The sequence below is a fragment of the Macrobrachium rosenbergii genome, chromosome 9 (genome assembly GCF_040412425.1).
Source record: "Macrobrachium rosenbergii isolate ZJJX-2024 chromosome 9, ASM4041242v1, whole genome shotgun sequence".
Taxonomy (NCBI): domain Eukaryota; kingdom Metazoa; phylum Arthropoda; class Malacostraca; order Decapoda; family Palaemonidae; genus Macrobrachium; species Macrobrachium rosenbergii.
Window position 1 is genome coordinate 8,865,844 of NC_089749.1, and position 72,089 is coordinate 8,937,932.

At 37.8% G+C, this 72,089-nt stretch overlaps 5 protein-coding genes across 6 annotated transcripts in view; 2 read left to right on the forward strand and 3 right to left on the reverse strand.

The window, feature by feature from the left end:
• LOC136842161 (acidic leucine-rich nuclear phosphoprotein 32 family member E-like) overlaps positions 1-2,459 on the reverse strand; it is an 18,012-nt gene extending 15,553 nt beyond the window's left edge. Inside the window, exon 1 of the mRNA XM_067109522.1 lies at positions 2,258-2,459. Coding sequence (XP_066965623.1) covers positions 2,258-2,459 — 202 coding nt within the window. The remainder of the gene's footprint in view (positions 1-2,257) is intronic.
• A 13,132-nt stretch (positions 2,460-15,591) lies between these two features.
• On the reverse strand, positions 15,592-23,349 carry LOC136841410 (S-adenosylmethionine-dependent nucleotide dehydratase RSAD2-like). The gene is made up of 8 exons (XM_067108334.1): positions 23,207-23,349; positions 22,375-22,558; positions 21,922-22,025; positions 20,844-21,005; positions 20,524-20,660; positions 20,237-20,329; positions 19,090-19,272; positions 15,592-18,623 (listed from the first exon to the last, which is right to left on the reverse strand). Exons 1-8 carry the CDS (start codon positions 23,208-23,210, stop codon positions 18,465-18,467), a joined length of 1,026 nt encoding a protein of 341 aa, XP_066964435.1. The 5' UTR covers positions 23,211-23,349; the 3' UTR covers positions 15,592-18,464.
• Positions 23,350-29,233: 5,884 nt separating this feature from the next.
• On the forward strand, positions 29,234-42,943 carry GlnRS (Glutaminyl-tRNA synthetase). The gene is given in 16 exon segments (XM_067109523.1): positions 29,234-29,443; positions 31,472-31,639; positions 31,850-31,946; positions 31,949-31,985; positions 32,754-32,782; positions 32,930-33,073; positions 33,653-33,795; positions 34,417-34,603; positions 34,835-35,022; positions 35,910-36,133; positions 37,729-37,868; positions 39,268-39,291; positions 39,294-39,438; positions 41,092-41,254; positions 41,878-42,098; positions 42,609-42,943. Coding segments are annotated over 16 exon segments (2,259 nt in total). The 5' UTR covers positions 29,234-29,335; the 3' UTR covers positions 42,850-42,943.
• A 6,434-nt stretch (positions 42,944-49,377) lies between these two features.
• On the reverse strand, positions 49,378-58,309 carry LOC136841412 (dentin sialophosphoprotein-like). Of its 2 annotated transcripts, none has more exons than XM_067108335.1 (4): positions 58,084-58,309; positions 53,596-54,494; positions 53,279-53,366; positions 49,378-52,933 (listed from the first exon to the last, which is right to left on the reverse strand). In XM_067108335.1, exons 2-4 carry the CDS (start codon positions 54,468-54,470, stop codon positions 50,645-50,647), a joined length of 3,252 nt encoding a protein of 1,083 aa, XP_066964436.1. In that variant the 5' UTR covers positions 54,471-54,494; positions 58,084-58,309; the 3' UTR covers positions 49,378-50,644. The 2 variants fall into 2 exon arrangements, with proteins under 2 accessions (XP_066964436.1, XP_066964437.1); XM_067108336.1 differs by lacking the exon at positions 58,084-58,309 and adding an exon at positions 57,096-57,134.
• Positions 58,310-60,760: 2,451 nt separating this feature from the next.
• IntS1 (integrator complex subunit 1) overlaps positions 60,761-72,089 on the forward strand; it is a 17,739-nt gene continuing 6,410 nt past the window's right edge. Inside the window, 7 exon segments of the mRNA XM_067108337.1 lie at positions 60,761-61,062; positions 64,184-64,362; positions 65,101-65,299; positions 65,302-68,369; positions 69,594-69,764; positions 70,260-70,382; positions 71,809-71,910. Of these exon segments, the coding sequence (XP_066964438.1) occupies positions 60,912-61,062; positions 64,184-64,362; positions 65,101-65,299; positions 65,302-68,369; positions 69,594-69,764; positions 70,260-70,382; positions 71,809-71,910 (3,993 nt within the window). The 5' untranslated portion in view covers positions 60,761-60,911.

The window sequence follows — 72,089 nt, forward strand, 5'->3', positions numbered from 1 at the left end:
CTAACCTACACTACAGACACTATTTGCTTTGATGATGTCTGTTATGTTTACAATTGAACCATTTCTGTGGCTAAAGTGAATAATACCTTATGTAGTAAAAGCTTCAGAAATTATCATCATACCTCAGAGAACTTACATTTGAATGGTAGGCCTAACCTACGCTACAGACTATTTGCTTTGACGCTGTCTGTTATGTTTACATTTGAACTATCTCTGAGGCTCAAGTGAATTAATATGTAGTAAAAGCTTCAGAAATTATTAACATACTTCAGAGAACTTACATTTGAATGGTAGGCCTATTTATTTCACGAGCTTTTGAATTCACCACTCATCTCTGAAAGCTGTAGTCTGGTCATGAATTCTTCAGAGTAATTTGACATTTTTATTATGATGATTTCAAAAACAAAAATACGTTGCCTCGTCACGCCTAATTATTTATGATAATAAGTTGAAAGTCGACACGATTTTAAATCATAGTTTACTGTACATAACGGGACGCGAAAGCAAAGAAAAACTACATCACATGGAAAATAAGATATAGGATAACTTCCTCTCTCTCTCTGTCTCTCTCTCTCTCTCTCTCTCTCTCTCTCTCTCATGTAAACCTTAAATCAAACTTTATTGTAGATAACAGGACAAAGAAAAACTAAATCACGTGGAAAATAAAATATAGAGTAGCTCTCTCTCTCTCTCTCTCTCTCTCTCTCTCTCTCTCTCTCTCTCTCTCTCTCTCTCTCTCTCTCGACCAAAACAGAGAACCCCCAAGTAAAGAAAAAGAGAGAGAGAGTGACAAATATTAGACCGAGTCTTGTCGCATTTGAAGGCTGATTCCCACAAGAAGGGGAAAACTTTCACAAATCAAAGACTCGTGGAGACTATGATACAAATTTAGAAAGAAAACGGGAAAAATAGAAAACGGGAAGAAGCCAACCAGGATGAAGATGGGAATGAGGAAAGATTCGCTTTTGTTTTGACTCTGGTATAAGGTCTTTGTGGCTAATGTTTTTATTATATTATTATGATGCCTAAAATTGTAAGGATTTTTTATGAAGTCTATATTACCTTTCTCTTGTCATGATTTTATTTTTGTTTCACTTATTTATGACAAACCTTTTTTTGAAGGGCAACATATACTGTATATATATATATATATATATATATATATATATATATATATATATATATATATATGTATGTCTTATATATATATATTATATCTTGTATATATACAGTATATTATATAAATTTGTATATAAATATATATATATATATATATATATATATATATATATATATATATATATATATATATATATATATATATATATATATATATATATATATATATAATATATATATATATATATATATATATATAGAGAGAGAGAGAGAGAGAGAGAGAAATAAGCCTGCATTTATCTTACGTGTAATTAAAATTTGAAAGTCAAAATCTGAAGTCTATATTGTGTCAAGATCTCTAAGCTTGGTTTATTTAGGAACATTAATCATCCCTAAAATATTCATGAATTAGTTTGCACTTATGTATGTATGTACTCGTATGTATGTATCATAAAAAATCACGTACAGCCCACCTACGCACACAGAAGATCTCCTCTATCATGGTTGTCAATTACTACATCAAAAGAGATTTTAGATGAGCTCAGAAAATCTCTGGGTAGCTTTCTATGAAGAGGGTAAAGTTGCTTACCTTTTCATCTCTAATGAAGATTTATTCTCTCTCTCTCTCTCTCTCTCTCTCTCTCTCTCTCTCTCTCTCTCGTACGCACAAATGTCAGCAAACTTGTACACTTCTCTCTCTTTTTCTTTTCGAAAGCATCTCTCTCTCTCTCTCTCTCTCTCTCTCTCTCTCTCTCTCTCTCTCTCTCTCTCTCTCTCTCTCTCTCTCTCTCATACGTACGCACAAATGTCAGCAAACACACTTGTACACACCTTCCCTCTTCTTTTCGAAAGTCTCTCTCTCTCTCTCTCTCTCTCTCTCTCTCTCTCTCTCTCTCTCTCTCTCTCTCTCTCTCTCTCTCTCTCTGTTACGTACACGCAAATGTCAACAAACCTATACTCTTTCTCTACTTCTCTTTCTTCTTTTCAGAAGTATTTCTTCTCCCACAAATGTAAACAAACCTGTACTCTTCTTCTTCCTCCTCTTTTCAGAAGTATTTCTAGCCCCTAAAAGAATCTTCTTCTTCTTCTTCTTCTTCTTCTCCTCCTTAACTCTCGAATCGAGAAAGCTAAAGCTTGCTTCCTCCTCCTCCTCCTCCTCCTCCTCCTCCTCCTCCTCCTCCTCCTCCTCCTCCTCCCTCCTCCTCCTCCTCCTCACCCAAGTCCTCACGACGATTTCCTTCTAACTCTTGGCCGAGAGCAAACTTTCGGTGATCTGGCCTTTGCCAATCAGTGTCTTCATTTAAACTTACAGAACACTGAGTGACTTCCTGCTTCGGCATAAATGGAGAGTCAGGTCAGCCCCCCTTCGGTATAAAATAGGGCTCGCTAAGGGCGCGTTCCCTTAGGGACGCGGAGAAGAGAAGTCTCGAGTGAGACATTCCTTCGTCCATTAGCTCTGCTGTCGAATTTAAAGGTTTAGGTTTTTTTTTGTGTGGTTTTATTGATAAATAGAAGCTACAAATTGCAGGTTTAACTACTGATCAGGGATCTTTGTTGCAGATTGCAGTAGGTCCCTTTGGTGAAGAAGACAGACACTAGCTATATGTCTGTATTATTATTATTATTATTATTATTATTATTATTATTATTATTATTATTATTATTATTATTATTATTCAGAAGATGAACCATATGGAACAAGCCGACCACAGGGGCCATTAAGTTTAAATTCATGCTTCCAAAAAATATTATTATTATTATTATTATTATTATTATTATTATTATTATTATTATTATTATTATTCAGAAGATGAACCCCATTCAAAAGGAACGTGCCCACCAAAGGGGCCATTGACGTGAAATTCAAGCTTCCAAAGATTATTATTATTATTATTATTATTATTATTATTATTATTATTATTATTATTATTATTATTATTATTATTATTCAGAAGATGAACCCTATTCAAATTGAACAAGCCAACCACAGGGGCCATTAACTTGAAATTCAACCTTACAAAGAATATTATTATTATTATTATTATTATTATTATTATTATTATTATTATTATTATTATTATTATTATTATTATTCAGAAGATGAACCCTATTCATATGGAACAAGCCCACCACAGGGGCTTTGCAGTAATGCAATGCTTCTTCGCTCGAAGTTTGAGGTTCCAGTTTCAAGACGTCAGACTTCAGGGAGACTGTTTTTGTTCTACAGGCTCACTAGAAACCTATCTGAACGACGTTTGTGTCTTTTAGTTGTGTTTGTTTAACTTAGCTTAGTTTGTAAACACAGTATAAGCCCGTATCAGCTCCCCAGTCAAATAACAAAGGTAGGATTCTTCCCTCTGAAACACCTCTTCAGTTATGCTAATTAGTCTTGTATGGGTATCATTAGGGGAACAACCCGGTAGGGGGTAGTCCCTTCCACAGGCCCCTAGCTGCAACCCCTTCCGTTCCTTTTACTGTACCTCCTTTCATATTCTCTTTCTTCCATCTTTCCTCAACCCTCTCCTAACAGTTGATTTTCCTCCTGTTACGCCTTTCAGACCTTTTACTGTCAATTTCCGGTTCAGCGTTGAATGAACTTACAGGTCCCAGTGTTGGGCCCTTGGCCTAAATTCTATATTCAATTCAGTTCAATTAGGGGAACAAATTAGACAAAATTGATCTTTTGACTTTTTTTTCTTGCAAAGTCTACAGTAAAAGACTTCTGGAGAACCTCCCTGTGTTAGCCCAAGTCTTAGAAATACCCAAGAATTTAGTCTTAATTCTACCTGACGGCGAGATTTTTCAGACGCGGGTCTCCTTATGAATGTGAATGCTGCTCTGATAATCTTCTGAATGTCAATCGTCCTGGAAACAATAGGCCTCATTTGCGTCTAAGGCCTAACGTCCTCTGTAGGCCAGTGGCACTGGTTTAACCTTTCGCCTTATTGTTTGTGAGAGAATTGACTTTTGAATAAATATATATATGTATATATATATATATATATATATATATATATATGTGTGTGTGTGTGTGTGTGTGTGTGTGTGTATATGTATGTATATACTTTTAGGGCATAGTTTTCTCTCTCTAAGACAATTTTCATTGAAAGCAATTGTTTTGTGGCATCAACGAGTTTTTGCCGGAATCATCATATCGTCGGGTTTTTCTGATTCTCAGGCGTCAGTCTTCTGAAAAACATACGAACTTCTTCGTTCTATTCATTGTTTTCTGTCACAATAAATGGAACAAAGTCTGTGTGTTCTTCATCGAAAGACTGACGCCTGAGAATCAGAAAACTCATTTAAGAGAAGATTCTGCAGAAACTTTCATTGATGCCACAGAAGTAATTGCTTTCAATAATATAATATATATATATATATATATATATATATATATATATATATATATATATATATATATATATATATATGTGTGTGTGTGTGTGTGTGTGTGTGTGTGTGTGTGTTTCGTTAGATTCTAAGGCATCTTGGTTGCTGATAAAGTTATTATTAGTTTGACAATATTTTCTGAATTTCCTGCGTTCTTCCAAATGTAATAGATGTATAAAGAACCGAAGATTAACTCTTCGTTCCATTTACTGGTGACACAGTAAATGGAATAAAAGTGTTATCCATCGTCTCTTTATCCATCGACTGAATTTGGAAGAACGCAGGAGATTTAGAAAAAAAAAATATTGTCAAACTAATAAGAAGTTTATCAGCAACCAAGATGCCATGGAATTCAACGAGATCAACATGCAAGAAAAACTTTGCCCCAAAAGCATATATATGTGTGTGTATGTGAATGTGTGTGTGTGTCTGTATGTACGTAAGGACGTACACCCTCCCTCCCATCCCAAAACAGCAATGCCAAAAAACATTGCCAATTGGCACACTTACGCCAAGGTCAAGAAACCGCAAAATAAAATCCAGATAAAGAACAAAAACCTCAATAAAAAAAAAGATATAAAAGCAGAAAACAGAGAGAGAGGAACGACCTCTCAAAAGAAAGAGGAGATAAAAGAGGGTCCCCTTTTCGCAGAAAGAAAGAGGGAGAGAGAGAGGAAAGTCTTTTCTCAAAAGAAAACTGAAAATTACTGCCCTCCATAGTCTATCAAACGCCGCCATTTGTAATAGCATTAAGAAAAGAAGCTTATATCGAGAGAGAGAGAGATTTTTTCTTTTTTTCTAATTTGATACTAATTCCCTTCGAGGTAATATGAATACTTGGGAAGAAAATTGATAGTATTGATGGCTGTATAATTTGTATAATTTGATCCGTTGTTCTGAGTGATTGTATTTCAGTAATTTACTTACATTTTTATCTACTTATTCATTCATTCATTTGTTACTTTTATTTTCTTTCTTTTTAATAAGTGATCTATTCTCTCCGTATTTCCCATTTCTTTCTGTTACTTCTTTCAAGTGAACACCATAACATTCTTCGGAAGCTTTTTGAATTTCAAGTCAACCCCTTCCATTCCTTTTACTCTACCTCCGTTCATATTCTCTTTCTTCCATCTTGCTTTCCTCAACCCTCCCCTGATATTTCATAGTGCAGCTGCGAGTCTTCCTCCTGTTACGCCTTTAACAAGTAAAAAATGCGCCGAAGTTTAATCACGGCTACCGAAAATAGATATCTTTCGGTGGTCTCGGTATAATGCTGTATGAGCCGCGACCCATGAAACTTTAACCACGGGCCAGTGGTGGCCTATTCTATATCGTTGGCAGAAGCACGATTATGGCTAACTTTAACCTTAAATAAAAATAAAAACTACTGAGGTTAGAGGGCTGCAATTTGGTATGTTTGATGATTGGAGCGTGGATGATCAACATACCAATTTGCAGCCCTCTAGCTTCAGTAGTTTTTAATAGCTGAGGGCGGACAGAAAAAGTGCGGACAGAATAAAGTGCGGACGGACAGACAGAGTCTGGACAGTAGTTTTCTTGTACAGAAAACTAATAAAAACCTTTTTGCGTTCAATTTCCTTTTCAACGCTAAATGACTTCACCATATGTTCCAGCGCTTGGCCTAAATTTTATATATTCCATTCCAGTATCTTATTTTTCTCCGATTTGTGTAACAAATCAACTTGAATTTTTCACAGGCACAAAAAAAAAAAAAACACAAATAATGAAAAGACACAATTCTGCCAACTCCCGCACGTCAATTCCGATAAGAAATCATTTTTACACAAATAACTTACGGATGATCTGAAGGCCTCGCCGAAGTGATAGGTAGCAGGAACTAAATTCAGACGCACCGAGATGTTTGTCACTGTAAACAAAATAAACTGTACAGTAAGAACGAATAACTTGGAAAGGCTTTCCTTAAAAACTACTGAGGCTAGAGGGCTGCAAATTGGTATGTTGATCATCCACCCTCCAACCATCAAACATACCAAATTGCAGCCCTCTGCTCTGTAATTTTATTTTATTCAAGGTTAAAGTTAGCCATGTTTTTATAGAAAACAAGGATCATAAAAACAGGTTTATTAAGTAAGTTCCTCTTTACGTACCTTTTTTATTACAGTTAATAGCAATGATAAGCTTTATGTTTCCCATTTAATCTTCTGTTTGGCTTTTACCAATAGACTTTCATCTACAGTCCTTTAAGGGGATTTGTGAACGACATTAAAATAAGTCGCATCGAGTATAGGGTTGCCGTATTCTCTCTCTCTCTCTCTCTCTCTCTCTCTCTCTCTCTCTCTCTCTCTCTCCTCTCTCTTCTTCTTCTTCTTCTTCTTCTTCTTCTTCTTGTTTATGATTAAGCTGGCGTTATTCCAGCACGGGCTCTTGATCAAAGAGCACCCGTTATCTCTCTCTCTCTCTCTCTCTCTCTCTCTCTCTCTCTCTCTCTCTCTCTCTCTCTTTCTTCTTTTCTTCTTCTTCTTGTTTTATGATTAAGCTGGCATTATTCCAGCACGGGCTCTTGACTCTCTCTCTCTCTCTCTCTCTCTCTCTCTCTCTCTCTCTCTCTCTCTCTCTCTCTCAATATAAACTGCACATATCCTCTCACATCTCTTCATGCTTTTAATCATGCAAATTCGCCGTCCATGAGAAAACTTTCCCTCCAAAACAGAGATAAGAATGTTCCCGAGATCTGCGGCGCGCCATCTGTTGGCAGACAAGCCAACTTCCGAAGCCAAATGAGCCTCGCAAAGCGCAACTATGGAGTGAGAAAGAGAGAGAGCGTGTGAATGATATGGAAATTCAGCACCAAAACGCAATAAGGACATCATCATCTTCTCCTCATCAAAGCGGCAAAATATCTTTTTTTTTTTTTCCGGGGATAAAACGGCAAACTTTCCCTGCCTTCAAAGAGGTTTCGCCATTATGGCTAACTATTGCCGCTGCCCTCCTCTTCCCTTCGGGGGGAAAGTTCCTCACTCGCCATTAGAGGCCTAAAAGGTGACCCCCTTAAAACTTACCTGGCCGATTCTTTAATGAAGTTAGACACAAGACCAATGTGAGTGAAACTTACTTCCCCTCCCCCTTTCCTGCCCTTCCCCTGGTCTTCGTGGGGGAAGGAGGTTGAGGGGGAGGAGGAGGAGTAGAGAGAGTTTAGTTTAGAAGAGAAGTTAAGGAGCCAGAGATGAAGACAGGCACTCCAAGATGGCTGACGGGTGACTTTCCGGTGGGCTAATTTTGATTCAAATACTACTTTTTGGATTTAAATATTACGTTTTTGGATTAAATACTATTTTTTAGATTTAAATATTACTTTTTAGATTAAAATATTACTTTTTAGATTTAAATATTACTTTTTAGATTAAAATATTACTTCTTAGATTAAAATATTACTTTTTAGATTAAAATATTACTTTTTAGGTTCAAATACTCCATTTTAGTTTCAAATACTCCTTTGAATCTAAAAATTAGCATTCGAATCTAAAAAGGAGGATCTGAACTTAAAATGAATATTTGAAAATACTCCTTTTGTCGAATAAGAGACTCCTTTTCAGTTTTCTGCAAAAGAAAACTATTGAGATGGCTCTGACCGTCCGCACTTTTCTGTCCGCCCTCAGATCTTAAAAACTACTGAGGCTAGAGGGCTGCAAATTGGTATGTTGATCATCCACCCTCCAGTCATCAAACATGCCAAATTGCAGCCCTCTAGCCTCTTCAGTAGTTTATATTTTATGTAAGGTTAAGGCTAGCCATAATGCGAACGGACAGACAAAGCCGGCACAACAGTTTTCTTTTACAGAAAGCTAAAAACGGAAAGGCATTACATTTTCCGTTAGCCTCTGCAATTTTACTTACGAAATCGCTGTGGGTTAAGTATAATCTTAGTTTAACCAGACCACTGAGCTGATTAACAGCTCTCCTAGGGCTGGCCCGAAGGATTACATTCATTTTACGTGGCTAAGGACCAACTGGTTACCTAGCAACGGGACCTACAGCTTATTGTGAAATCCGAACCGCATTGTGACGAGAAATGAATTTCTATCACTAGAAATAAATTCCTCTAATTGGTATACGTGCGAACTACATACACGTGGAATTTCTAAACTTCAGGCAGTTAAAGGACATAGCTCGGTTATCTTCTGGCTAAGTCCAGAAGATCAGGGGATATTCATGTTCTTTAAAATAGGATCCATGAAAGATATATATATATATGTATACATATTTTATATGTATATTATAAACATATATATGTATGTATTTATATATACTGTATATATATATATATAAATTATTTCTGACTGACGTCGGGATCAATTCAGGTCTTTCAGTTGAAAGGCAAGGGCGCTGAACTATAGGCCTAGTGGGCAGCCTCGCCTTTCAACTGAAAGACCTGGGTTCGATCCCGACGTGAGTCAGAAATTTATTTCTGTTCCACACGTGATTGTATGTTGATTATTCCTATATATATATATATATATATATATATATATATATATATATATATATATATATATATATATATATATATATATATATATATATATATATATTTATATATATATATATATATATATATATATATATATATATATATATATATTTATATATATATATATATATATATATATATATATATATATTATAGCAAAATAACGAACAACCAGAGAACTTACGTGAGCAACAGCTGGTTATAAACAGTGAAAACCAGATGAAGAAAATAAAAACGGTGAAATATGGAATCAAATGAGACTCAAAAAAAAAATAATATAAAAAAAAAATTTCTCCCAAAATGAAAGCGCATAATATATTCCGAACTACTCGAGAAGTTTTTCATTAAAACTTCTCACTTCTCGTTCTTTCTCTTTTATCCTATTTTTTTCTCTCTCTCTCCTATTTTTTATTTCTCTTTTATTTGTCCGTAGTTTTGTCTTATTCGTCCGGTTATTTATGTCTGAATTTATTATGTAGCAATACTTATTATTCAATTAAGTATTATTGCAATAAAAATTGTATTATATAGCAATTCCTCTCTCTCTCTCTCTCTCTCTCTCTCTCTCTCTGTCACTGAGTGGATTCTTTACTCTTATTCATTTCTCCATCGAAATCATTGTTGTCTGTTGTCAAGAGCCAGCCATCTTGACACACTCTTAAACAAAAGAACATTACGCAAAAACAGAAAACATCCCAATAACATCACGAAAAACAGGAGATAACATCACGAAAAACGGGAGATAACATCTCAATAACATGACGAAAAACGGGAGATAACTTCCCATTAACATCTCTCGGTCGAGTCGCATTTGCCGAAAGTATGTGGAGGGTGGAAAGGGGGGGGGGGCGGTTTTTGGGGAACAACAAGGGCCTCCAAAGACCCCTAAAAATCGCACACGAATCGTTGTTGGTGGCCCCCGAGGGAGGGCCACAATCAACCATCCGGCCGAAATCTTCCATATGCCCTCGTGCCCTTGGTCTTGTTGCAAAGAGACGAAGCGTGGTTAATCTGTCGAATCGGGTGGCTGTCGCTCTAGGCTTCTGAATGTAAGAGGAGAGAGAGAGAAAATGAAAATTTTTACTAGTTACGGAGTCGAATTCTGCCTTCTCCTTCAGAGAGAGAGAGAGAGCAGTTCCCGAACATAAAACCAAATTTAGTCATTGTTTTGTGTTTAACAATCGGTTTTATTAAAATGAGAGAGAGGGCAGTTCCCGAACATAAAACCAAATTTAGTAACTGCCTTGTATTTGACAATAGGAGGTATTAAAATGGGAGAGAGAGAGAGAGAGCAGTTCCCGAACAAAAAACCAAATTTAGTAATTGCTTTTGTATTTAACAATAGGTTTTATTAAAATGGGAGAGAGAGAGAGAGAGAGAGCAGTTCCCGAACAAAAAACCAAATTTAGTCATTGCTTTTGTATTTAACAATAGGTTTTATTAAAATGGGAGAGAGAGAGAGAGCAGTTCCCGAACAAAAAACCAAATTTAGTCATTGCTTTTGTATTTAACAGTAGGTTTTATCAAAATGAGAGAGAGAGAGAGAGAGGTAGGGAAAGGGTCCCTCCAGGCAGAACTCATCGAAACACAATTTCTGTGATGTTTGGCGGACAATTGACTGTCGGCAGCTGCTGTACCAAGCGCCGAGTCGGAGATGAAAGGCAAACGCGAACGCACAAACCCACTGGCAGGGGCATGTAAAGGAAATTTGGCATGCGAGGAAATTTATTGATCGACACAGGAGGATATTTCGATCAGAAATTCAGTCACCTGTGTGTCACTTGTTTTACGTATAGTGACAGAGCTATATATATACGAGGTACGCTCAGAAATGTACTGATCTGTTCAGGAAATTTTGATCAGAAATTCATTTTATTACGTAATGACAGGTCTATACAATGAAATATTAAAATGAATTGTTCTCTAACAACCTAGTTTACTAATTTCTAGCAAGTGAAACTTGATCTATTACAATTTTCAAACCAAATGATACGCACCAATGGGTCAAATGAAAATATGACGTCAGATTTTTTTTTTTTTGTATCACACTTGACACCAAACGAGAATGATCTTAAATTGCTATTTTTTTTTTTTAGAAAATATTTAACTCCGTTTTTTTCCTTTATAACAGTCCCTGTCATTTTAAAATAACTCAGAATAAACTAGAATCGGTAATCTATTCGCCTATTAAAAGTAAATCCACAAAAAACTATTGAACAGCTAAAAAGAATAGAATTTTCTTAAGGTACAGTAAATCCTTAAAGAACTGTCGAGCAGACGAAAAAATAAAACTTACTAAAAGCACGTCAAGGAACCATTGACTGACAGGACATTAACCATCCCAGGAAATTGTACATCCAGAGTAAAGAAAGAGTGAACACACTCACCCACTTACTCACTCACTCACTCACTTAGACTCCACGTAAAGAAACAAATCCTAAAGAGGCAGCGTCGTTCCTTTAGGAAAATACCATCGCATAATGTTTGTTTATACTGTATCTTGGCGAGCGGAGTATACTCACTATAGTCTCTCCTGCTGGCATCTAAATAATCTCATTTCCGAAGATGAGATGAGAGGTAAGAGATCAGTCGATTTCCAGGCGGAAGACATTCCCTGCGAGGGATTAGTAAATTAAGAAGAGATGAACGCTTGAGAGAGAGAGAGAAAATGTTGGAAAACTTTTGTTGTATAATTCAATCTTGTACACCTTTCTATCTCCTCCTTAGGTCAGAGGTTACACTGGGGTATATTTCTCTCTCTCTCTCTCTCTCTCTCTCTCTCTCTCTCTCTCTCTCTCTCTCTCTCTCTCTCTCTCTCCTCGACAGTATCAAAGTGGGAGGTCTGCTTAATGTTCAGTTATCGAAAGAGAATTCTCGTTTATGTTGAATGAAAAGGAAATCTCTCTCTCTCTCTCTCTCTCTCTCTCTCTCTCTCTCTCTCTCTCTCTCTCTCTCTCTCTCTCTCTCTCACCAGCCCTAACTCGACAGTGTCAAAGTGTGAGGTCTACTTAACGTTCGGTTGTCGAAAGAGAATTCAGGCATATGTTGAATAAAGATAAAACAATCTCTCTCTCTCTCTCTCTCTCTCTCTCTCTCTCTCTCTCTCTCTCTCTCTCTCTCTCTCTCCTCTCTCTCTCTCTCTCCCGACGAAGGCGCACCTGACGACAATGGAACAACCCGATAAAAAGACACTGCCCCCAAAAGTGAAATCGCTTCCATTCGATTCCCAACCTTAAACCCACACACACAAACAAACACTTCTTTCTTTGCAACGGCGCACCATCATTACCTGTAATTGAATTCTTTTGTCCCTCGAAAGATTCCCGCGGTTCCGGAGAAGAAGAAGAAGAAGAAGGTGATGCCGCCCTATGACAGGAGCGAATATCTTTCTGGATCGCGCGAATCGTTGCGCGAGGAGTTTCTCCCCGGTATCGGCTGCTGGGCTGGGCTGGTGTTGTTCGTATTATGGAAGAGGTTCTTATAATATCGCGCATAAAAGCGAACGAGGCTTGGAGGACGGAAGAAGATGGCGCATTTGTTTCCCCTCTTCTCACTCTCTCTCTCTCTCTCTCTCTCTCTCTCTCTCTCTCTCTCTCTCTCTCTCTCTCTCTCTCCTTTTCAATACGGCATTCAAGAGGATATGGCGCCATCATGGGAATTATAGCGAGAGACATAAGTATTCGGGTTTAACCTTCTTCTTTTCCTTTGTTATTATTATTATTATTATTATTATTATTATTATTATTATTATTATTATTATTATTATTATTATTATTATTATTATTATTATTCAGATGATGAACCCTATTCATATGGAACACGCCTACCTCAGGGGACGAATGACTTGAATTTCAAGCTTCCAAAGAATATTATGGTGTTCTTTTGAAAGAAGTTGCATAATATAGTAGGAAATACAGAAACAAGAGATCAGTATTAGAAGATGGAAAAATATAAATCAATAAATAAATTAGTAAAATACAAGGTGAATTATTTAGAGTAGTAATGTATCGCATCTTCGCTTGAACTTTTGAGATTCTGATTGCAAAGCTTCTTCTTCTTCTTCTTCTTCTTCTTCTTCTTCTTCTTCTTCTTTTTGTAGCTTGAGAATTCGAACTTTTATCTCTTTCTTAAATTTGGTGCAGTTTTTTTTTTTTTTTTTGTCTCGTGAAGTTAAGATTGAATATGGCGCCAGTCATTTTCTTATTATCATTTTACTTCATGCATCACTGTTTTTTTTAATGCTGACATTTAGGTCCATTACAAAAAAAAAAAAAAGTAAATAATGCGCCGAAGTTTGTTCGGTGCAATCGGGTTTTCTGTACACTGTACAATCAGGCCCATCGAAACTAGATCTATCTTTCGGTGGTCTCGGTATAATGCTGTATGAGCCGCTGCCCATGAAACTTTAACTACGGCCCGGTGGTGGCCTGTCCTATATCGCTGCCAGACGCACGATTATGGCTAGCTTTAACCTTAAATAAAAATAAAAACTACTGAAGCTAGAGGGCTGCAATTTGGTATGTTTCATGATTGGAGAGTGGGTGATCAACATAGCAAAATACAGCCCTCTAGCCTCTGTAGTTTTTAAGATCTGAGGGCGGAGAGAAAAAGTGCGGACAGTAAAAAGTGCAGACGGACAGACCAAGCCGGCACAATTGCTTTCTTTTACAGAAAACTAAAAAGGTATACAGACCTCTGCGCTTTTATCCAGGTATAAGACGCGGGGATTAAATACCGCTTCTGTAAACTCCAAGCTTCCTGCATATTTTTCCACTTGCTTGATATACCTATTGCAGAACAGAATAGAATATTGGATTTATGCCAAAGGCCAAACGCTGGGACCTGTGATTGATGAGGTCATTCACCGTTGAAACAGAAATTGACAGTAAAAGGTTTGAAAGGCGTAACAGGAGGAAAACCTTTTGCAGTTATGAATCAATTGTCAGGAGAGGGTTGAGGAAAGGAAGATGGAGAATATGGACGGAGGTACAGTCAAAGAAATGTAAAGGGGGTGCAGCTAGGGGCCGTAGGGACGCTGCAAGGAATTTTAAGTAACGCCTACAGTGCACCGCATGAGGTGCACTGAGGACACTACCCACCTGCGGGGATATCTAGATCCTTAGCTTTTAATTTTCCTTTCTTTTAGCTGCATAAATCCAAGTACGAAGCGGATGAGATCTTTTAATTGCTCTCCCACACACCACGCATACAATAGGCCTATGTCCTTCTCATGCTTTTTCTTAATGTTTATATAGAAATTTGATCTAGCATGGTGAGGTCATTGAAGATTGCCTATTATCATTCACTCTATCTTCTCTTATTTGCTTTTCAGTCTCTCGTGACACAGTGGTAATCGCCATCAGCTCACGAGTGTCGTAACCGCGTTCAATTCTCGCCGCATCTTTAATGTATAGAAACAAAAGATAATTTAGATTTAGCTGGACGCAAGATCGTAAATTAGGTGGATAAGAGACCTGAGGTGGACCTCTGAACTCTGTAAAATGAAAAGAGTCTTCAGAAACCTTTATTTAAGAATTATTAAGCTCAGTATTCTCAAAAGCATTAGGCTATAAACTTACAAAGGCAGTAGGTCTATTTCCCTCCAAATCGAAACTTACAGTCTTTCATATCAAAACCCACAATGTCTAAGTTATGCGTTTTTAGTTAAGAATATTTGTTTACAGTTTATTTATAGTTCAAAAAGATCATATGATAGGTTTATTGACAATTCTGTCAATCGTCACAGAGATTTCACACGAGTTACCAACTCGAAAAATACGTTTTCTTTGAAGCAACTTTAACCTTTAAAAGAAAACGAAAGACCTTTATATTTTTAGATATAACTATCAAAAATATTATTTCGTGATACGTGAATGAGTTATTACGACAAAAAAATTATACAAAACAATTAATATATACATGATTTTATGACTTATACACACTAAATTGTAGCTGAAGAGAACCCTTGTGGCTCTGTGAGAGAGAGAGAGAGAGAGAGATTCACAATGCACATACGAGCCTAACCAGCTGGGGGTTTTCTGATTTTGAGCTATTTTATGAGCTTTTAGAAGCCAGATGAGCAAGGTATTTCAGCAAAATGGGCGGGCAAACAAACATTGTGTGTGACAGAGAAATATAGATAGATAGACAGATAGATAGATACATAGACAGATATAACTTAATGTGGCGACACATTTGAATTTCGGTAGGAATAATGGAAAACCAGCTGCTGTTACTTCTTGGGACTTGGGTGTTTGAGGGGGGGGGGGCAGGTTGAGGCTGGGGAGGGGGGCAACTTGAGTCTTTTCAGCAATAAAATGTCACTGCAGCATAACATTAACCATTCAACATAAACATCTTTCGACGGAATTCAAACTATATTTCTATGCTTTGTGGATGTTTAATGATTATTTAACAGATTTAGTGCAAAGGAAATTAATTCCCCATAGTAATGGTGGCTTAAATAGAATCTTATCTAAATATTACTTAGACATTAAGAGAAATGAATAGGTCTTGAATCTTACCCAAAATAAATACATATACTTATCAAAGGAGAATATCTAAATGCAATATAACGTGTAACTTTTATTTGTAAGGGTTCTCATTGTAAAAACTACATTCTTCCTGAGAAGTGCAATCAAAATACATACATTGCAAAATGCAAGTAATAAGCAAGTTGGACAGATGAATAAACAGAAACAATTGAATATAAATTAGACTATTTAGCATTTTCATATTATCAGCATTTTCATATTATCAGTACTCATGCAATAATATAAAAAGATGAAAATAGACTAGTTGAAACAACGGAGAAAGAAGTTTGGGCAAGAAGACACAACATTTACCAAAAAAGCATTAATACATCAAGTATGACACACAAGAGCCTTGTATGTAAAAAGCTGAGAATGACACAATGAATGAAACATGTAGAACCGGACTTTGTGACCAGTATGCATTATAGGGAATCTCTTCTTCTACCTTCTACATTACAGAATCCTCCTTCCTAGTAAAAGACTACAATTTGTTAAACCTTCAAGCTACAAACATCCAGAATCTAGTAAGCGCAGTATTCAAGAACCCTTTTTAGTGAGGGAAAACCTCATATTTCCAATAGTTTGAGACTTTACATAAAATTTACAAATTTTTTTTATGTTTGTCACACAAAATGTCATACATGGAAATGGTCAATTTTTGTACCTGCAGTGGTTGATGATTGACATAACCTCTTTTCATATAATATTTAAAACCTCCCCTCACTAAAAATATACAGGGACAGTACATTTCGCACGAGTGTAATTTGAACAAGTGAAGCGGTTGGCTTCACGACCAAAGGTGAGACAAACAAATGTGGTGCAACTGTATGTACGTGGCTGAGAGAGAGAGAGAGAGAGAGAGAGAGAGAGAGAGAGAGAGAGAGAGAGAGAGAGAGAGAGAGAGAGCCTATTACGTTTTATCCAGGTATACAGTTTGTGGGCCATAAATTACATTGTACTCTGCACATGATGCAATCCTTACATGCCTACACTATTAGACAAGGGAAAAATGGTAATGAAAAACCTCTCAAACATTTTCGAACTATCGCTACAAGTTTCAGAGGTACTTCATAATCAAGACCAGAATATCATTTAAATGTCAACCATTTTCCAGTGTAGATATGAAGAGAAATGCAGTAACTCTAAATTTCACAAACTATACGTACATCACAGATACTCACTATTTCTCAAAGTGTATCAATTCCGATGCAATAACACAGTGAAAAGACTTTTAAAAATATTTTGAATCTATTAAGATTAAGGGGAGAACAACACTCGACAAAAGGCATCATATAAATACAACACCGAAATGCTTACACTAAAACACATCTTTATTTCAGGTACATCACTTGAGTTATTCAATGGCAAGGAATATGTTTTTGACGGAGTGTCGTTGAAACTTGAATAAGACAAAAATACTCGGCCGTAATTCTAATCATCTTGTTCCGTATGAATAGGGTTCACCTTCTGAATAACCATCATCATCATATTTCACCAATATTTACAAAAAAAAATCATTACCTGTACTAAATTTAACTTAAAAAAACAAAAACACAATCATTACTCCAGCTGATGGTACATATACTCAGGTTCCACAGATCAAATGGTATCAAATCATCATCATATACTGTATATGTCTTAACCAACCTTTTCCAGTTTCCTAGGCCTTTATATCGTGTCAGCATCACTTGCAATGACAGAGGAGAAGGGAAGAGTGTATAGTATTTCTGGTCAAAATAAAGAGTTTACTGTACAATGAAAACCTGGTGCTGGTCTCCAAAAGCTACAATTGTTTCAAAAAACCCTAATTACTTGTACAGTACATATATTCTGTTGGACATTCAGCAAGGATTCTAGAGCTGATGAACCCCTAGAATAAAGTCATTTGAATATCTTGAAGTACGATTCTTATAACATGGAAAAGGAAACAAATGTGTATTTGTGAACAGAACAGGCCTACATAGATAATGTAATTACTTACACACAAATTCAAGCCACTTAGCATTACTCCAGCATATCGCATATTCACCAATAATCACAACATGCACACAACAGTACATTTAAGCCACCTTACATTCCTCAAGCATATATACACATTCACCAAAACATACATAACAAAAATTCACCAAATTTGGGGCACCACAAAGTTACATCACAACAGACCAGTTGCAACTTACGATTGTGCTTGAGAAAACAGTCCACGAACTGAACAACAATTATAAAACTAGAGTTTTAACACTAAAAAGGGCTAGAAAACTGTAGCAAGCTAAGAAATTAGGTTAAAAACAACAAACCACCCTAACCCAGCACTAGAAGTCCATATACATAATGATAGTTGAAAACGAACGGACAGTTAAAATTTTCCACTGGGAAATACTACATGTTAACTAACCAGACACATAACAAGTGATTCAGTTTCCTGTCAATGGGTCTGTGGAACCAGTGTGCACACGCAACCAGCTGGAACTAGATGATTTCTTTTATTTCTTCAATGGAGTCTGAGAAGGTAGTGCAGATGCGAGAATGACTGCAGAAGTAGTAAGTTTGAGACTAATCGCATATATCTCGGCAGTTTTACCAAAGAAAAATACCTTGACGTACTCACACTGAAGAAACCTTTTACTATACTATTCATCATTATAATATGGGGTTTTCATTGGACAGCATCTTGACCTCATAACTGAGACACTGATCCATAATGATTCATGTTGCACCGACTCATGTGACAACCTCTCTGTTCTAGATTACCGCATCCCCTTTCATTTGCAACAATTATAAATCAATATCAATAACATATTTCCCTTGAAAACCTCAATGATCAGATTAACAAATCAAAAGGAGATTAAATTCAAAATGAACAAAGTATTTTTGGTATTACGTAATGTCTCACGTAATGTCTCCAAGACAGACGTTCACCAATCCAGTAACATGTCAGCCTTGCTCCACTTGTATTTGCCCCCTCTCTTCAAGAACATATTTTCGTCAAAAGCCGAGAAGTTGATGGTATTCTCCACACCCACGTCAAGGATGGATTTAGATGGCTGCTTGCTGCCTCCATCCAAAAACCGCATCTGGAAAAAAACCACTTGTAGAGTATACACAAAACAGTTATACATCAATCATACTTTTTGGAAGCCACTCACTAAAATACTACATGGAGTAACTTTGGCGAGTAAAATACACAAAACAGTAATAAATTAATCATACTTTGGAAGCCACTCACTAAAATACTGTATAGAGTAACTTTGACGAGTAAAATCAATGCACTGTATTGGAAAATGTAAAGTTTCTTAGTAAAAAACAAACTCCATCTACTCCCAGTGAATTAGTTATTATCAAAAAACCAAACAAAATTTAACCAATAGTCATAAAACAAAGTATTTCCATAAGGAGATTGAAAAATGTTTCTACAGTGTTAAGAGAGGTTACAGCATCTTAAGAATATCATATCTGGATTTACCAAGATTTCCTCTAAGCTGAAAAGACTGATCCCATCAAAAGTAATAAACAAAAAAAAGGAATCTGCCAGCAACTCACATATTCATCCAGTATGAGATAAGAGTAGCGCATGGCCTCGTTAGATTCTGGCACCAGGCAAGGAACTTCCTTGTGACGCTCCAGGAACGTCTGGAACTCTTCATCACTTATGACGAACTCTTCAGCATGCCTGATTGCCTCTTCTCCAGCATTCTCTCCGTCTATGAGAAGGCACTGGAAGACCTGGGGAATATGAAAGGGTAAGATGAACATGCTTTAGAAGACATTTGTGCACTGCTAACCGAGTCATTGTATGAGGTACGATTCCGCATAATAAATATGCTTTCGAGGACATTTGTGCACTGCTAAATAAATCATTGTATGAGGTATGATTCTGCATAATAAATATGCTTTAGAAGATGTCTGTAGATGTCTGTACACTGCTAACCAAATCACTGCATGGAAGTATGATTCTGCATAATAAATATGCTTTAGAAGATGTTAGTGCAGTGCTAACCACATCATTGTACGAGGTATGATTCTGCATAATAAACATGTTTTAGATGTTTGTGCATTGCTGACCAAATCATTGAATGGAACTGTGATTCTACATAACAAACTGCACACTTCTGAATACCTTAAGAGTAGATTCTATAGGTTTTAACAACAAACTGCACACTTCTGAACATCTTAAGAGTAGATTCTATAGGTTTTAACAACCACCAACTCTGCAGAAGGTAGACCAAGTAAACTGCTCAGTTAGGATAAGGTTTCCAGTAAGCTAGCACAAGCATTGGCCGTCTGCACTTTGACCACTTCTGCCAGAGCTTTAGAATATTGATTGGCTGAGGGAAGTCATTTGTAAAGGAATGTTGATTGGCTGTGGGAGGTCATTTGTAAAGGAATGTTGATTGGCTGTCATGTAAATTTATCAGTTTCTGGGATTAAACTATCCCAGAAATAGCACTGGGTTTTGACCTGGCCCCAAGAGATAGTTACCGCTTGAATTCAAGGTCAGGCCCAAGTGCTTATAGCATATGAATTTTGTTACTATATTACACATTATAGCTGGAACTTCGAAGGCTGATCTAGATTCTTCACTCATTGATCTTAATTCTTGTTGCAATAGTTGAAAACTCCTGTCATATGATTACTCTACTTCTTTCAAAATAACAAGAGATAAGCAACACTATTAAAAAATAATTACCTTCCACCGGCAAGGGTTGAGTTCCAGTATTTCAGAGGACATATCTTCATCCTTATTGTGTATGTTCACGACTGTGTTTAGCTTGAAGGCAACCTGGACAAGAGTAAAATGAGCTGGTCAGTAAAGAGGAGTTCCCCAAAATAACGTCTGCATATGCATAACTTTACATATGGCATAACTTGCAAAAGTATTTTCTTTTACCGTTCAAGCGTGAAACCACATTACACCCCAAAATAAAATCAAAATAAAAATATCCTTCCGACAACTTTAAACTTTCTGTGACTCACTTTATACTGAGCACACCACTGCCTCACTCTCTTCAGACTATCCAGGTGGTTCTTCTTTCCCTGCTGTCGACCAATCAGAGCGTTCGTCTCAGGCACAAAACTGTCACAAGACAGTGCCAGAATGTCAAGGTCCTCCCCTGTTGAAAGTGAAATGACAGGTTTGGTTATAATCAGTGCACAACAGCACAGCACATGTATGGATGCTTACACAGAAAATGTAAAATAATAAATTTTATCAAGAGAAAATATAATACAGCGAGAATTCTCTACTCATTATTTTTAAGTGTACATGACATGACAGGGGCAGAGAGAAAACTAACCAAATTCCTTGAACCAGCCTTCAGTAATCAAACTGCCATTGGAGACTATTGTGACAGATGGCAGCTGAAGTTCTTTCTTGCAGTACCGCACCATCTCTCCAACGTAACGCCCACGGTCTTTCATAAACGGCTCGCCACCGCTGAAATTCACTTTTTCCATGCCTGGAAAATACATTTGCAATTTCAACCGGTTTTCTCCGACACTGGTTACGTATGTGTGGAATTGGAATATAAAACTTAGGCCAAAGGCCAAGCGCTGGAACCTATGAGGCCATTCATTGTTAAAATAATGCTGGAAAAATTGTTTCAAATCATTCATCCCTAAAAATAATGTTGAACAAAATGTTTCAAAAGGGTGGAAAGTAGGATGGAAGAATGAGAAAAAGAATAAGGTATAGTGAAAGGGAAGAAAGGGGTGGCAACTGGGGGGAGAAGGGATACTGCAAAGAAATTTTAAGTATTGCCTCATATACTTGATACATTATATGATGTTAATTTTTCTTAATTTCATTTCTGGTTGGGAAATCAAAAATCAAACACGGACACAGCACAAAAACAGAGTGCTCCACAATTTTGCAAAAAAATTTAAAAATGCAACATCCAGAAGCCATATTTCTGAGAGAGTCTGACTCGAAAGAATTACGAGTACAATTATGCCGCTTTTCACATAAATATCTATGGCAATGAAAAAATGCACTGAAAAAGCACATCAAGCTCTTACATGAATTAGGTTTCATTCCAAACATCATGCACTGACATTAGTGAGGCTACACATTTAAAGTCTCTATCAAATCTGTACACCAGCAATATTCAGTGCCGTCTGCCAACAAATACCTATTGTTCCTAGTAATCTATTCTTTTATCACTTTTCCAATCATTGACAGGTAACCCCGCAAAATTTCAAAGAGTGCCTACTACTTGATAGACCAAAGAACTGTTGTGATTTCTTGTTGAATAAAGGAGGCAATCTAAATATTCGCTGTTCCGTTAAATAGTAACTTGTTGAGAATTAAAATCAACCACGACAAAGCGAAGAAGAAAGGGCAAGTATTGCCTACACGTAAGCACTCTGCCTTACCTGCATCTCTGAGCATTCTCAGTCCTCTCTTGGCCTCCTCCAGAGGAAGGACAAAGGAGGTCTTGGCGGTGTGAAAGCAGAAGCCACATTTGTAATTGCATTGCCTGTTCAGGGAAGAAGAGACACAACTATTATTACAGTATACACAATGAATAAGGCATGGGATAGGCCTATATTTAATTTGAAGTAATCTATACTTACAGATGTAGTATTTACAACATAAATAAGCATGTTACTATACATTCAGATATACTTTTGTCAGTAATTCACTGTACTGTAATCATTTAGTGGTATTAACGTGACAATAAAACTCCAAAGTCAGAAATTTTACAAAATAATAAAATTGTACACTAGAAAAGTTTTCACAGTTTCATACAACCCATCCAACAAGAACACTACTTGATATATTCAAACTTACCTTGTAAAATGATAGTTTACACTATTCAAACTTACCTTGTAAAATGATAGTTTACACTTGTGGGAACTGTTCTTGTCTGATCACTGTTTTCTTCCTCATTTCTTTCGACTTTTCTGTCCTTGACGTTTTTTAACCTCAGCCATTCTCCAACTTTCTTCCTGACAATCACCATCCACAGTCCAATGGTGAGTAGGCCTAGTGACACCTGTATCAGCAAGTCTGTGGGTACAGTTTCAAACAAAGATTAGTTGGCTGACCTTACGACGAGATTTGTTCAACTACTCTAAAAGCAAACATTTTAAGCCAATTTCAAGACAAACCAACCCGCACTTGTTTATACTCACTATACAATAAAACTTCAACAACAAAACTCATTATTCATTAGAAAATAAATTTAGAATCTGTAGTTGCCCCAATAAATCATGCTTCACATTTGTCATTAAAGGCAAGTAACTGTTTTTATAGTTTGTAAAGAAAACAACTGTACAGACAGGATGAGTCTCTCACAAAAGACTAAGGAAGGTTGCTATCACCACACTTCCTTCAACCACTTTTTATCTACCAAAATGCCCAGATTTCTTAGGTACTTCCTGCTACACTGATAGATGAATAGGGAACGGTATTGGTTGCCATAGCAACTCAGATAAACATCACTCGAACTCTGTTACTGACTAGGACTTGGGGAAAAAAATTAATGGTGAATTTTGCAAAAGTTTACTAGAACCTTTTGGCAAACAAAATTAACGGCAAATTCTAAAAATTTTCACTATCAGGGGAAACAAAATTAATGGCTAATATTGAAAATTCTCATTATACTGCACCTGATAAGCCTATACACAGCACACAATAATTAAAATTCACTCTTACCCATCTTTAAGGTCTTGGAAACGACGAAAAACCACTGGGATCGCAAAACAATGCAGAATAGCACTAAGTTACGTCGACACTGCAAGAGCTGACTAGAATATTGACTGGCTTCCCGACTCCCAGCATTTATATGAAGCGCTCCTGCATTCCAATACGCGTACCGTACCGAAACGTCGTGCAACATTCGTGTACGACGACTCGAGAACCAGGAACGTTCGTAGGGATTTAGATATTTCCCTTCTTTATTACCAGTATTTTCACTCTTCCCAAAGTCCTACGCTTTAAAAGGACATTACGAGAAGAAAGATGAAGAAAATGTTTAAAATTACAACTTGATTGAAAGGGTTACAGGTAAAACTTACCGGCAAATCATGGTGCAACAAACAAGGTTGCAGGCCGACAGCTTATCCGTCAGACCCGCTTCGAACGAGTACAGTCCGGTACGTGACAGGATGTAAATCAATAATCTGGAATTAAATTATCTCTGTTACAGTTAATATATGTATGAAGACATTAAACCCGCTTCTAAGAATGAAAAAAAATGTCTGATTTTCGAATGAAAGAGGCTAGTGACAAAAAATACATACAGTTAAGGTTACGGCCAAAACGTTTCATCCAAAATCTACGTAGCCTAGTAGAGTGACGTAATGCTTACGTTTTTGCGGGTATAAGGGCGCAAATAGATCCTCACATGACTTTAATACTGTAAGAATTTCTCAAACGAGCTAAATAACATAGCAGACGTCCCTTGGCGACAAAACACAACTTATCGACGAAACTCGCCGATGTAAACAACAGACATGAACTTCATACTAGAAAGCAAACACGACTTACAAAACAATATCTGATTTATTAGACATTATATTGATTTGCTGGGCCTTTGCACTAGTAATCTACAAACCTGTTACCAACCTATATATGCATTAGTAATCTAAAGACCTGTTACCAGCCTATATAAGCATTAGGACCATTTTAATCTGGTAAATCTTCCACATCAGCCCCGCCATGAGTGGTGAAAGCTATCGATTTTGTGCGGGTCGCCTTTCGAGGCTTCGTTTGCGCGATGAATGTCCGTCACTGCTTGAAATGTTTTCGTTCTTATTCTTATTTTATTCTTTTCTGTGAATAAAACCTGTGCTTCTTCATCTCCCTGTCGATATTATTAAATGATGATGCAATCTGGGGAATTCTCAGTAATTTGCCACTTCCGTTTCTTTCAAGAGATAATAAAGAGTTCCATTTACCATCTTACATTACTTCGTATTGTAAATGTGAATATATGTGAACTGAAGAGTTGAAGGTATGTTTTTTGTCAATCCTAATGTCATACCATCATGAAGATTCAACATATCACATAAATGTTTTCGTCTACAGCTCAGCCGCTGTGAAAAATATATATGTAAACACACCACATACTGCGTAGCTTGTCATAACTACGTAAGCTTGTGGTACCCAGGCAGACGTTGTCCTACGAAGCGAATTAGTAAATTTTAACTTTCTTTTGCGAGGAGATTAAACCTCGCTTAATTTATTTCATATTTCTTATAATAATAAATCTTTTAGGGTCGAACATATAAATGTAAATCATTACGAAACTCCTTGAACTAGATTTGGAGTGTTTGTCAAGGTTACGTGTGTATAATGGCAGTTGCGTGTGAAAATGATATTGCTTTTACAAAGAAAATCGCGATAGGCCTACTCCTAACGTTATCAACCACGTAAGGGTTAAAAAAAAACTTAAAGTGAAGTTACCTTGTAAGTCCTATGTCTACATTTTACTTATTAAATTTCACTTTAAGTTTAATATCAGTACCTGCGTTTCTCTCGTCTCTTCCATCTTTGGTTGAGAATTCATTCTCGACAAGTTGTCTGAGGAGTACTGTGGTCACACAATTGTTAATCATGTCCCCACCTAATCTAAAATTAATGATTATATTACTCTTTATAAACTCATCATATTTTTGCCATTCTTGTTCGGAGGATTCAAAAGGAAAATCCATCTTACAAATTTAACGCAATTCCCTCTTTGAGAAGACCTACTCTCATTGATTTGATGTTCGTGACAAGTGTAACGATTTCTTGCGTTTCTCGCGTGTTACTTCGTCAGGTGTTACATTTAGTAACTGAGCAATCTTGCTCTTGTACGAAGACAAGTGCCGAGGTCTCTTGACTATCGTGTTTGTTACTCTTCAAGCAAACATATATATTTATTTGCACGATATGGAGAAATGCACAATCGACGTCTTGCGCATATTAAAAGAACGGTAGATGTGTTATGGTCAAATTCTTCTTCTTCTTCTTCTTCTTCTTCTTCTGAGGGAGAGAGAGAGAGATATATATATATATGAATGATTTTTCTAGGAGAGAAAAATGTTGTCTTTTCATTTTATCAACACATTTCCGCGTATGTGTTCTCACACACACATACAGTAGGCCTATATGTGCTAAAGGAGTAGGCCTACCGTTAATACATCGCCCACAACTAAAATATATTATAGCAACCGATTACAACTTTGTTCTTTATGTTTTCAAAACAAAATTCCACAGAACTTTTTTTTTAATTTTTATACCGGATCGAGGCAGCTCCTGAACCTAAAGAAAAAAATTTCTTGAGTAATCCATCAAAGAACGTACAGGAACTTACGGAACGTGTTCCGCCTTCTTGTTTGTGTCTTCACAAAAGGGAATTCTTGTTCTGTCATTAATATTCCCAGGCTTCCTGTTTTGGACGCATTAATGGCTTCTGTATAAAACGAATAGGCCTAGGCCTAGGGATTAGCTCAGATGTTCAGTGGACAAAAATAAAAGTCTTCATTATACCCTAATTACACCACAGTTGCATAAGGAGAAATGTCTTCACGTTATTTTACCCGTTATTTTCGAGATTTTGACGGGATTCAAACAGTAGTATTACGTCAAACAACGTGATAAGATTAGTGTCATGTAATTATCTTAAATTTTTTCACACTCACGCTTCCGTACATTTCAGTATTGGTGGATATCTAACGTGACTGTTACTTTGTAATTTTTACTTCCTGGTGCATTTTTAACAAAGCATTTCTATGTTCACGTCTGAGCAAGAACGAGGAGGAAAGAATCTATGTTACTGCTTTAAATTCAACGTATCGAGTGACGCAACAAGAGCCTACATTGAACGAACATTCATATGAAAGTGTATAAACGGTAACGCAGCTGTGGAGATGTGGCAACTACCAGGTGACGCCATGTCTCGGGACCTTGGCCTTGGTGATAAAAAAAGAAGAAGAAGAAAACGAAGAAGAAGGAGATTAAGCCAGTGGGGTTTTTTTATAGTAAGGATCGGACACGTTTGAAAGATAATCCTGACGAATGAAACACGTACCTACTGCTTGCAAGCATGGATTCTTAGTATGCCATTCATGGTGTAAATGACCAAATTAGCTATCGCATTAACCTTGAAACGCCTTATCGGTTGGTAAATCATTTAACTGGAAATAGATGTCTAAAAAAAGGGGGGCCGGTTTACGGATTTGACTCTTACAAGTAACATTAAGCGTCTTCGTAAGATCTTTATAAAAATTAAGTACATTTTTTAGCATAGAGGCGTCTTCAGTAACTTCGTTATTTTGAACAGCTCTAACTGTATTTATCTTATATTTTCAGCTTCTGGTACTAAGTTTGTACAAAAAGTTATTAATATTTCTGTATATCCAGTGTTGACAATCTTTCAATTAAGAGTTTGATGTATAAATTATTAGGAAATGGCTTAGTGTCAACATGAAACAATGACAAATAAGATAAAAAATAAAAAATGAAGAATACTGCCGTAAGACAACCACCAAAAAATGTAAAAGGTATTTTATGTAATTTATAACGATTGAAAGCCAATTATTTAGAACTGTGAGGTAACTTATGGTTGATGTAATAAATACAGTCTAACTATTTTAGTTTTGTCACGTAAACTGTGTAACCTATGAAAACAAAGCGATCAGAAAAAGAAAATGAGACGTTGGACAATTTCCCAAATCAGACATTGATGGCAGAAACCAACGGAATTATTTGTTGTGAAATTCTTATTATATAACCATAAAATTATAGACAAGGTCCAAGATTATGAAAAAAAAACCTTCCTGCAAAAACATACAATGGCTGCATGGATTAATCCAACAAAATAGGCTAGGTAAACGGACCTACGAAGACATTAGGCCTACACTTTTTCGTGAAGCAAGTCGAAAGGTAAGTTTACTAGTTAAAATTGACTAGACCTATGTGAACAGGTAAACTTTACTAGACCCATATGAATAGGTAAAATTTATTAGACCTAAGTGAAAAGGTAAAGCTTACTAGACCTAAGTGAAAAAGTTAAGTTTACTAGGCCTAAGTGATCTGGTATTTGGTCATTAGATTATTTGCTCTCCATTCTAAGATTCCTAGTCCCTAATCTTGAATTTCTTTTTTTAGCAAAAATGCCCAGTTCAAAAACGAAAGAAACCCGTTTATTGTTGACAGAATCATAGCAAATTGCGATTATATAAGTATATACTGATTTTCCAGTATTATCCAGTTAACAAAACGCTTACGGACTGAAACGGGAAATATGTAATACAGGAAGCTACCGAGTCGAATCGCAATGCCGATACTCGGTGGATGATTGCACCATCATTGCGCCAAGATTGATCATCAAATTCACCTCTCTCGATACAAATCTTACAAAAATATTTAAACCTAATGGTAAAAATATAGATTTAGACTTTAGCATTATATAAACATCAGATTTTACAAGTCTGGGAACGACTTTTCGTAGCTAGACCTATTAAAATTAAAAACGTAGAATAAGCAAATTTATTTCACATTACTAAGTCGCCGTTGGGTCGTTTTTTTTAAATTGAATCACGTAACGAAACTAGTTTTCTTTTAATTGAACACCGTTAACTGCGGAGTCTCTAACAAGAAATACCTGTTATGTGATTGAAACCACCTCCTGTGGCTACTTAAATTTCAAAGATTAGAAATGGCTACTTATGCACTTAATTTCTTATCTGTTTGAATTAAGCCCCTTAATCCTTTAGTTTCCCCCATTTCAGAGCTCTTTCGGCCTATTTCACTGTATTCTACTGTGTTTGGGAGCTTCTAGGAATATATTCATTGATTTTAGTATGGATATACTTTCAAAAATGTGTATTTGTTTGTATATACAGTAGTATTTCAATACATATTGTAACATTTCAGAGCATTTCTCTGCATTTCAGCGTATTCAGGTAATTAGGTCATGAGGGAAATGCCATGACTTTCTTTATAATATTAACTCAGTGTCTTTAAATTCTTTTAAAACGACTTGAAATCATTTGTAAATAATTACTCTGACTTTTTCTTTTTTATTTTCTTTTCGCTTTCTTTTTTTCTACCTGAAATATTAGTAGGACTGTTACGTCATCCGGTGTTTTCACGCGGACAGTGTTACCAGCTCAAGGAAGATGGCAGCTGATGACCCAACATTAAGCATTCCAAAGAGTGGCATCACGTATGATTGTGGGTGCGTTTGTATTTCTGTCTGTATATGTATGTGTGTTTTATATATATATGTATATATATATATATATATATATATATATATTATATATATAGATATATATATAGATATATATAGATGACAGATAATGGAATTTTGTATAACACGAATCATTAAGTACCACACAAAATTTCATCATAATTATATTAATATTCTATTTATTAACCATTCGTAATATGAACTGTAGTTCAAAGATCAGTAACCCGGATAAATTTCAGCACACGTGATGGTATTTTGCATACTATTCATAATTAACCATCACACAAAATTTTATAACATCTCTTAACATTTTAATATTCATATCAACCATTCTCTTGTCTTTGCAAAGGAAACTGAACCCTCGTATCACGAACACACATATTTATATATATCCATAATCACGCAAATTCCATGATACCCATCAATATTTTATTTAATATATATATCCATTAACATGTCGTCTATGCAACTAAAATGAAACCACTTCATGACTAACCGACTCTGGCAACACTGCCCACTGACATGTGCGACGGGTCTTTATAGCACGGAACAGTGGCCGTCGAAGCTTAAACGGGTCCCCGGGCCATATTTATTCGGATAAAATGGACATTTCGGCCAAATTGAGTCTCCTGGGGTTATCGGACACGAAGGTCAACGAAACCATCAAGAACAAACCTCTGTCGGGCTTATTAGCGGGCATCGTAGATGAGGTGGGTATCTTTGCGTTGGTTTTGATGAAATCGCTTATAAGAATTATTATAATTCATAATGTTTTGTATGTTGTAGTTATATCTTCGTGGGATTTCATGGATTTAATTAGGATTCCCAAAGTATTTTAAGGGGTTTTTGTAGACGTGGTGAGGAGGGTAGGCGAAATTCTATATATTCAATTAAATTGGGTAGATTGGGCTCTTATGTTCAACCTACCCTGATGCCATTTTAGGCTGGGCATGAAGTTAAAAAATAATGATAGTAATGAGCTCCATTTATATGCAGTATTGTTTTACTCAAAATCAAAGTTGCGTTTGGGCTTGAAATTATCATTTTTGTATTTGTTTCATTCACTCTTAGTGGGTAGGCTACGTACAGAGATAGCCTTGTACGTCCTACCCATAGGGTATATCCCACAGTTCCAGGAACCACAGTGGGAAAGCGGGGTTAGGTTGTTGGGTTGAACTGTGGGGTTGCTCTGCATCGGGTATTATCTGGGAAGTTGACTTTTCCTGTAATATTTCAGTTGCTTATTGAGAAGTTAACATTATTTTCTGGCAGTCGACTGTAATTAACCTGTAATTAACCTCAGAACTGATTTTGTATGCTGGCCATCCAGGAACGCTATCGCTCATGCGCAGTGGTATGGGCTAGGGAGGTTTGGGTAAAAAGTGGAGTTTCCTTGACCAGGGCTCCCCCCCTCCCCCAGCTAAGTAACATGGCCTGCTAGATTGGGTTAGGTTAGGTTTCCTGAGCTAATCCCTTCTTGAACATATGACTCCCTAATAACTTGCGTAAGTGCGTAACCATTCCATAACAACAACGTAGCATTCTGTGCGTAATTACCTGTAATTTTACTGGTGGTGGGAGCAGATACAGTAGGGACACAGGGGTAGGCTAGGTGTGAGAAATCTGGCCATGAAAACAGGCCAAACCTACCCTTTCCAAGAATGCCATGCCCTGACCTAAGCAGACCTTAACTTCCTAACCTGACTTGAGGCACTGTACCCTGACCTGGCTGGCGGGGCCATCCCCCTTGACACCTCCCAAAGTAACATCAAGCACTGGGTAGTTTAGAGTGTGTAGATCAACTTTTATTCAGTGGAAGTTGTCGCTAGGAGACAAAAATATCAGCGCCTACCCTTGTCTCCCTACTCTGCTTACTATTTGGGTGGAAAAAATCCAGATTGAGAGAAATACAATGATATTAATCCCACTAATAGTTCTCATTCAGATTAAGGTAAATATGGAATGTTTTCAAACTAGTATCATTCAATAGGGTGAGGACTGGGTACCTTAGGTTGGGCAAGGTTGGTTAGGTCATTTGCAATTGAAGCGAAAATGAGAAAGGCTCAAAGCATACATTAAAACATAGGATAATTTTATTTTCAAGTCAAAATGCAATAATGATAAGTAAGATTTTACCTTTTAGGCTAAGCTAAATCCCAATCAAATGGACCCCAGTAAGTCTCTTTTAGTTCCTTATGGTTGCTGGGGATTTTTAGGTCATCTAGAAGGCAAACCAGAAACTCTGTCAAATCTCTGGCCTAGGCCAAGAACCTTATGCATCAGCCTGGATTCTTTGGTTGCGACTTGTCTTTTAAGTCTAAATCTTTTGATCTGGTAATTTTTGGTCCCCATTTAGATGCAGGGCCCAGCATTATAAGTTAGGACAGATTAGCATGCACCTGTGTGTTTCACTTTGATTTATGGAGCTCTAGATCAGGTTATAGGGCATCTTGGCAGGGTAGGACCCAACAGATTAGGTTTGGTGTTGGGTTATGATGTATCCATTTTGTGTTACATCTCTCTCCATCTTAAAACCTTTTTGCATAAGGGAAGTATTTCCAGCAGAGGTCAATGTTAAAATAAGTTATAGAATATAAAAAACTATAAGATGAATTACTGATATACCTGCAACTCAAGATTCTGTTAAATTTATAATCCACTATAGCATTAGCCCGTGAAAATCTGTCAACTAAACCAAGGCATCGACTCACTAACATTCGCATTTTTTATTCCTTTAGGCCAAAGGTAAAGGTGATATAACCAAACCTGTAGGTAATCTACTGTATCATCTCGGCACAAAACTTCCTCAGCAATTTCACAAGCACATACCATTACTTGTCTCTTACGTAGTGGATGGACGCATCAACCAGGAAGCTAAGTTAACTGCGGCCATTAAGTTTGTTCAGGTACGGTATTATAAGAACACTTTTATAGAATGACTGATTTTTTATCACTTGAAATGTATTTGCATAGTTTACACCTTTCATCGATAACTGAATCTATATTCATAAATGTATAAACCCATCATCCTTGCTATTTGATAATGTACATTTATTGAATATGATTACATGTTGGTGAGAAGTATGAAAAATTTCAAAAAATTCTTATCCCAACAGAATAGTGTGTCAGGCAACATCAACATCGAAGAATTTGAAAAATCATGCGGAGTCGGGGTCGAAGTGTCGCAGGATGAGATTGAGGCAAGTGTAGCTCAATAATTGGAAAGCATAAAGAAGCATTACTTTCTCAGAGGTAAGTTCTGTATACCATTGGCTTTGTATGTTTGAACAAATACTGTCTTTTCTTTATATAAATGTTGAACGTTGAAATGAAGTGCAGACTGTTAATTTACAATTGCCTCCATCTGGTAGTTTTCGCTCCAGATTTAGAACTCACTGCATTAATTGTAGTATTTAATATTTGAGAGCACCATTCATCAATCACAGCATTACACACATTACCCAGTATATGGGAAATTACTCTACACCATTAGAAAAATCCAGACAAAAAGAGACACTCTTAAGCAAGGATAGAAAATTAATTAAAAGGAAAAGAATTTAGGGTTACCAAAGAGAAAAGAATTCTCCATGAAGCATTGGCAATGAAAAGATGCCAACAAAAAAGCAACAGGTAGAAAAGGTTAAAACTCTCTGAACCTTTAATTCACATAGAGAATGGAAAATACATGTAAACTGCTTGAGAATATATGAACATGAAAAAGTACATAAGAAAGAAATAGATGGAGCTGAATATTTGGGAAAGAGCTTGGTGTAGACTCTGGGAAATGCAGCCAACACAATTGAAGCCTCCCGGGAATAAGGGGTTGATTAGCGGACAGTGGACTGTGAGCTGAGCATTGCTGTGGGAATGGTATTCTGGTAGCTCTTCCAGTGTGTGTGGCTGGGACCATTTACATGGAATAAGGCTAATTATAATTGGTTTCTTGTAAAAGCTTTACATTTTAATTTGTGAAGCACCATTTTGAAATTTTTCTATTTAAGTCTAAATATTGTTTACAAGGAATATACAGTTCAATAGTCAAAGAATGTGTGAAATTTTCTATTTTTAGTTTTGTCGTAGTTTACGTCGAGGTATAATTTTTAAAAATTTTTATTTTGTCGTAGTTTACGTCGGGTATAATTTTTATGACAGGTCGGTCCCTTTGATAACAGTCGAGCATCCCTCCATGTAAGCAGATAGTAAGAAGGTGAAGGAAGAGATAGATCTTCAGGTGTTGACACTCCTTGGTCCCAAAGGAGAAGAGGATTTAGTGAAGCCTCCAAAGGTTAAAAATGCAGAAAAGAAGGAGAAAGCGGATAAGGTTGACTCAGCCCCTCAAGGTTAGAAAATTGTTCTCTTAAGATTGTCTCTTATTTATTGCATCTTAGACCAGTATCAGTATGCCAACTGCATTTCATATCTTATTTATGTACCTATATTATTTGTTTCAACTAATCTCCATGCTCAGTTTGCTTCATGTGGATTCAGGAAAGTTCTGGAAGGTTGGACTAGGGCCATGTAAATTGGTAATTATTCCATTTATCATGTTACGGGCATCTACATTAATGATGCAACAAAGGATGACCAATAGTACAGGTTAGAAAAATATTTTCTGGACTGGAGTTATCTAAAATCTTGAATTCGGTTCAGTTTCTCAATAAAATAAGGACCAGTTCTGATTCTTAGACACTGTAATAGCATTTCAGTTAGCCTACGCCTAATTTATTGTCTTAGCATTTCAGTTAGCCTACACCTAATTTATTGTTTTTCCCTGCAGGGCTCATCCAGGGATACTGTATAATGGTAATAAAGTGATCATATTGTATTACAAGGTAACATTAATGTATGTCTTGGGTTAGGAATACCTATGTCTTTCTTTTCATAACCTTATACCCTGTACTTATTTTTCCTTTCAACAGAGAAGCAGTGTTTAACAATGACAGAGCTCTTACGAACTGTACAGTTTCACGCACCTGGGGAAAATCACAAAACAGACGGCTATATTATTACGGATCAGACTGAGCGCCTGTTAAAGGAGCATCTCAAAGTAACAGGAGGTCAGGTGTGTAGCTTTGAAGGTTAAAATTAAATATATAAAGTTTTTGTTGGGTATTGATGCTCACAGACTGACCCAAGCATATGGTTTTGACCTTGTAATGGAACATTTGCGAATTGGACTTGAAACAATGAGCTGGATGATCACATTGATTTGCTTGCAGAACTTTTTGCTTTTTATCATTCAAGTCAAATGTGATTAGTTACCTTGTTTTATTCCTTTATCTATCTAGTTTTATTCTTTTATCATTCCTTATTTCATCTTAGCAGCCAGCCCTCTGAGAGTACTACACATTAGACCAGTGGGCTTTTTAAAGTACTTAATAATTATAAAAAATTATAATTTCATCATAGTACAAACGTTTTCAGATCTTGTTGTATTAAATCTATATAAGATGCAGTGTAGTACATGTACATGTAATTCTGTGCCATATTTGCATAATGTTAACCCAACTGGCTCATGCTCCTAAAACAATATTCTCACTTAATGGCTGTTTTATTGTAGCTTGCCATGCAATTGATGGCTTTTTAGTCTTGATTATTAATCATTTTAATTGATAAATTACTATGGTCATTAAATATTTCATGTAGTAGTTATTTTCATAATGACGTTTAATATTTTTTGTAGGTTCGCACAAGATTCCCTCCAGAACCAAATGGTATTTTACACATAGGCCATGCAAAGGCTATTAACATTAACTTTGGGTATGCTGCTGCAAATGGAGGCGTGTGTTTCCTGAGATACGACGATACGAATCCCGAGAAAGAAGAAGAGAAGTTCTTCAAGGGAATCAAGGAAATGGTGGAGTGGTTAGGTATGTATAGAGATGATAGGGGTATGTTGACCACAAGGTTGGCTTAAGTATAAGTAAAGTTTAAACATTTTTTTTCAAAACATTTGTTCTATTTGTGGTCATGTTTTGACAAATGAAAACAAATAATTTTGACAATTTTGAGTAACATAAAATAAGTTTGTTTTTACCAAGTCCTTCTGATACTACTCTAGTTCTTATTCCTTAGTTGGTTTTACTCTTTTTTTTTTTCAGGTTACAAACCGTACAAAATTACACATTCGTCCGATTACTTCCATCAGTTGTATGAATGGGCTAAGTTATTAATAGAGAAAAATATGGCATATGTATGTCATCAGAAAGCTGAAGAACTTAAAGGGTTTAACCCCAAGCCTTCACCATGGAGGGAAAGGCCTGTCGAAGAATCGCGTCAATTATTTGAGGTATGGAGTAGTTATGATTTATATTTTCATGAGTTGATATTTAGCGTGGGGTTCTTGATTGATCTTTGTGAAGTGAAGTGAACAAGTACATGATTTGCAAGAGGAACTAACTACCAACAGCTTATTTTCTGAGGTGCTTGCTTACGAGCCAAACCACCTGAAAAATTTGTGTACTGACGCCACCCAAATCCATCCATAACTAAGATTGTCTGGTCATAAAACTAGTAATAAAATATTAGAAATTTTAAGGAAAATCACTAGGTGTTCTCATCTTTCAAAGAATAACAGTAGTACAGTACTAAGTACCTGGCAAAGAACGAGCTAGGTTGACAGCTAGGAATCGATGGAATTTACGCCCTATAGTTGTGGTCTGAAGGTAGCACTAAATGTTTTTTTGCAGTGTAAGCTTTCAGTTACTTTTCTTTTTATCTTGGATTCATTTTATGCTTTGCACTCCTGGTGCCTGACTAAACTACCCAGCCTCATCTGTTTTGTGTTCCAGCTTTCATTACTCATTTGAGAGTGAATGACTGCATTTGAGTGAGCCTTTGAAGAGTAGGAGGTTTATTCAAAGTGATATATTGAAAGTTTAGTACTACATATTCCCTGCTAACAAAATGTGACTTTGTAAGTTACTTTAAACCAGTAGAAATGTAACACTCAGTTGATTTTCAGAAAGTTATACTTTTGTAAGTGAGGATATTGTTATTTGGTCTCCTGTTATGTGTCTATTTCTCAAATTATTTCAAGTGCTTTTTCACTCAATGATTTTGTAAGGATTTCCACAGGAAATAGAGAAGCCTGTAAAACCTTGTTCAGGTAACCTGTTGTATTTGTTTTTGAATGTGATGCATGAACATAATAAATTTACTTGGGATGTGTTTCAGGACATGAAGAATGGAAAATTTGATGAAGGGGAGGCAACGTTGAGATTGAAGCTAACCTTGGAAGAAGGCAAGTTAGATCCGGTGGCGTATCGAATCAAGTACTTCCCCCACCATTGTACTGGCAACGAATGGTGTATATATCCAACTTACGATTATACTCACTGTTTATGTGACTCCCTAGAAAACATTACACACAGCCTGTGCACAAAAGAATTCCAGTCCAGGTAAGATCAATCTTTGTTTAGCAAAGTTATTTTAGTATGCAGCTTGAATCTCAGATCATTTCTACGCCTGTATCGTTGGATGGTTCTTGTCCTATAATAACAAAACTTTGTATTTTACCCATCATAGACAGTTGTTGACACAATTAAATATTGAACCGTATTAAGCAATGACCTCCAAGTAAGTTGATTAAATACCGAACACTGTAAAAAAGTTGTCCCAAAAATCTTGCACTCTGATTGAGAATGCAGCAGAGGTCAAGTTCTGAAATCTGATTTTCAATCATTGGGTTTTAGAAGTTACAGTAGCTAATTTGTCTAGGTCATTCTCCAGAATGTTAGTTTCATTTTTCCTCTTGAATGGTCATTACTGATCTATAATTGACTATCTAAGCATTGGCTTGATTATGATTTTAATAGCTTTTTCAAATAGTTGGGGTTTCGACAGCATGCCTCCCTTCATATAAATTCAAGTAGCTTGTGTAGTCAGTCAGGGTGGAAGACTTGTGTTTAAGATGGCCTCACAAGTTACCTATGATATAATGAAAATCACTAAAATCCTCAGAAAGTACACAAACAAGTCATTGGTATGCGTACAAACTACAGTATGAGCCAAAATATAAAAATGCTCATCAAACATTAAATGAAAGCAAATGACTTATAGTGGTGAAATGAAAAAGCCACTGCAGTTAATAGTACTGGAAAGAGAAAATGGAAAACCACAGGTAACCCATTACTGTGAGACTGGCAAGAAAAAGTCATATTATTAATATATTCGTAAGTTATTTTACTCTTTCTTTTTTTAATAAGTGATCTCTTTCTGTATTTCCCATTACCTCTGTTACTTTTATAATGAATCACCATATTTTTTGGGAGCTTGACCAAGTCAGTACCCCGTGGGCTTGGTCCATATGAATAGGGTTCATCTTTTAATTGCCAATTGTTGTTGATTACTGATGATATCTAGGCAGCAAGTAGTACCATGAGTTTTCAAGGCATTAAAACGCTTACCAATTCACTACTTGACAAAACACCATTAGAATGGAGAAAAGGCAAATGAATGGAAATGGCACATTACAGAAAATGTAAAAAGTTACTAATCCTTTGAGAACAGTTTTGGAATACATCTACTCAAAACAGAGCCATACAGAAAAATGCTAGAGCACGATTGTCAGCATATTTGAGGTCACACACAAGGTTTGTTAAGGAGGTCAGTATGAGTAGATGAAGGAGAGAAGACTGGAAGGGGAAAAGGTAAGAAAGTTCTGCCCAAATTAGCATGGAGTTGAGTTATGGAGGGTTAGATCTGGATAGTTTCAAACTGATGACCTCCACACACAACTTAGGCTATTGATGCTGTCATTCCCTTTGCATTGAAGGGGGTAGGGTTGGTTCTGTGGCCAAATACACAAGGAACCATCTTTAAAGCAATGGCTTGCAATTCAGAACTTGGCATAAAGGCCTATATTAGATTAAAATTTTTTTGCTTCTAAGAAGCTTAATTTATAGTAAGATGTGTGAGTTGATGATAGATGATCTTTTAAGTCTCTTAAATTTCCAGAGTTAATTTTAAGTCAACATTATTTGTTTTTTCACAGACGATCTTCATATTATTGGCTTTGCAATGCAGTGGAAACTTATAGCCCCGTCCAGTGGGAGTATGGGAGACTGAATATGAACTGTACTGTAGTTTCTAAAAGGAAAATTGCAAAGTTGATATCTGAGGGACATGTAAGAGGTAAGTAGAATTCTTTTGAAATTTGGTTTTTATTTTTGTTTCAGGTTAGAAGCTTAGAAAAAATGTTTCATTCTTGGCTTTTGTCCTAGATTTCAAATACTGTTGTGTCATTTTCAATTTTACCTTATGAGGAACACAAAAAAATGCCAGCAAATTATCATGATATGGAGTTGAACATCCCCCTTTTGGCAAAGGTTGCTTTTTGACGTATAACCTGGTTAAAAAATTGTTAACCCTTTGTAAGCGGCTTCGTCAGTTGACGACTATTTATAGCTTTGGCGTTATTTCCGGGTACTGTATCATCCCCTGATGATCAGCATTTCCTGCCATACAGTTTGAACAAATCTTGCACAAAAAATTTTTAAATCACCTCAGTGAACCATAAATGACTTCTGGAAATTCTAATATCTCATTAGAGGATAGAAGGGGATCAATTTGACTTGAGATTTCATTGGGGAATGCACATACTGCAGCTCCCTATCCCAGGATGTCTCGTAAATGTTTTACCATAAATATACTCAGAATTTTTTACTGATTTTAATTCTTATCTGTTATGATATTGTGGGAGTTGTAATTATAAATTTACAAAATATAAAAAATTATTAGAAAAAAACATTTATATCTTGGTAAAATTAGCATATGTTTATGACTGTCTTTCGGAAAAGAGTCCCCACACGGGATTGCAAATATTCATTTCCAACTTCCCGTGGAAGGTACAGAAAATTTACAGAATTTTTTTCTTATACCATGTGCATTGTATCTTGTCTATGGGTGTGCTTAATATTATACCTGTATTTAGCGTGTTCTGTAAGGGCTAGTATTATTAAATTTGATTTGCCTAATACCTATTTACATTGCTTCAGAACAATAAAATATGAAAATGAAGCATAAAATAAATAAGAAATATAGTCTTTCCACTGAAGTAAAAATTGCTGAAAAGTGGTTGATTTAATGAACGGCCATCTTTCTGATATTCTCTAGGGTTCTTGAGGCATTCAAGGACCTTAATATGTTACCTGGGTTACACAGGCATGTGCTTGCCACCTAGACTTGAGAGTTGTCTGATCTTTATGTAGTGGCATTCTGAAAGTAAATATTTCAAGTATGTGTTCTTTTTAAATCTGTCTTTGAATAGCAGGGAAGATTTATCCAATGATTTTGACAAACAATCAATATTTGCCTCTTAACAGTTGAAATCTCATGAAAATCTTATAAAAATTTAACTTTTCAGTTTTTAGTAGTTACATGTGTAACTGCAATTCTCATTCTAGAATATGTATCTAATGTTACTTGCAGCTATTTGTACCATGCAAAGCGATATTCCAGCTGCAGTTTTGCCAGGAATTTTGAAGTCTAAAAATTTATAGATTTCCTGTTTATCATGCTCGCCAATTTTCAGATTGGGATGACCCACGACTCTTTACCTAACTGCTCTTAGACGAAGAGGGTTCCCAGCTGAAGCAATTAACAGTTTCTGTGCCACTCTAGGATTAACTGGAGCTCAGATTTCTATTCACCCAAGGGCCTTAGAAGCTTGCGTTCGCCGGGTTTTAAATATGACAGCACGCAGGTAACGTCAAGAAAATTTTAGTTCTATAAGAATCATTGAATGTCTTATATATTTAAGTTTTTGTAAATTAGTAGCCTCAATTTCTTTTGTCTTCAATTCACAATCTTATAATCCCAGCTAACTGTTTTGTAGCAGTTAGCATTTAAGTTTAGTGAGTGGATTTGCTGCCTTGGTTGTGATGTAATAAAGCTGTTAATATCTTTGTGATCATTTCTTACAAAAGGTCGTACAGTACCTCTTATGTAGTTTGTGTTTGCCCCTATCAGCATAATATACAGTACTAAGCAGTATAGCAATTGTTATTCTGGAGGTCTTTGGGTTCCTCCAGCATTTTTCCTCCCCCAGGACCCTTTTAACCTCTCCAGCTGTCGTATTCTCCTTTGGCCCTTATGTTATGCCAGTATCTTCTAGTTCAGATTCATTTTCTTCATTCAAGAGGTTTTCCTGATACCTAATTTATTTCAGTCTTTTTTTTTTCTTTTTTTCAAGGTTTTTATCTTTTCATTTCATATATTTTGCTCCATTCTCATTTTTTCCATCACCTTTGGCTACGTTGCTATCCTGGATATTTTCATTTTTCTTTCTGTTGTTTAAAAATTCCGATTCCATTCTTCCCAAAGTTTCTTTGCCCCTACCACATCATTTCAACCTCACTACACTTCTCTCTTTATACATTATCATTTTTCCTGCCTCTCTCCTATGCCTGAATTTAAAGGATCTTTTATCTATCTGATCCTCAGTGTTACACCTCATATTACTTGTTTTTATGCATAGCAACTTTAATCCTTGGTTTTGACAGAATTCCAGTAAGGCATCACCCTTCTGTCCATTTCTTGATGGACATTTAGGTCTCCTACCAATATCTGTCTGTAAATATTTTTAGTTGATGCGTATGCTAGTGTGATTTAAAGATGTAATTTTTAATTATTCTTTTGTTTTATGTCACTACTATTACCATTATATTTATTGATATGCAGGTGTTTCAGTTTACAAGTACAGTAACAGTAGCGCCATAAAGATTATTAATCTTTGAGATTTCAAGGGTTCCCAAAATTTGTCTGAGACAAGCCAACTGGAACTGACTGTGGACTGATGGACTCAGTTCCAGAGGCCCTTTATTCCTCACTGTGTCGGGCTGTCGAACAGTCAGCCTCCCAGAGGATGTCGTGCTGTTGGAGCTTCATAAGTTCAAGTGAAAATGCCAGTGCATTACTACTAATACTATTCTTCTTGCATTTTAATACATTTTTATCTATTTATTAATTTATTTTTTCTTTTTTAATAAGTGCGATCTCTTCTTTCTGTATTTCCCTTTACTTCCTCTTACTTCTTCCTAATGAACACCGTATTCTTTGGAAGCTTGAATTTCAAGGCAGTGGCCCTTGTGGGCTTCTTCCATATGAATATGTTTCCTCTACTGAATAATAATAATAATAATGATAAACTGTTGAAGAATGTAAATAATTAAACATAATAGTTGTGCCATCTATTTTATTGTACACCATGTACTAGCAGTTTTATGATTAAACAACATTGATTCTGAAACCACTAAATTTGTCATTTTTGTGAAAATTATGGTACAATCTTTAATAATTTACAGCAGCTCCCAAATTTTATTATTTGTTTTAGCTAATTATTCCCCTTATTTTTCAGGGTTATGGTAGTGATGGACCCCATGAGAGTAGTCATCACAAACTACCCAAACAACGGACCTATCATGTTAGACGTTCCAAACATTCCTGGATTTGATGAAGAAGGTTCACATTCAATCCCATTTGACAAGGAGCTATGGCTAGAGCGCTCAGATTTCCGTGAGGTAAGGATGGAAAAATTCAATTTTTATACATTTCCCCTATCTCATGTTATGTATATGGGACTGAATCTTTACCATTGAGTGGAGGACTTGGCTTAGGACCCAGAGAATCCCAGTGTAGTGGGTCCCTTCTCCAGTGCAAGACAAAACTGGTGGCCCTAGAAACATCAGGTTGTGATGTAGGGCACAAAATAATTAAACTGGTTGTATGAAAAGACTCATTATAAAACATTTTCCCATTTTCAGGTTTTAAATACTTTGCCTTTCACAATTACTTTTTTTCCAGGCATTTAGTTTGATATTTTATCTGTAAAGTTAATGCATTCAATCACATTTAGAGCCCAAAAAATATTGATATAGGATGAAAGTGGTGGTGTTACAACCACTGGGAGCATAATCCTGGTTTTTAAGAAGAAAATGCAGTTTGATAATGCTACATTTCATTTTATGATGTCATTTAGGAACAGGGTCCAATCATAAACACTTGTTGACAGTATCTAGGAAAGAGTATTTGTTTAAAAGTAATTTACAACTGGACTGCATCTTCAAAGAGGGCAAACAAGTAGTTCTCAAAGGATGGGATTTATGCCTACTTTTCTAAAGCTCATTATGACTTTCATTTCCAGACTGCAGATGGAGATTACCGTGGGCTGACCCCAGAACAAAGTGTTGGTCTCAAGTATAGTGGCTATATTATCAAACTCCAGGAAGTTGTGAGGACACCATCAGGTGAAGTAGATTACCTGAAAGTCACATGTGAAGCTGTTTCAGAGGAAAATAAGCCCAAATCTTTCATTCACTGGGTTGCACAGCCTGTCAAGTGTGAAGTTCGTCTGTATGAGCAGTTGTGAGTGTTGAAGTGTTTTAAAACCTTAAAGTGCTGTGTTAGTAAGCTTTTTTTTTTTGAAAGGAAGCTTTAAATGTTCATTGAATGACTTGTTAAATTTTTACCCAATTTTTCGTTCAAATTGGATAAGAGTATAATAAGGAACAGGTCACAATTTAATTGCCATATTGGAGGCTAACATACAAAATATAAACCTGTCATCTCATTTAAAGGGAAACTATAATTCATGTCACACAGTTTATATACAGAAATTTTTGACATTCACTTAAAACATTATTTGCCAACAGGTTAATGTTTGAGATATGCAAAATTGTACATAATCTTTCATTTGCATGATTAATCTATCCTGAGGAAGTACATTTGATTGATAAATCACAATCCCTTTTTTGCACTTTTACAAATTGCAGTAGAGAGCAGAAAGGGTGTTTTGACTGTATAATGAGAGTAGTACTTGCAGGACACAAGTTCATGAAATCAATGATTGTCACTTCTTTATGTTTATCTTTTCAGGTTCATTCACGAGTTCCCAGAGGACCCTGCTGTGGTGCCCGATGGATACCTCACAGATATCAATCCTAATTCTCTGACAATTAAAGTGGCCTTCGCAGACTGTTCTGTTAAGGGAGCAGAAGCGTACCAGAAATTCCAGTTTCAACGGGTTGGGTTCTTTTGTGTGGATCCTGATTCCACTCCAGATTACTTGGTATTCAACAGGACTTGTGAAATCAAAGCTGACAAGGGGAAAAATTAACGTTGACTATTTGTTAGTGTACCATTTAATTATTATAAAGATATTCTTTTGATAAGAATGTTTTTTTAATTATTATTAAAGAATCTGAATTGAAGTCGCTTTTTTATTTAATACAGTCGATTGTATACGTATCTTTAAAAATGTTTTATCGTGAATATATGTCTGAATCATATGGCTTTTATTATTAAAGTCATGTGGTACTGTAACTGGGCGATACAAAAACTAGCATTTCTGTTACAGAGGCTGTAAAAACTGCAATACACTATCTTTGAAAATTTATTACTAATACCTTACAATGAAATGAGATGAAGTAACTGCACTAAACACAAGGGGAAAAAGTGATGCATAATGAAGCCCATTTTCTTGAATCTGTGGACAAAATTACAAAAAATATGAAGAAAAACATTGAAGCGTGTAATAAGAGTGACAAACAAATATTAACTCTTGTAGATATTAAAAACATGTAGTGAGAGTAACAATTATTAAATTGTGTTGAGGATAAAAATACTTTTGATTCAAACAGGTGAATGAGCTCTTTGGATGTTGCATGTTGAAGTTGCTGGTGGCATAGGAGCAGGTTTACACTGGTCAGACTCGACAGATGTTTTCAAGTGAAAATTCCCACTAAAGGAAACCATTTATAGATTTGTAATATTTCAACTGAACTACTTTTTAATTTGGTCCATTCTAACTAATTTATCTTAACCTTATCCATTTTTCACATATTAAGAACAAATTAATTGAGAAGCCCAACAAAATCTATTATAGTAACATGAATTCATGGTCTTTTCCAACTATTTCATTGTAACAAAAACAACTTGAAATGACAAGATATTTCTTCTGAACTATGGAAATCTGCAGGTACTATATAGCATTTGTAAACACTGTTTCTTTTACTGGTTACCTTTGTTCCAATTTTGTAAAATACAAGATACACCAATAGATGAAAAGAATAATAATAATAACTACCTGTTTACTTTTCCAAAGGAGCGTAGTTAAGCAACTTTTCAATGAGGTCGACATGGCCCAGGAGCATCCTACGGCAACAGTATCGCTTCAGGCCGAGGGCATCTAAGGCATCGCTGGAAACAAATATATTTATATAAAAAGATTTATTCATTACAGAAAATAAATGACATTCAAAGGTGCAAAATAAATTTTTTAATGAATTTTTTATGCAAACACATTATACTTAAAACAGGCCATCTTCTGAGAGATAAGTACACAACACTAGCCACAAAGCGACTAAGTTTGCCAACAGGGAGACTGTGGCACCCTGGTGCAAACTTGGCCAATAGTTATTCTTCAAGATAAATAATATAATTCACTGCGCAAAACTTACCCTTCTGTGTATTCAGCAGACAGCAATCCAAGGTAGCTGTCCCATTTATTGCCAATCACCTTCCCACAGGTGAAACATCGAATAGGGATGATCATCTGGAAAGAAATAAAAAATTAAAGTGGGTATGTTGCTCTGACAAACTACTGTTCTACATATACTTCAATGGTTTTCTCAAGTAAAACCAATTCAACTGCCTCATTAACAATGGTTAACTAGGAGGGTGAAGTACTGTAGTTCCTAGACTTAACTGTGAATTCACTGCACTTTCAAGGGAAGCCAGTATGATAATGGTAAAACAGTACACTATTTTCTCAAAATTTTTTGCTACTTTACCCTGTGTTTTTACCCATTTTCTACCATTACTGTTTGTACAAACCAACCACTTTTGTTTCCTCTTTCCCCACACCTACCAATTAAGGTGGCATTCAAGTGGAAAATGGATATTCAAGTGTCTGTGATGCTTAGTTTGGTCATAACCACTGATAATTTTGCCTGCATTCATAGCAGGTCAAAACTTTTTCCTTTTTCTTTAAGAACATGGTTATGTTGTTCTTGGAAAAAGCAAGCATCAGAAAACACTGTAAAATTGTCAACAAAACTGCTTCATGGAACACTTAAGTCCCCAATGTAGATCCTGTAGAGGAAACGATAAAGACTAGGTAGGATACAAAAGTGATGTGTGGTACCCTAAAAGATGTATATTTCTAGATGGCATCGATGAAAAAACACAAAAATTCAAGTCCTTTTTATTTCGACACAGATTATTTAATAATGAATGGATATAAAATGGAGAATGATATAACTGTGCTGAGGGAAGAAACTGAGTTACAAGATAAAGGGTTTCTTAAGAGTTATGCCAGGATTGTTGAACAACAGAAATTCGCTGGCAGTGTCAGTTGGAGACAGCAGATTTGCCCATGATGGTGGCCAACAAATTCATAACCCTAAAAGGAAAACTGCCTTGCAAAATCGCAATCCCATCAAAAAGACTATCTTATTGGAAGTTGCTATTACTGCTCCCTATATGGAGAAGGTTGCTTTTGCCGCTACAGTTTAGACCATGACGGTAAAAGGGTCCTCTAACGCTTTCAATAAGATCACAGGGAGGAAAAGTGAGGTTGCTAATGCAATTAAAGATATCCCATGACTGATTTGAGGTTAAACTAATGAGTATGCTGATGATCATTTATTGACAGAAGACATCAAGATGATGCTACAACCATGATTAATAACATGGTGAAATAAAAAAAAAAAAGACTGGTAAACTAAAACTAAAGTTATGATTTGTAATGTTATAGCAAGAAGGACAATGTGCATTAGTTAACAATACAATAACTGTCATCTACAGTCAATCCCTGACATAATGGAGAAGAGAAACCTGTTATTCATAAAAAATGCTGTAGGTGAGATTGACCCCATCATGCTAAACTGTGGTTTTGAAATTCAGTCCTGTTAAAATGCGATACACTAACATGAAAATGATATTTGAAAGTCATTACCTGCTGATTTGCTGAGAAAGAGTGTAAATTCCAAAATAATGACAGAGTTTGTGAGAACTGTGCTGGTAATCACTTATAGTAATGAAAGAATATACTTAAAATTTTATCTAGTGTATGACACAGAGACAACAAGATTCTGAACACAGCATAAGTTAAAATAGTGGCTAAACTTTGGATGCAGAAACAGAGTAGCCACAAATATTGATTATGGATATGAATGTTAATATATTGGTCTGTCGGAATACAACACTGCAAATTGTAGTTCATAAATGAGAAAGCTTTTGATATTATTCTGTGCAGTTATGTTAACTTGGAATTAATTGCTGACTGTGTTAATTGTCATATGGTCATTAACGCTTTCAAGAACAAAAAAATATTCTTGTTGTTGATTGTTGTCATATTGAGGATTTGACAGGTTATATGGATTATGCAGTGCAATTCTGTAAATATTGTTACAAATGTGTATTGCACGTAAAAATAAGAAAAAGGGTTCTATAAAGCAATTTTGGCGATGACAGGACTGACAAATAAACCAAAAGTAAGCACTGTAGCACCCAAATTCTGCAGAAATGCTCAGAGGGATCCCCAGTGAGAAACGATAGCTGTAGGGTACAGCTAGGTTGCAGAGTGCATAAGGAGGTCTTCAGTCTTTTTGAGACTTACTTGAACTCGGTGCCAAGGGTTAAGGATTACCTAACAAAACAGAAACAGGCTGAAATGGTCATGCCAGTTAATCTATAATATTTACATTAAAAACAAACTATGTTTTTCATTACTTTAATATGCCACAGTTATATATATAAACATCTGAAGGCATGAACAGTAAACTAAGAAGAACTGTTTTAGCTTCCCAAGTCCACACAATACCGATGCTCAATGACAAAGGATAATAAATTGTTCTGAATAACAAATAACATCCTTTCTGTGCTTTGGCTACGCAAATAATTTGAATTGGCAGCTGAACAGCACAAAAGGAACCAAAACAAGGTTAAAATCAACAAATTCTATAAAAAAAGACATGGAAACATTACATACAAAGAACGTAAACCACATTTTAATACAATATCTTGCATATGACTGAAAATTAAATTCAATGGGTAAAACCCCAGACTACAAACGCACCCTTCTAGTTCAATAACTACCAGTTTAACTACCAGTTTACACGCAAAATGGGAGCCGTGTTTAGTACCAGCCCTTCAGGGATGAACATAAAGACATAAACAAAAGGCGGTAAATATTCCAGCCAGCAACTGGCAGGAATGAGGCCGTGGTGGTAAACGCAAAGGAGACGGCCACACAAAGTTCTAGTTCATTAATATAATTTTTTGGCTGAACAACATAGAAAAGGATGACTATGATGCAGCAGAGGAAAAATAATAAGAAATTTGCCGATATGAACAATTTTCTGTCTTCGGTTGATGCTTTAACATTCATCTCCAATGGGCTGGTTATAGACATGGTGGAAGCTACAAGGAATGACCAGCCCTATGGGATGAAAGCAGAAAAAAAAATAATTATCAAGAAATTTGCCGATATGAACAATTTTCTGGGCGCCTAACTCAGTTGATGCTTTTTCCACCAAACATCAACCCAATGGGCTTCCTCAGTCTCTTCCGGGTTCAGACACGGCTGAAATCCGACCCAAATTTGGAACGCCCTTATGTTAAGTACCAGCCGTTCATTGCTGGTTTATGAAGGTAAAAGACGGAAAAACGACCACAAATTCCTCATTATCTTAGTAAACTTCTCATTATCTCGCCAGTACTGCATCAAATACACCCTTTTCTATATTGTACAGCCAAAAAATCATACTAGGCTATCAATCGATATCTTTGTGCGGCCAAAGCATTAGATTAATTGTATCATACTAGGCTATGAAGCGATATCTTGTGTGCAGATTAATATACTAGCCTCATCTTCATGCAGACGTACAGTTACCAGCTGAGAATGACGAACCTGGCCTGGGAGGGGGGGGGGTTGCCTCCTAACAGGACCCAGCCCCCAAACTGGGCCTCGGGTTAAGCTAGGCTAGGCTACACTGGGTTGGGTTAGGTTACGTTTATTCCCCCAAGAGCAATGACCCAAAATTCACACTGCAGTCCCAAATACTGCCATTTACCTCTTAAAATTATTATAAAGTGTTAAAATGGCAACTAAGACTTGAATTACTCACAAAAACCTTCAAGAAAGACTAAAATAAAGACGCTACTGACAAAACACGTGGTCTGACGATCTACTAAGACACCTAAGGTTAACCTACGCTATGGGTAAGACTTGACTTATGTCTCCCAAGGCAAATTTATTACATTTTCTATTAATTTAAATAATTATAAAGACTTTAAAGGTTAATTTACCTTTTATAAATACCAGAGGATAACGCTTTTAACGATAACTGGAAAGACGTCGTAACCTGGTTCACGTATCAAGCAAAGACGACTGGAATGGATGAGCAATAGTAGTAGTAGTAGATAAGGTTTGCCTTTGAAACGGCTCCCTCTCTCTTTCTAGTCCTCCTTTGTTCGTGCCTGTTGAAGTTTAATGTCTCTGCAATGCCATATATATTTGTTATAAGTTCTTTCCTATTTTCAATTTATCTTTTAGATAGATCTACGGACAGAAGGATGCTAGCCATCAGTTCCACTTTATTTTCTTGATGTGGCTGCTACACGGATCTATATCCGTTTCTAGTGTCACTATATATATATATATATATATATATATATATATATATATATATATATATATATATATATATATATATATATATATATATATATATATATATATATATATATATATATATTGGGCAGAGAGTAAGAAATGTCCTAATTTTCAGTTATTTCTTCACAGCAAAAACATATTTTTTATCTTCCCCTTTTAACCTATTCTTATCTTTTAATTCTAATGTGCCCAATCTAGCCCTACTTATCAGCATTTTCTTTTTAATGTTGTCGTACCAAGTCTCTTCTGTGCTCCCGTTAGATTTCCTACAGATTTTTAAGGTTGTCATTCGTTGCTCTTAGACATGCTTTTTTGTCCCAGACATTTATCACATCTCTTAATTTATTCACTTTTATTTGTACAAACGAGACCCATGGTAGCAGTAGTGGTATTAGTAGCAAAAGGGATTTGCCTCAGAAACGGATCCTCCCAGTGTAAGACAAAACTGAAACACTATATCCTCCCCGGGTTGATAACGAAAGCAGCACCCATTTGTACCACGACTGCATTCACGAATCCATTTTACTTTCGTGTATTGTACCAAAGAAGAGACAGGACTTATATTTAGAAAGATTTTTAAACTGTGAATTCCAGTTTAGCAATTAAAAAGAATAATAATCTTCTAGTTGAGTGCAGAAAACAATATTGGTTTTCGGGAAAAAATTAAGAATATTTGGGCAAAATGGGTACGACAGTTCGATGAACGAGGATTCCCGGATGAGAATACGAGAAACAGTTGGCTTAGTGCCACGAGAGAGAGAGAGAGAGAGAGAGAGAGAGAGAGAGAGAGAGAGAGAGAGAGAGAGAGAGAGAGAGAGAGAGAGAGAGGTGGTATAAACAGCACCTGCTCTCAAGGTCAAGAAGCACACTTGGGTACAGTGAGAAAAGTATTTCACCTTCAAAGCCATTCACTTGCGTTTGCTAAGCACCCGCGAATCCAAAGGGTTATTTACGAAAAGAATACACTTTCAAATCTTTATTAACTTTTATTTCAAAATAGAATATTCCACCTTAAACCTAAGTAGAATCTGTAAATAATATTTAAATATCTCGTTTATTCGGTGACAGGAACGATTATAGTACAGTTTTAAAAGCAGACAAAAAAAAAAGAGAAGAAAAATGCACTTTTGCGACGTAACATTCAGTTAAAGAAAAGCATATTACAACTCGTTAAATCTGTGGATACCACGCACAATGCTGTCCTATCGTGAGTAAAAAACAGCACCTTTAATATAAAGGTATATCACGGTAATGACTAGTAATATAAATTCATATATATATACATTCGTAAAATATTGTAATTTCTTCATTAACTGTGACAAAGTAATGCCAGTTATAGACAATATTTCCTCCAGTGATGGCAGAATTCTTCATGACAATGTTGCACATCTTCTGATGTTGCTCCTTAAAATATGAGTTTTTTTTAATTTAAACACTTCCATTATCGATACAAAGTTAATACAGAGTCCCTTTTACAGGACTACATGCTTTGATAAATGTCAAGGTAGAATACAGTTCATTTCATGTATATAATACAGATTACCTATCATGTCTACACCAGTCTCAGTACAATACGAAGACTCGTTAGTGTTTACAGAGGAAGGTCTCCCACTAAAAAAAGAAGAAGAAGAAGAAGAATCATTGTTTACAAAGGAAGTTCTTCCTGAAAACAAAGAAGAAGGCAGAAAATGGTGTGACATTCCACATGACAAGACAAACAAGGCTCTTTGAATACACGTAAGCACTTCAAAATACTGAGGTGTTTCATAAAGCACATCTATGCACGTAGTACCTCAACTCTATATACGTCAAATACTTGTAGTATCACATAATTCAGCACATCAGCTGCACATAGAACAGCACACCGTGTACTTTTAAGACACTGCAGGAGCGAGTTTCAATTTTATAAGTAGATTAAAGTACATTTAACAGCTATATTCTCCAATTTTCTGTGAAATTCAGATTCAATTTGCAAACGAAGTTCACGCTGCCATCAATATTTACCAAAAAATATATACTTAAAACACCCGTTGACATTCTAGTCACAGCCAAATGTAAAGCTTAAAAGTGTTCAGAGCAATCACAGATAAATGTGAAAAAAATATATATATATAAAATGAGTTTTATGTACAACAACTACTCTCTTTAGGGAACCAATTAAAGCTGATCTATTAGCAACAGAATTCCTCTCCTCCTCCGGCCCTCAAACAATGGCTGGCACAGACAACAAGGCCTACGACGCCTTTGCAGAACTAACTATCGCAGACTCAACCTCGTCAGCAAACTCGTGAGCAGCTGAATTAGGAATGAACTGCTGCCTGTGATAGAAGGAGAACGTCAGTTTCCCTTCCTGAACGCGCAAGGTAATGCAAGTATTCCTGAAGAAGATGATCATAGGGTGAATAGGATGACAAGACAGCAACTCCAAGTTTTCCAGCCGACGATCCAGTCTCGCAGGAGAATCGGTGATGTACGTGATTGAGAAGTTAGACTCGGGCTGGAAAATGGACGGGAATTGACTGTCACTGACGCTCAAGTTTTCCAGATTGAGAGGTATGATCTGAGGGAGGGTGTTCCTCGATTGTAACTCGGCCTCCTTGCGTTTCTGGTCAACCATTCTCGCAGTTTCCCAGACTCCTTTCAGTCCGGTTCTTGGATTCCCGCGCAAACTGACCGTTGGCTTTCTACAACACATCGAATAAAGTAGACCTTCGTTATTTCCATCATCGTCGTCGTCGTTACCGTCACCTTCTTCGTCAGGATGATCACGCCATTCGTGGTCAGAGAGATCATCCATGTTGTAGTAATGGGAAATACTGTAGCCAACATTCAAATCGTTCTCTAAATCTTCGTCTTCTTTCCAAAACCCGCTCTTCACCAAGGTCTGACTTATCACTGCGTTGACGCAAGAGGCAAACCCACTTATGAATGATATCCGCTCAGACTTGCACTTGTTCATGAAATTTTTCGAACTGTCAGCTTGAACTGTCCTGTCTACGTGGGGACTGTTCCTGTCAATTTTGTTGACGTCGTTGTTGGGTACAGACTCCGCACTCGCGGCGTTACTTTCACCGTTTTCGTCGGTTACTAAAACATCTGCTACGACACTGAATAGCTGCAAGACGTTTGCCATCTCTTCACTCATCGAATCCACTCGGCAGACATTGCTGTCGGATGGGGTGTTCGGTTGGGAGGGCGTTTCATCAGAGTCCTTGTCAGCTGATTCATTCTCAGTCTCCTGTACTGACTCTGGGGTCCTTTCGTCACACTCCTCCCCACTTTGCTCACTGACATCACTTGTAGAATCACTGCTAGCCGGAGCTTTAGTGCCAGGCTTAGCAGACTCGGATATCAAAGTACTTAATTTAAGGATAAAACCATCACAGATCGCGCTGAATGATTTTTCAGTGGCTAGAGGCTGGGGAACGGCAAACACTAAGCGATAATTATGAGGAAACGATTTGCCTTTCACACCGTTAGTATCAGGCGTCGGTTTTAGGCTCTCTTGAACTGGAGCATTTTCAGAGCTGGCAGTCTCACTGGCACAGTCACTGGCCTCTTGACTGGGAGGTTCTCCTCCTAACGCAGAAGGTGACACGTCTGGTGCAGGGAAGGGTACTTTGTCTGCACTATCCACGGTGGAACTAGAAACACTTGTTGGAGAGGGGCACTTGCTATCACTACCTGTGGCACTGGACTGAATTTCATCCCTTTCTGCATTTTTATCTCGACAAGTGTTATTCTCAGTAGCTGTACTGATGCCAGGGGCATGGCAACAGGCAGAAGATTCTGTAGAGGAAGATTCACCTGCTGTTTCACCCTCAACAGCTGTATTGTTGCCAGGGGCCTGGCAACAGACAGAGGATTCTGCAGAGGAAGATTCACCTGCTGTATGACCCTGAAGTTCCTCAACAGGTGTATTGATGTCAGCGGCCTGGCAACAGCCAGAAGATTCTGCATGGGAAGGTTCACCTGTTGTACCACTCTCAACAGCTGTGTTGATGCCAGGGGCATGACAACAAGCAGAAGATTCTGCAGAGGAAACTTCACCTGTTGTACCACCCTCAACAGCTGTACTGATGCCAGGGGCATGACAACAAGCAGAAGATTCTGCAGAGGAAACTTCACCTGGTGTATCACCCTCAAAAGCTGTATTGATACCAACTGCTGTGCTGATGCTAGGGGCGTGGCAACAGGCACGGGATTCTGTAGAGGAACATTCACCTGGTGTAGCACCCTCAACAGTTGTACTCATGCCAGGGGTATGGCAACAAGCAGAAGATTCTTCAGGGGAGAGTTCACCAGACGTAGTACTAAAAAGTCCAGTGGGAGAACTCTCTGGGGATTCGCAGAGTGTCTCAGAGTTCGCACAGGGATTGCCATCGACGAACGCCTGACACTGACTGCAGGGCTGGGTGTTCATCAGCATGAACGAATGCAACAGCTTGTCCTCCATGTAACCGAAAAACTCGTCGCTGTTGTTCGCGATCACATCCCAAAGACTGCAGTCGCTGTAGGTCATCTGACGGGGAGAAGAAAGTACTCCTTTTAGATATGACTCAAGATTAATCTGATCGGTAAGCTGACTGGTTAAAATCCTAACTTCATACGGATTATATTTTACATGAATTTTAATATGCCATTTACATTATTCACACATATACTCACACACATGTAATGGCAAATAGACACGCTGACAATCAACTGATTTCTCATTGCAGAAAAAGTTATAAACAACAATAATATAATTAAAGAAAAAGCAGAGAAATTATAATATACAATTTAAAGCCAGCGATTACAAAGTCACTTGATGTAAATCAAATGTGTGTGTGTGAGAGAGAGACTTGCTAAAACTACCATCTCTTACCTTAAAATTTATGTTTCCTTCAGGGTGCAAACATAGCCACATATCTTTTTTCCGTTTCTTTAAGCCAAGACCCAACCAAGGCAATAAACTGGAAAAAAAACGGTAAAATTAACATTGGAAACTGGTATCATTTACCCACTTTTAAACAATTCAACAATATACAGGCACAGCAAGCAAACACTGCTTGAGTTACTGACTTTTTTTGGATACAAAGGTGTGGCAAAGCCACGCTCTGAAACTTCCATCCATATTATCGGCCTAATAACCTCATGATTCTATAAAAACAAAGTAAAACTTTGCTAAACAAAGCCTATTACCTGCGCAGTTGCTTTAATGCAGTCTCCACCATCTCCTTTTCAAGGGGAACAGCACTTCTGAAATCCAGTGCACAGTACTGTGGGGACAGAGCTCTCTCGTAGGACTCCTTCGTCAGGCCTACTTTCATCATCCACGTGACGGAAGTATCCTCTTCCTCCTCCCTCCCCGCGTCTCCTTCAACCCTGGGATCATCCTCGTTCACGTAATGGTTCTGGGTGTCCTTGTTTCTGGTGTCCTTGTTCCGGGAATCCTTGTTGTGGGTGTCTGAAGGACCTCTAGGATTCTTGGGTTCTCTCGGAGCAGGGTCGAAGTCAAAAATTGAATCGGCAAAAGGAAAGATATCATCGATATCTTCATTACTGTCATCTGATGCCTCGCCCTCAGCTGGTGAATTTTCCTTATCTGCTGAATCACCAGCAGACTCCTCGCCGCTGCTCTCGGCAGCCCCACCAGAGGCGCCGTTCGCAACGGGGTCAGAGTGACCTCCTTCAGCACCTGCGCCGGCATTTAAACTGCCGTTATGGTCATCAGAAGTAACTAATTCATGCTCTGCAGTTTGCCGGCTTTCCTCGCTATGGCCGCCAGTTCGAGATTCTGCTGTCATCTGGTCTACATTCGCGTCTTCCTCGATGTACAAGACTGCATCGATGGTCTTCTCAACTCGAGCACCTCCTTCTCCTTCCACTAGCACCTTGGCGTCGTTCTCCACGGCCATTTCTGGATCCGCTGCCTTGACCACCATCTCCGCCGTCGGTCTCTCGAGGCAAAGATGATCGTCGAACCTCGACGTTATCGACGCCAGCCACGACAGGACAGTCTGCCACACCCAGCCGAGCACATCTCGCAAGGATGACTGCATGGCATGGGACGACATGGGATGGTGACCTGACCCCTACATCTGGAAAGAGAGAAGAAGAGTGTCTCAGTTTACTCAGGCTATTTTTTTACCAATATACGGAAAATGCAGCTTGCCTGATTTTCCAAAAGAATGTAAAAACGAACATGACATGAAATACTCTAATCTATGACGAGAAAATGCATCAAGTAATGGTTTTGTTTAGATATAAAACTTTCTCACAGGAGAGTGCAACGACACTTAGGCCTAGTCACGAGTTTATGAAATACCCTTATTCAGAGACATCTGATTAACGGCAAGTCTCCATCATCAAATAAAATAATAACAATAGATAAATATGATGGTAACCGAAATAGGACATTTTTCCTTCAGCGTAGACCTAGTAACAAGACCAAATCAAACACACACACAAGGAACAAAATCAACACAACACGAAATATGACGAGAATCTTAGGGACCCAGCGAGAGAGGGCTGATGTCTGTTTACATCGAAATTGGCATAACATCTCGCTGCTGCTGCTGCTGACGGTATAGCAGGTGGTTTCAGCACTGTTTGGAAGGCAAGAATAAAGGAACTAAAAAGAGAAAATCGCGTGGAGGGGTAAATCGCCGAGAATTTGGCAACACCAGCCAAATTTCTCTGTGGAGTTCATTCCCTGAAGGTGGCACGAGCCTCGTTCAGATGGGGACAACGTGTATTGCGCACATGCGTTTTCTGGTTTGTTCTAAATTTTTTTTGGACGAAATTAGGATACTAGGGAACTTTTAAGACGAGTTCGTATGCTCTTCTGTCTTTCAGAAGAAATTTACATTGAAAACAATTGAAAGTTTCTCTTGAAAGGCCACATTTTTCGTCAAGTACCAGCTATCAATGAGATATAGGCCTACAGCTGACATCATACTGGACTGTTTGGTTATAACACTTAAAATTTATTTTCAGCTGAAGGTGGATCTTATAACTCAAATAAAACTTAATTAGGTCTTGAGCTTGACTATAGACAACACATCCCACTGCTATATAGGTATCAATAAGGGACCAACTGATCTAGATAAAGATAACATAACCTATTTCAAGATTACAGGCGATGGATTACATCACTGATACTGAATATCGGATTACAAGCCAACTGTTACTATAGTAGTCTGCTCCGGATCAGATCAGGCAGAGAAAGAGGGAGAGAGAGTTCTTGAAAGGTCCGGGCCTGCTTAATTCTCGTAATATACTAGCGGCGTGATAAAAGCCATCGCGATGCAAGGTATAAAAACACAGGTTGGTCCGCGCCACCGACAAGTATCACTTAATCTCCATTTTATTCGCGCTATCAGATTAACCGCTCCTCTGCTAAGCTATTCTCTCGCTTTTCATGACATTCTAGAACATACATATTTATGAACATGGCGCTGATCAAGCGAGACGGGATTCAGAACCATAGAGAGAATGACGTCATTTAGAGACTTTTAACAATCCGGACATACCAGCGCTCACAGAGCTTTGGCAGGAAATCTCTGCGACCGTTGCAGTGACGCAATTTCGTTAAATTTTTCCTAGATTTTCGAGAACGGCGGGACGTAGCATTCAGCCCTTGCTCCTTGAGCTGCCAAGACGCCAGATCAATCACTCAATCAATTATATAACACACAATTGAAATAAAAAATAAAAGAAATGGCCACAATACTTTCTGGTTTAATGCCTACTGTTTACAGAGTTGCCAATCATGATATATTGGGGTCAAGGCCATTGTACATGTACAACTAGACCTTGACCTTATGACCTGTGTCCCTTTGAAGATCTACATTGACCTTTAAGGACTATGAAGAGCAATGTCTCTCTCCATGCAGGCTGACTTCCTTTTGGAGCCTTCTTGGGTTTATATAAAGTCTACTGACTGTCCATAAGGGTTTTCAGCTGAAGATTTAAAGAAATAGATAAAAAAAAAAAGCAAGAAAGATTGATACATTTAAGTATCTAAAAGTAAGATGACAGCAATATTAGCGGAGGTAAGTCAAATTATAGGCCTACCAAGTAAGGAAAGGTAGAATTAGGCCTACCAAGGAAAGGCAGAATGATCTCTGGAAAAGATCTGATAGCTAAAGAGGAAACGTATGGAAGGATTGTTGAGCAAACTGTCCTCTATGGAAGTGACGTACCGCTTCAGATTGTGAACGGGTGATAATAGATCTATCTGTGAAATAAGATTATGCAGATGAATGGGAAGAAGTTGTATGAAGTTCAGCTTAAGCATTAGTATACAAGAAGCGTGAGATTGCATGGGAGATTAGTTGAATGACGCAATCTATGTTGGAACCAGGAAGGGGGGAGGTGGGGGAGGGGGCGGAGTTGGGACGACGTGTTACTGGTGATAAGCCTTAATGTGGAGGCAGAAGAAGTTATGGAAGTTCTCTACACAGGACGTACACCCACATCCACACATTTGTTTATATATTAAACTTCCCCCAGCTCGATCCAATACCTCTGTTCTGGTGTCAGTTTCAAATTGTATTTTCTAAAAATTTCGTCATATAATTAGACGACATTACTTAACTCTTTTCGTATTAAAAATACACTCATTATTTCGACGAAAGGAAACCGTTTTGCGCGAGAGCGAGCGCGCACGGGCTAAGGAACTGCATTCAGATACATACTTTTGGTGCCTGGGTCTGGTGCAATCTCAAATCGTATAGAAGACGATCAATAAAACTGAGCACGACCGAGGTTGGTTCGTATGTGTGTGAGAGTGTGTGTGTGTGTGTGTGTGCAATACGAACGAGCCATTTATAAGCACAAAACGTAGGATGTTATAATAGCAATTTTCTAACAAATGACTCGTTGTAGCGGATATCAACCCGACCAGAGGCGCAGGCACAGATGAAGGGATATGAATCACTCGAAATCATTCACAGTTCTGACTAATGTCTCCCATATGAATTGCAATCGTTTCAATCCCTCGTTAAAAGGGAACTTATTTCTGCAATACTCGTTTACTACGACGTGATTGCCCGTCTTTGGACGATTTTTCGTTTTATTTTCTCTCTCAATAAATCGATAAGCTTTGTATATTTTCAAACGAGGAAAGTTTAGAAGTAAACGAACGCAAACAATTAAGACGAAAGTGTGAAGGAATTAAAGGCAAATGCGTTTACTCCATGAAGATACAAGCAAACATCCAACGAATACCACCTCCTCCTTCTATCATCCTATTCCTCCTCCTCTCCCTCCCCTCCACCAATCCCCTCCCCCAGCCCCCTTCCTTCACAAACGATCATAGCGGTCTGCTGTGTTGGTGCGGCGGCGGCGCCGCCTCCACCACCATATCTCCAACATCAGCGCACACGACGTAACGATCACACTGCACAAAATCCGCTCTGCAATTCCTTTTATTCGACACCCCCGCCATCGACTGCGGGTCAATGTCGAATGTTACACGAACCGCCCACCCTCTAATCGAGAGTCGGTCACCAAGGACGACGACGAAATTCGCTTATAATAATAATCCCGAGCCGCATACTTTTCTCGTGAACAATTTTGTTGTTGCTAACCCGATCTACGCCCGCGAACAACCTCCCCCGGTTCGCCCGATAAAACGGCAGCAATCTTGGGAAACCGGTGGCTGCACGCCCTCGCAGGCCTTACCTGTGAGGCGAAACGATCGTAGGGCGAAGGGTAATCCACTGGGGACACTGGAAATGCCTCGATGTCCTGGGGAGTGTCGGCTTATAACGTAGTTGCTCCCTTTGGTGACTCGAGACTTCTGGCAGCGGCCAGGGCCCAGGGCTCGGCTCTGTTGGTGGTGATGGCGTTCGCTAAGGTGTTTATCGCCAGTGCTCGCCACATGGTGCAATGTTCAGCATACTACATTGCTTTCCTCTCTCTCTCTCTCTCTCTCTCTCTCTCTCTCTCTCTCTCTCTCTCTCTCTCTCTCTCTCTCTCTCTCTCCATTAGACTGTATAGGCCCTCTGCCACCCAGACATCATACCAAATAATACGTAATATAGTTCATAAAACCGAACAGCTATAAGCTACAGCAATCTATTTTATCGTTTATCTCAGATGGCGCAACAAAGTGAAGATCGGAAGAAGAAATAAGAGGAAAACTACGATTTTTCTTCTCATTCCGTTCTAGAGAAAGGCAGCAAGGTATAAAACAGTATCTCATAATCTCAGTCACACGAGGCAACGTAAATATTTTAGTTAATTGCATGTGTTAGTTCACGATACGTTGTACCATTTTCTTTTTCGATTCCTATTGAGACGAACCCTTTATTTTTTGTCAAAACGTACTCGCAAGGAATTGCAAGATGTGACAAGAGTTTTGTCCGGGAAAATCTTCCACCTCGGATGAGTCATTCGTTCTCGTAAGGGTGAAAAGAGGTGTCGTCATTACTCGCTAGGATTCTGTTTCATTCTGTCCAAAGTAGTGTTTCATTTTGGGAGCTTATTATGCTCCGACTTCTTGGTATTTTTAACTTTAAACATTATTTCAGCAAGGCGTGAAATAATTTCCGCACCAGATCCAGATATGAGCAGCCGATCAGCTGCACAAGTTAGGTTTCTTTCACCATTGAATAATCCTTATGACATCACCGTTATTTACACGATTCGGTCTCGTTGGGCTTACGCTCGTACTAGTTTCAGTACTAATCTGATTTAGCGTCTCAGCACGTTCACATTTATGTTTTCAAGACTATTTCTTAAGGAAGCAAGGAATTTATCAGCCAGTTCTTGATCACTAAAACCACCGCGAAGCCTTTGTATCTTAAGATTATCATTTAAGCCATCGAGAAGCAGAGACTGTTTATTCCTGTTCATTGTTGCTTCTCGGATTTTCAGGAGCATTTGTAATGATTCTTTACCGTTCTATTTACTTCCCATTAAGTCTAGTCGTTCAATCAACTTTCCCTAAGTTGAAAAATTATATTGATATCTTCTGTTATTTTCCGAGTTACTTAATTACTGAAAACATATCGAGAGGAATTCGGTCTATTCCTAAAACTTCGTTGTTTTTTAAAGTTCCAAATGTTAGGCCTATATGCCTATTTACGAAGTGCCAGCAGTATTACCAAAGGTTATGTGGTTCCATATCTTTTTATCATCATTATTATGAATAGCCTTTACGTCAGGAATTGCAACAACCATTTTCCTCACTGTGAACATTACGTATCCTGGTCATTGCATTATCTCTAAAACCTCTATGAACAAAATTGGGAACCTTATTTTTCTTCTCAAAGATTTTATAGGAATCCTGTGTAGATATTATTAATAATATTTTTTTCTTCGACTTTATCTGCATAAGTGATCTTCTCAATATTAGGCGCAGTCACGTTTATAACAATTTATAACATTTTATTCTTCCCGAGATTACCAGCCTAATTGAAGTCATTGCCCTAGTGTTACCCCTTCTTCATATTCATTCACTAAGGAATGCCCTGTATCAAAACATCTAGGGCATAGCCACTTATCTCTCATGATGCCATCATCATTGATGCCTTCCAAGAAAATGGTTTTCTTGTACTACCAAGGGTTTGTCTAAGTACAGCACAGTCAATTTAAAGAAAAAAAATGTATCTGGTTCGTTCAATAGCCATGATCAGAATGCTGTTCAAAATGCTGGTCTACCTAACCAAGTTAGAACATTTTGATAACATTCACTTGACAGATAAGGAGATTCTCAACGACAGTAGAATAAATTGGAAAAGTTGACTCTGATTTAACAAAGAAGAAGGATCAGTATCAGAAATCCCTAGATATATTGACACTTGGACTGAATAATGGACTTCATATAAATTATTGTTTTTTTTTCTGTTGCAGCCTATGATACCTCTAGCCCTGAATAACTTTTATTATTGTAGTTCTAGATTAAAACCACCTGCATTTATTTTGGGTACTGAATTATTTGCTATTCATGACCATTCATCATATTCACATCCTGTCAAATCCCCACCTTTTCCTATATCGGATTTGGAACTGGGACAAATCCCCGTTCCTCTTTCGCCAGCCATGTAACTGAAGTGATCACTAGAGCTTGTTCTGAAGTGTTGATCACTGTAATTAATCGAATATATCTGTGAATATATTATATTGTAATAATGAGAACTCATGGCAGCTGTTTGATTATATAGTACTAAGCTTCACGAGATGGCATGAATTTATTAATAATTTTTTTTTAGTGGAGGGACTGACACACATTAAAGGATTAATATATTATGCATAAAAGCTGTAATTAATATATATTTATTCGTATTTTATTTTGTACAGGAGAGCCTACAGCTACAGGTCTTCAATTCCTTCAAAAAATGAGAGAGAAGAAGAAGTGTTTGTTGTCACTTGGCTCCTACCAGTAGTCCTCTTATTAATCATAAATGAAGATAATTAGACATTTTAAGTCAATGTCGCCGATGAAACTGTAAATTCGAGTGACTATAGCATCTTAATCCAAGCCAGAGGAGTTAAATGAGGGGAAGATGGATCGAAAAGGGCCGAGAAGTGCCAAGCCGAAGAACGTGCCCCTGCCTGGCAACTTAATCACTTTGGGCAAAAATCCGGGCCGGACAGATACCCAGATCGACAAGGCGTCCGCCCATTCGACGGGGTATTCCGCCGGGAAGTCGACAGGTAATTAAGAAGAATTCTTAGTAGTCAAATAGACCTTAGAGAAAGTCCCCAAAATCGTGAGACCTAAACAGTAGGAAAGGCAAAGGTATCCTATACCCTGGATGTGGTGTCCTGCAGGGTAGACTTGTTTGACCCTTCCAGTTGTGATATCTGGGTATTAATTTAGGTAAAAATTTAGTTGCGTGGCCTGATTCCCACCAATCGCTGACCGGGACTGGTTACGGCCTTTTTGGGGGTGGGGTCCAAGGGGGTCGCCCTCCCGGCCAGGTCAGGGCCACATTGCCCTAAGTTAGGTCAGGCAGGGAAGATCTAGCTAGGTCAGGACCTGGCATTATAGGAAAGGTTATTCCTATTTATGTATGAGGAACCTGTCCCGGTCGACGGCCAGCGGGAATCTGGCCGCGCAAATAAAGTGAAGTTTTACCTTAATTTACTCGGTAGAACTATAGCACGGTATCTCTACATAACAGTTCTGCACAAATTATTGCCTTGAAATTGATTTTTCATAAACTTTTAGTGTTGCTGATTTAACATACAACTCTATCCAACAATGTTGGGGACCCAGCGGGAACTCGGGGTTTTGGATGGGGAAATACACCAAGAGACCATACTGTCATGACGGTCACGCGGAACGCTTCCGATCGCCAGAAAATAACGGTAAATTGTTAATAAGCAACCAAAGTACTACAGGAAAAGTCAGTTTCCAAGGTAACACCAGATGCGGAGCAACCCCATAGTTCTACCTTAATTTATTCTAAACTGTTATCTGAAATTGCTCAGGGCGGGCACAGTGCCTCAGGTTAGGTTAGGAAGGTAAGATCTGGTTAGGTCAGGACATGACATCCTAGAAAAGGTTAGGTTTGTTTCCATTTGTGAAACCTGTTCCTGTCGTTCTACACTCGCCCCGTCACATCTATGGCAAATTTATTGTGACCAAGGTTTTTATCATCTTTTATGTTTTGCCACTCATTCCATGGTAGTAAAGACCCTTGGGGGGTTATGGCCTGAAGATCCCCACTAGGTAAGGCACAGCACCCTAAGTCAGATTGGGAAGGTAAGGTCTGGTCATGTCAGGATGCAGCATTTTAGGAAAGGTTAGGTTTGGCCCGTTTTCACGGCCGGATTTCTTATGCTTGCCTCTGTTTCCCTACTCTGCTTCCACTCCATTTACTCCAAACTAAATTTACTTTCACTTTCTTTTATTTATGATTTACCATTAATTCAAATGGGGCTGGCACTGAATGTGGCACTCATGGGATTGGTGCTGGTATTAGAGTAAAACTTCAACGCAAAATAGGCTAAACAAACAATAAAAACGTTCAAAGCACTTTTAAACGTATGAAAATGATATTTTCAAGTCCAAAATGCGATTATGGTCTAGGAAAGTTTTATCGTTGTCTGCTTTGCCTAGTACAGTGTTTGACTATGAGTCAGAAACTACTTATGTTACATAGGCTCCGGCTGTATTTTTTCTAACGTAAAATTATTGTAGAATCGTCTAGTTGCGTGCTCTATTATTCCTGCTAGTCACTGAGCAAAAATATGCAAAGGTTACATGGAGACTACTACCACACCTCTCTGGTTTCGTAACTACCAGTTTGTGTGGAAAATGAGCTCTGTGTTTAATGCCAGTCCTTTGAAAATGAACCTAAAAACACTAACAAAATATGGTAAATATCATAAACCCAAGAAAAATATAAAAAACAATCAAAAGGAGGGTTTTAGGCTTCGGAACGGTCGGCATATTAGGTTAGGTTAGATGAGGGAGGGGTCCAGGGAACTGAAAACCCAATGGCTAGGCCACCTAGGTTAGGTTAGGTGAGGGGGTCCCTAGAGTCCCCTGGCTATGTAAGAACCCAACCCCCTAGGTAGGGGTTGCCTAGGCCTTGGTAGCAACCTGATTCCCTAGGTTAGGTTAAGCTAGGCTTGTGTCCCACTAGCAATGCATAATGAGTAGAAGCTCCATTCTAGGGGTCTAAACAATTTTGTGAGTGGTTTGCGGTTATGTGAATATAAATCAAGATTTTTAGTTTAGAGTAAACGGCCCAGCAAACACTAATAATTTTAGTACAAGGCAAAATTCACCTGCAGATCTTTTCAGTCAGGGTTTCACGTGTTTAGTCAGGTGCCAGAAACTTAAAAGTTTGTTTGGGAACATGTTTAAAACTTCTAGACACTCACACTTTCAGTTTCCCTAACGTTATTATATTTACACTTTCCAAACTTGGCCTCCTCTGTTTCCACAACATTTTCTTCGTCACCGATTTGAGCATTGTTATTTTCTATATGGGTTAACCATTTCCCAGCTGAAACTGTGTACTGACACATCAACAAGTTCAGCAACTTCATCATGGGTAATTTGACTTATTCTAAACCACTAGTGCAGCTGTAGAATCTGAAGTGAGCTTCTTCAAACCTTGTCCCTTTCAGACCGTAGATGTATAGTCTGCAGTGAACATCATTATCATGCAAATCACATGTGACTTTATCTTAACAAAACCACATTTATATTCTATATTTAAAACTTCATGCAATGTTAAAAAGTTCAGGCAGGATTTGCAGTCAGAACAAATTCTAACAGAATCAATACCATCCACCTCACACTTCGTGCAAAACAACATTGTACTGCTTCCTTTTGCAGTGACAATTCAAAACAGCTGATTCCAAGTTTGGTGAAACAGCCTTTGTCAAGTTGTACGTGATATGAGGCCTATGATCAGCCTAAAATTGAGAAAGAATTTCATAGGTTGACAATGAACACCATTTGCATGCATGGTAGCCACAAGACAGTTGATGGCCTCAACTGGTGATTTTAACAATCCCATAGGTTTTATAAAACTTCTAGATCTTCATCTCAAGGTGACTTTGGTAAAGTGTTACTATATAATACGCGTAGATCATTGCTAACAGTTAAAAGTATTTTGACAACTTGCAAGTAATTTTTAATGCCACGGCCAGTTGGCCACACATACAGTAGTGTTAAATTTTCCCATTGCTTTTTAGATAGTATGTCAATAAGTAAGTCTTAGAACGTATAAACATACAGTAATTTATTTTCATATGCAGTAGTGTATGTAACCTGTATAAGTCATGTTCAGTAAGTGTTTGCTATGATTTCCAGGTCCATCTGGAGAGCGTGGAAGAGATGGTGGTGCAGGTTCATCAGGGTTACTCGGAAAAAAACCCAAGCCAGGCTTGGGAGGTGCGTCCGCAGTTGGACGCCCGGGTGTTTCAAAACAAATTGCCGGTGATAATATGGTCAACTTGCTGAGTGAAGAATGGGAAAATGTTGCTGCAGAGGTACAGTATTTACTTGGCTTTTTATGTTCTTACTGAGCTATAGTCTTTATTCGTCCACCTTGTGTTTAAGCAGCTTGATGTCCTAATTGGATTTGTTTTTCATTCATAGTAGAATTACTGTAAGTTATCTAACCTTTCATGAAAAAGGTAGATGACTTAAGGCGGTAACAAAGGTTCTTACTGTAGATTACATTACTGTAATGTATCAGTTTGAGGAAGTGCTCGTAAGTGTTACTGTGTTTGTTAAGCTGAAAACTGACATAATATTTTTGTCTGTGCTATGCTGTAGAGTAATCAGTATTTTTTATCTCAATACTTTTTTCTGAATACAGGCAGTCCTTGGTTTATGACGGGGTTCCGCTTTTTACGCCGCGTCAGAAACCGAAAAATCGTCAAAAATCTAAGAAAATCTTTTACTTTAATGCTTTGGGTATTGGAAAATGATGTAAACCACATTTTTATTGAGTTTTTCTTCATAAAAACTCAAATTTTTATTATTCTGCTGTTTGGAGCCATACATCTTCCGTCGGATCGCAGCGTCTGACGCAGTCGTAACCCTGGAACATGTGTCATAAACCGGGAAATAATTTCTGATGAATATATTTGAAAACCGTTGTAACCTCGGAACGTCGTAAACCGGGGACTGCCTGTATGTGGAATTTTTCTTTTGAATCCTAGTTACTGTTTTTAGGTTTATGAGAGACTTAGTGACTACAGCTTCATATTTTTTTTTTACAGGTCGACCCAAATGATTTGATACCCTTCATAGAAGCAGGAGAGGAGTGTGGCGATGCTGGTAATTCAGAGATGTATCTGTGTGGAGCTGTCAAGAGTCTCAGAGCGCAGAGAACCAAACCAGATAGTTTGCTCTGCTTTTCCCTTATGTACTTAGCAAAAGTCAAGCCATACCTTTTCAGCAGATCTGAAATGGTTGTGGAGGCTTTTGCTCACTTCTCAAAAGGGACCATTCAATGACTTACAAAACAAAGGGTAATGCTGCTGTCTCAGTTCTGGCTGCCAACATTCTGCTGGCAGCCTTTCAAGATGAAAAGTCCTGGCCAGACATATTCGTTCGCGTATATATTGAAGATTCTCTCGGTGAGAGAATTTGGGTAGACCACGAAGACTGCAAAGGATTTGTAGATAATATTGCCACAGGTTTCAAAACCAAGTTACCACCTAAGAATCTGTTGTATCCTGATCTGGGAATGGGTAGCCGTCAAGATTGTCCATCTCCTCCTGTGTCAGTAGGTTCGGGGGGAGCCGATTCTGGCGATGGTGACTCCGAATTGTCTTTAGAGTGCAAAGAGAGCTTAGATGTAAGTGTTACGAATCGTTATGCAGGCATATTGGTAGATGTTGAAGAGATGGTAATGGAAGCAGTACAACACCAGCTAGGAGTTAGACATCAGAGTCCTGATGCTGTTGCCCGCAATTTCATTCGATTTTTGTCGTCGGTATGTGGCATTCCTGAAGTACGTAGGCACGTTGCCCCAAGACTTGAGATGTGGCTCCAAAGTCCCAAGCTACAAAGACCAGCTACGGAGTTGCTCATGTCGCTTTGTTTGAATTGTAATACTCACTCTCAGCTGGATATTGAGTGCATTAGTCATGTCATAAGGCTGAGATTGAAGCATAAGCCACTTATCAATCAGTATATGTCTTGTTTGAGGGAACTACTAGCTGCCCACCCTGATAATATTCCTTCTGTAATGAAGCATACACTCTATAATGAACTGTCTCAGGCTAGAAATCCGAGCAATATGGCAATCCTCTCAGTCATATTTCAATTTGCCCCCGAGCATGCTGCCATAATACTTGCAGAAGAATTCCAAGAACTTCTTTGCAACAAGGAAGACTTTCTTAGGGCCCTGAGAGCTCTCTTGCGAGAAATTGTCAGGGCGCTGAGGCATGACATGCAGTTCCAGAAGTTTTGTATAGGTCTGATGAAAGATCGAAAAGATCAGTCATTTCGTGATAACTTTGAGTTCAAAGAGAGGATGTTTCACAGCATTACTGATCTCATTGTGCTTACTCTCTTTGTGGCCATCTCCCCACAAGTAAGGGAGAGTGCAGCTCAGATGTATAGAGGGGAACAGAGAGACTTGGATCCCGTCAGAAGGTACCAAGAATTGGTGGCTTCTGTCCAGCGTGATGCCCTTTCGTGGTTGTATAGAGTCGTCCCGAAATGCTACAATCCCAGTAAAGAAGAATACACACGATGCCTCCACAAGATACTGATGTTTGAAGGAGCTGAGGTATATTTCAACAAAGATAACTGGCCGACTGAAAATGACCGTCCTTTATACTTCAGGTTAACTTCGGAAATACCCGTCAAACAAGAAACCCTGACAAGACTTCTCATGATAGCAGTGATGAAAGATCAGTGGATGAAGTCTCAAGACTTACTGGAGTTAGTGGACAAACTTGTGAAAAGAGCCACAGCCCTTCATAATGATGAATTGGAGGTGTTGCACATAGAGGACACAAAAATCATAGAACTCATATTCAACTTATGCCCGTATATTCCCCCTGAGAACTCACCTCTGCCGCAGGGGTACAGACCACCAAAAACTGCTATTGCTAACTTGTATTGGAAAGCTTGGATGATACTTTTGCTTATAACTGCTCACAATCCTACAGTATTTGGATTACTTGCATGGGAGTCTTATCCAACTTTAAGAACACTGATGGAAATGTGCATCACTAATTCTTTTGTCTTCCCTCCACCTACATTAGCCACTGGGGAAAAGGGAGAGGAAATGTCTTCACAAGAGATTCATTTATGCGCACTTGAAAGGCAGCAGATTCTGGATTTTGAGTCCCATTTGGCTCAAAAGACCATCACTGAACAAAACAGCCTCCTCTTGAGCCAGCTTATCACAATGGAACCGACCGGTCCAGCTCGCAAACCTCCGGCGATAGTTCTTGATCAGTTAAAAGCTCTTAATACCTCCCATAAGATCGGGCATCTTTTGTGCCGTAGTCGGTCACCTGACTTTTTAGTTGATATCATTCAGAGGCAGGGAGCTTCGCAGAGTATGCCTTGGTTGGCAGAGTTGGTCCAGAGCAGTGAAGGAGCATTCTCAGTATTGCCAGTTCAGTGCTTGTGTGAATTTTTGCTTAGTGAAGCGGGCACCTCAGGTAGTGATGTTGCAACCAAACACCATCAGTTATTGCAGCACTTGAGGTCGTTGTTGCGAGCTCCACGGCAAGAAGACGGAGTTAGTGTGGAAATCTTGGAATATTTTCTTAGGAGGTTGAGTTCACAACAAGCAGCAGCTCGTACACAAGCAGTTCGAGGTTTACAGCTGGTCGTCGCACCAATGAACGACGCCATGGAAATAGATTCTGACTCCCATGCTCCACATGCCTGGCTGCTACAGTACTTACCAAACTTGCCTGGGTTCGATTTGGTGCAAGGGGTGGCCAGCCAGGCCCTCCGTGCGGCGTGCCAGATCGAGACCGATCCGCAAGCGGTTAGTGCTTACATCCGATTTCTGGCTGTGCACACGCGAGACGATCCACTTCAAGATCAGGCTGAGCTTGTGCAGGACATGGCTCAGCTGATAGTAGAGCGTTTCACAATGATATCAGCCATTCTGCCCATGCCAGATAGACCCAATCAACCTTTCAACCAGTCACACAGTACACTTAAAGCCTTGCTCATCATTTTCATAAATTACATGCGCAAAGTAAGGTTGCCTCCCAGAGAATCATTCACTTGGTCAGAAAGTCAGGATCAAGTTCGCATTCAGTGGGCTTCCGGGGAACAAGCAGTGATGCATATACTTGTTGTCCATGCCATGGTGATTCTCTTAACTCACGGACCAGACAACAGTCCAGACTTGTTCCACGAACTACTAACGACTTGGTTTCCCGAGCAGGAGGAAATGCCCCAAGCATTTTTGGTTGATACATCTGAAGAAGCGTTACTTCTCCCAGACTGGCTCAAGTTGAAGATGATCAGGTCAACTGTCCCCCAACTTGTTGACGCTGCATTGAAGGTAGAGTTATTTTAAGTACTGTAGATGTATTCAACATTGATAAAACGTTTGGAGTGTTACTTTTTAACGATTTGTTCATAATTTATATTACCAGATAGCTTTATCAAATCACAGAGCCCTATTCCTAGGCTGCAAAGAGCTGACCTAAAGGATTTGTGCCGTAATTAGTGGTGATTTTAAAAACTTTTGAAGGAAGACATAGTTAAAGATTGGATGAAGTTAAAGACAGCATAGGTATTGCAAAGAGGCTTTAATAGCATGTTACGGTGTGTGGCACAAGGCAGGCACACTTTCAACTGTACTCCCCCAGAGGACTTCAAAAAACGTAAACTGCAAAATAGTAAAGATTTTTAGGCCTTCTATCTAAAACCAAAAAGTTTTGTTTGTTTCAGTAAATTTTCCAAGTTAGTGTTTTAGTTTTTTTGACAGTTTTATATTGCGTATTATAATTGTCTACATTAGATTTACTGCAATTACAAAAGTAGTTTCATTGGTGGTATTTAGGTCAAAATTGAAGGCTGGGTAGACCATTGCCCTGACTGACATCATAAATTCCCAGTTTTTAATGTTACAACAACAGTCACCCTGCTGGCAGGTTACTGCTTACAGTGTGCCTTGCTTTGATCACTGTAGACAGTACTGAGAAGATTTTGTCAAGCTCCCACAACTCCCTGTTATTTCATTTTTCCACTTGATTGTCTCATTCCGTTTGTCTTCCCAGCAATATTCTGCTCTTCTTTAAAAACAAATTCTTTGGTCAGGGTTCAAGAGAGAAGAATTGTAATAGATTGATAATTTTAAACTAAAGGTACTTATTTATAATAGCAGCATAAGTAAATATGAGGAGTATAGCACAGCAGATAACTTCACATAATAATTTGAGATTGTTTTATAGACTTTTCTTTTACTGTACCGCCATTGATATTCTCTTTCTTCCATCTTGCTATCCACCCTCTCCTAACAATTGTTTCATCTTGCAACTGTGAGGTTTTCCTCCTGTTACACCTTTCAAACCTTTCTACTCGCAGTTTCCTTTCAGCGCTGAAAGACCTCATAGATCCTATCACCAGGCCTTTGGCCTAAATTCTATGCTCCATTCCATTCCTATAGACTTTTCTTTGACATGTAGATGTCAATCACTGTTTCCATCTGATAATTGTGCACGGTGAATCAGTTGTGTATAGTGTCTGCGTGATAGTGTATTCCTCTTCTTTTTTGCTTCAGGATTTGGAGCCATCACAGCTCGTGCTTTTCATTCAGTCCTTTGGAATTCCTGTCGCGAGCATGACGAAGCTCCTTTGTGCCCTGGACGTTGCCGTCAACCACAGCGAAGAAGCAGTTGCCGCAGCAGTCTTAGACAAAAGCCACAAGACGTACATGGCTCAGCTTGTCGAGGTAAGAACTCTGCCGTAAGCAGTTTCCTATTTATATGATGTGGAGGTACTGAAATGTTTTTATATTTCGTTGTCCCCGCGGGGAGGTAGTGCTGTCAGTGCACCTCTTGGGGCGTACTGTAGGTATTACTTACGGTTCTTTGCAGCGCCCCTTCAGCCCTAGCTGCAACCCATTAATTCCTTTTACAATACCTCCATTCATATTCTTTCTGCTATCTTACTTTGCACCCTCTCCTGGTAGTTGTTTCAAAGTAAGCCAAAATTCAGTTAAAATGAAAATTTAAAGTTTTGTGTACTGATACAAATTAAAATTACTTTTCCTTGTCAACTGCGAGGTTTTCCTCTTACACCTTTCAAATCACCTTACTGTCAATTTCCCTTTCAGTGTTTAATGACCTCATAGGTCCTAGCACTTGGCCTTTGGCTGAAATGTGATATTCTATGCTATATTCTATCTTTCATTGTGACTTTATTTAATGAATTATGTTATTTAAAGGTACAACATCAGCGAGGGGCCAAAGGAGGGCATGCATTCGCTGCTACCCTCGGGGAGCGAGATGACATGGACGTGGTGGGAGAGCGACCTCCTCAAGTACGGCCTCTCGTCACCCCACTGAAGGTAAAGTCTTCCATTTACAGACGCCACCCTACGTACGAACGAGTTATGTTCTGGTTGGTTACTGTACTATTCATGCCTATTTAAGTACAGTATGATATAAAGTCCATACAGTATTTTCATCCTAAAACACAATACTCTGTACATGGTACTGTGTACTGTATATACAAAATGTGTCTGTATTTTATCTCTTTGAGTTGAGTTACAAAGTAAGCCAAAATTCAGTTAAAATGAAAATTTAAAATTTGTGTACTGACAAATTTTTTTTATTTCCACACAAGGCCAGATATTGCATTTTAAATTACATTCCTTGTCAGCCTTAGAAGGCTTGGGGAATTTCTAAATGCAGAAGGCATCATTATCAATAATTAACAAGTTTGTAGAATTACTAAAAGAAGCCCCTTCTTTACTCGCTTGATTCCTGAATATGTGTTTGGTCTGTATGTCAAAATTACACCAACCGTCTAGCTGCATTCCCTGCCAGAATTCTCTAGCTTATCAGGGGTTCCAAGAGAGAGACCATCTGTTATCAAGAAAGTCTAGTTCTCAGTTGATGTACTGCGCATGTTTTATCTTTTTATTATTCTGAATCCTAATATTTCTTTACAAGTGGTCTGATAGGTTTTTTTATTACCTTCCTGTGTTTCATTGAAATGCTGTTCATCTAATATTTCAGATACAAAACAAGCATGACATTTGAGCTTAAATTCTTGAATAATTGGATTATGCAGTTGTTTTTGGCCAAAAATTTTAATTCTTAAATAGAATCAAAAGTTTATTATTATGAAGAAACCTTACGAGTTCTTCCTGTGAGTTCAGAATTTTAACTTTAGTGGCCTGGTTCAACAATCTTATAATAATAACAGTAATATTAATACAGGCAGTCCCTGGTTTACGACGAGGGTTCCGTTCTTACGCCGCGTCATAAATTGAAAATCATCAAAAATCATCAAAAATCCAAAGCAAATCTTACTTTTAATGCTTTTGGTGTATTGAAAACGATGTAAACTGCATTTTTACAGTTTTTCATCAAAAGAAAACCTCCAAATTTTTGATTATTCTGCTGTTTTGGAGCCATATGTCTTCTGTCGGATCGGCGTCGTTGTAACCCCGAACATCGTCGGCTGAAAATAATTTCTGATGACTATATTTGAAAAGCGTCGTAACCTCGGAACGTTGTAAGCCAGACCCGTCGTAAACCGGGGACTGCCTAATGGTAATCTTACGCAAGTTGGTATGATTGTGCACAATTGTAATATTTTCATTTTCCCAATTTTTCCTCAGGATTGTATTTTGTGTGAGTTCTTTTTTTAGAGTTGAATGCCTACTAATTTTTTACTCTCAAGTAAGAGAAAGTGGTCATTAATGTTTCTGAGATTGCCAGATAGTCATTACTGTATAAATGCATGCTCTCTTAATTTTATTGCAGATATCTCAGGCTCTTCACACTGAATTGAGTAAAAGTGAGGTGCAATCCTTTGTTCTTCAGTGCTTCACGAATGATATTCTTCACAGAGACCACAAAAAGCAGGTATGTTTTAAAGCTTAAATTTTTTATTGCAGAAGCATACTTCTCCTTCAGCTTGATAGGGATTCCACCATGTCTTAAAAATGTCTTTCATTTATAACTTTGAATTATTCAGTGATTCTTGTTTTCTTGTGAGCATAATCCATTGCTTTACAAAGCCTCACACTTCAGTTTGGAGAATA

What these genes read in the sequence shown, in the direction of transcription:
- LOC136841410 (XM_067108334.1), bottom strand. An exon ending in GTAAACTATCATTTTACAAG is followed by an intron (nt 22,026 to 22,374) that starts GTAAGTTTGAAT and finishes TTCCCTGAACAG; the next exon opens with GCAATGCAATTACAAATGTG. An exon ending in AGGCTGGTTCAAGGAATTTG is followed by an intron (nt 20,661 to 20,843) that starts GTTAGTTTTCTC and finishes CACTTTCAACAG; the next exon opens with GGGAGGACCTTGACATTCTG.
- LOC136841412 (XM_067108335.1), bottom strand. Translation starts at nt 54,470, where the DNA reads ATGTCGTCCCATGCCATGCAGTCATCCTTGCGAGATGTGCTCGGCTGG. An exon ending in GCATTAAAGCAACTGCGCAG is followed by an intron (nt 53,367 to 53,595) that starts GTAATAGGCTTT and finishes TTTTTTTTCCAG; the next exon opens with TTTATTGCCTTGGTTGGGTC. An exon ending in AAGGAAACATAAATTTTAAG is followed by an intron (nt 52,934 to 53,278) that starts GTAAGAGATGGT and finishes TCTCCCCGTCAG; the next exon opens with ATGACCTACAGCGACTGCAG.